Below are 69,190 nucleotides of genomic sequence, written 5' to 3' on the forward strand. Positions count from 1 at the left end.
GCGCACGGCGCTCACCAAGTCCGTCATCATCATTACCGATACGGAACCCAGCCACAGTCTCTTTCCTCCCCCAGTTAGAGAAAGAGAGAGAAGAAAAACATCCCAAAATGTTATTTTTTTCTCTCTGAAACAGAGATAGAAATGAGGAGAAAATTTGACTGGGTTCTTCTTCGCTAACGGTGTTTGTAATGGCCGGGCCGCCGCCGTGCCGACAGACGTGAAAATAAGAGAACGGACGAGAGAGATCACACAGGATATGGGTGGGTGGGTGGGTTGGTTGGCCAGGAGGTGGGGGGGATAGGAAGGTGGGTTGAATATATACGCCGCACATCCTCCGTCAACGCCCCAATATCCAGGTCACCTGGGCCGATGCCAATATTCGTTCGTTTTTTTTTTTTTTTTTTCAGAGGCTTATTCAGATTATAGACGAGTGATTTTCTATATACCCCGATCGTAGTACCGATCCGGTTCCTGGTCCGTTCGGGGTCCCCGCCCTAATCAAACAACCTGAACTACAACAAGTCTGTGGCCTCCAGGTCGACCCAAAAGTCAGTCCCACATTTTTATACTGTTATTTGACTAAAAAAAGAGAGGTCTAAAAAAAATAAAATCAAATAAATAAAAGTCGCATCCCTATAGACTTTTGAAATAAAATAAAAATAAAATAAAATAAAATAAAATAAAATAAAATAAAATAAAAATTGCTGGAATTTTCGGAAGGCAAAGAAGAAAAGTAAGGCAATCTTGATACCGCACAGAAATCTACCCGAAAAAATGTTTTCTACTTTTTGGAATTGTCAACCGAAGATGTGGCGATTGAAATTTCCGGCCTTTGATCTTGTTACTAATTTTTGATTAGGACTACACACATTGACGTTGTCAAAATTTTTTATTTTTTTCTGTCCAGTTCGCTGTTGTGTGTAAATCACGATTCCCGTTGGAATCTGTGGCTTTTTTTTCAAAAGCGGAAGCGCGAAATATAAAAAAGAAGAACAAAACGAACCCACACTCGACAAACATTGAAAAGAAGCGTCAGCGATTTTGGCGGGCAGAAAAGAACACACAATCATCACCGGGGCTATATAAGTTTTAACTATTTTGAGGGGGGGGGTTACATTCTAAACCAACATGGCCGCGACTGACGAGACACGCCAAATTGAGGAAACGGTACGAAATTGCTGCTCTTGTTTGTGCCAAAATATCAAATCAAAAATAATTTCAACGCGCGATGGGTTATACCTTCTCAAAGTCGGGCGACGTCCGATGAATAATTATAATCCAGTGAATAATAAAAGAGAGTTGTACGATGTGAATCACACTGCCCAGAGTATTGGCTAATACGAGCAAAATACACACGGCGTGAATATTTCCAAAAAAAAATCAAAAGTCTTTTTGTATTTTTTCGGAAACTCAACGGAGCGACGAGCAGCACGAACCTGTTAGTACAAATGGTTAAACCCAACTGATCCCAAGCCACCCAAAACCGCTTCACCAGTTGTGTCCAGGGGACGCCGTTGCGCTTCGGCTTGGTATACTCTCCCAACTGTCTTATTGACGTTTGGCGCGTAGTATACTTTTACGTTTTATTTTTTACTACTACGGGCCTGGGTTTACTATGTAAACGTGCGTAGTGAGAGACCGGGGGTATACGTGTCTATCGTAGGGGACTAGAAGATAAGGGGGGAGTGTGCTGCTGCTGCTGCTGGCAGCGCCGCCAAATGGAAGTTGAAGCCGGGGGGACCTTTGGAGCTTGATGGGGGTCTACTAGCTGTCTCCTCGGGTTGACCATCTTCTTCTTCTTTTCTATTTTCTTTTTCTTTAAATTGTTTAAATCTATTTAATACCCGCCGGGCGATGGCCTTTTTTCTTTTTTAACCCGATGGAACTTACTACTAGGGAGAGAGACGGAAGATATACACACAGATGTATAAACAACGAGTCAAAAGAAGAAGAAACCAAGCCAAGATTTGGGATTTTATTTTATTTCTAACAATCTTTCTTCTTCTTCTTCTTGTTGCCCTGGACATGTATACAACTAGGACTACTGCCAGAGAGACTTTGTTTTCCTATTCTTTTATTTGTCATTTGAATTGAACAAGAACGAAGATAGACGGTCAACATCAAACACCGGACCCGATGGGTGATGATGGGGATTTTTCTCAAAAAGTCGTCGAGCTTATATGTAGTGATGAGGCCGTTAAAGTCTTCTACATTTCAGCCAGAGCTATCGCATAATATATATATATAGGCTGAAATGTGTCTGTATACACAAATGTCTTTTTCTTTTTGTTCGGACATCCAGCTTTTTTATTATTTTCTCCCTGTGATGGCTATCATCGGAGCGATCGTGAAAGTATATAAAAAAAAAGACTCGATCCGAGCCATTTCGACATTTTTTATTCGCCGGACTGTGTGTACGAAATATATACATCCTGAGTAGAATACTGAATTCATTTGGCATTGGATTGGGTCAGATGATTGGGTTTGCCATTCGCTCGACTGCGCACACAGCGCTGGCAACACAAGTGGATTGTGCTGCAGCTACATAGAAACCACAGTCGACTTGAGTAGTAGAGTAGTAGCGTTAAGTTTCACTCGCCATAGCAGAGAGAAAACGATGGCAGTTAAAATATCAAACGGCAGATAGTCGATGTATAGCTTATAGAAGAGCGTTAGCGGATGGACGACGAAACGCATCAGGCATCGGTGTTTATAGTGCACTAGAGGAATAGTCGTTAGCGGATACTGCGTATATACGTATATATACCCACCGAGGGGATTTTCAGCGGAATCGGATGATTTCTTTTTCTCCCCTCCGGATTTTTGTATTTTATTTTTTTTACCTTTCCAAGATTTTTTGGTCGAGAAACACCTGGCGGTAGCCAGAGGCGAAACGAGGCCAGGGCGCGCACTCCTCCATGTCTCCCCTTCTTCTTTGTTGTGTCCCAAGAAGAAGAAGAAGAAGAAGAAGAAGAAGCAGAAAGAAGAAGAGGAGGAACGAACCCACTTGCCCCCGAGTCATCAAAGCGATCAGACAGGATAGACTGGGGGGAAAAGAAGAAGAAGAAGAAGACTCCTACCGGGGTCAGGGAGGGTTTCTGGTGTATAGGGCATCAGCAATAAGGTAAGGTAAAGATATGGTGAGAGAGGGGGAAGAAGAAGTAGAAGAAGAAGAGGAGGAAAAAGAACCGAAACAAAAGAGCGACAATGAATCCAAACAACCGTTGGGAGAAATGAAACAAAAAAGGCAAAGACCAAAATTGTTCCTTTTAAAAAATAAAATCAAAAAAAGATAGAGCGAGAAGGAAAGAAAGAAAGAAAGAAGAATCGAAAAAACAGGCTGACAAAGGAGCATCCAGGTGAGAGAGAATATCTTTTATAAGCGCAACGCACTAAAGTGTATATCCAGTCGAAACATAACATTGTCTTCGACTTCTTCTTCTTCTTCTTCCTTTTTTCCCTTTTCCCGATTGTTGTATAACTAAAAGCTATCCACCAAAAAGAGATGGACCGTGCAGGTCGCTCGTCGTCGCTTGTCCTTATATATCCATCCATCCGTCCATCCGTCCGTCCGTCGTATCGATTCCGTGTTAGATGGCACGGAGAGTGAATAGGGGGGAAGAGAGAGAGAGAAAAAAGCCTTTTAAAAATTAGTTGATATCATAAAAGCAGATAGAAGAGTCGAACAAAAAAGGACTCGTTTTCTATTGTCCACTCCTGCTGGCTTTACTCCTTCTCCCACCAATCAAAATCTATCAGAATGATAACACGACACGCAACAACTCAAAATCAAGAAAACCCCTCAAAAACGAATTATTAATCCGGTTGTGCATGTAGACACGCACGATGAACATTTGAAATGGTTAATGACTATATAGAAAACCCCAAAAAACCAAAAAGAAAATCTGAAACAAAAACGGAAAAAAAATGAACGAAATGGAATCAAATCGAATAAACGAAGGCAAATGCATCAAAACAAGAAGTTGATGAGGGACTACTGCCAGGAGAGAAATCTGCTGGAATTAGCTTCGAGGGTTTTAATTTTTGTTTTGTTTTTCGGACTGTACACAGCGGAATAACCCCATAAAAAACCCATCCCCGTGCCTATAGATTACTATACTATACAGCGTATAATGCGAGTAATGAATGAGCTCTGGCAACGAGTTAGAAAAGTGCACGCAGTCACCACACACATCCCGCGTGACTCGGCAGGACTTGGGAAAATTTAAATCAAAATATATACAAGAGGGGAACCTGTTCCCGCGCGAGAGATATATACACGAATTGTCTAATCTATACACCTGAACTGCTGCTGCTGCTGCTGCTGTTGCTGTGTCTTTTTCTTATAGTAGTGTAGTACTTTCAAGGTTTTTCTTTTTTTGAAAAAAGATTATTCATCGGGCTGTGTCCGTGACGGGTTTTGCTGGAACTCGGAAATAAATAAAAGCAACAGCAGGAGCAGCAGCGCAGGTCTGATTTTTTGTTGCTTTTTTTCAGCTTTTTTTCTCATATGCATATGCTGTAGAGTTGGTTTTCGTCTGGGAAAATAACAAAAACAAATCTCGATGTGTAGCTAAAATATACCGCACGCTGGAACCGGTCTCTCTCTCTCTCCGAAAACAGAAGGAATCAAATAATCAAAATCCAAACCAATAACAAATGAAAAATGAAACAACAAAAAAAGACAATTTGATTGAAGACAAATATAGGCAACGAGCGTGCATGAAACAGGAACGTGCATTCGTATACACGTATCGGGAATCATCAACAACAACAAGCGACAACAACAACCAGCAACATCAGAATTAGACTAGTCATTCGAGACTTGGGTGTAACTTGTGTCTGTTTGCTGATTGTGTATAATTCAATTAAAGTTGGGGATTTCGCAAATATAAACTCTCCCCCCAAAAGTTTCCATACGGGTCAAATGAAATAGAAATTTGAATAGATACCGCTTGTTGCTAAGAAGAGCGCTGGAGTTTGATGGCGGACGCGGGGGTTGGAATAATAATAAGTGTGCACAAAACCAACCAGCGTAAGACGAAACAGCAGCAGCAGCGGTCACAAAAAGAGCCAAAAGAGAGATGGAACTATTGTTCACGCTCTCGTGTGTGTGTATGTGTATGTGTGCGTGTGACACACCCACGTAAAGGAAGAATCAAGATAAGAAATGTACAAGAGAAAGAGAGAGAAGAAGAAGAAGAAGGGAAAATATGCACAAAAGAGGGGAACTCACTTTCATTTGCATCTTTTTGAATGGGCCAGCAGTCGGGAGTGTCTATACGCGGCCAGCAGTCGGGAGCAGCACACACACACAGACACACACCTGCACGTATAGAGATCTACCTGTAGCTTGCGTCCAAATTTGTTTCCTAGTAGTAGTCCTCCCGCTATGGTGCGGCGGACAAAAATTGTAAAAAACAGAAAAATACAAATAAATAAATAAAACAAAATTTACAAAGAATAGAAAAAGAAATCGATGATTATGACTGCGGATGGCGCTAACGGCGTTGAGATTTTCAAGGCAAACTGCAACACTATAAATATATTTCGGAATTTATTTCATTTCTTTCAATCTGAGCTGAAAATCCTTTTCTTTTTTTCTTTTGACTTTTCCTGGCCGTTTGTTTCGTTTTTTATCAATGACAATCGGCGGACGGTGACGTCACACGGCCACACAAAAACAAAAATAATTCGGCAATTTGTTTTTTTTTTGGGAAGCTCAAAAAGAAAAAGCCCATCGGATGTGCCGCTCCCCAAACCGATCGATCGCTCCTTCTAGTTCCTGCAGGTGTTTTTTTTTTTCGCTTTTCTTAAGTTTATTATAGTGCGCTGCTTTAGGTTTGATGGTCGACGACCGTTGCAGCACACACACTAAGAAAGACTTGCACCTTGAAAAACCAAACGACCATTTCATCTCTTTGGCCGTCTCTCTTCTTCCATTCAACCCAAAAAATTTATTTTTATTTTTAAAAACAACAATAGAACGCGTAGAAATATATAGGCGCCTCTAGGTGGGTCGGTCCGAGAACTCGCCTTGTTTTTTTTGTTTTTTTTTGTTTTCTTCCGACGATCCGGCAGCAGCAGCCGACGTGTATAAATAAATTTCGATTGGCGATCGACGTTCTCGGATGAAATTCTTTTTTTTTTTTAAGTCTATGCAAAACGTGAGGAGAGGATCCGACGAAAGAGTTAAGAATAAAAGGGGCCGACATAAAAAAAACGGTGGGGAATATAGAATAAAACATTTCCACCTTAATGGCGATCAAAGTTAATTGGACGGTGGTGAATCAGCAATTCCGGCACGATCTCCACCATACACAGATGCTGCCTTTTCCATTCTGCACTGCCCTTTTTACTTTTTTTCAATCCGATTTAATGACAGGTCGGTTTTATTGTTTGTCTGTCACGAGTGACTCTGCATCTTGATGCCGGCCGCTTATTCACGCATCTGCATATACACAACACAACCGGGATGGCCATCTCTTTCCAGTTCTATACTATATCCCGCTATTCACCCAAACATGTAGACTGTGTCGAATAACCCCATAGATAAGTTAAGATCTACCAGCAGTCGTGAGCCGATCACGCGTCTTATTTTCTATCCGTACACAAAAATATTATTTTTTGGGGGGAGATTCGGTTGAAAAAAGGAAATAGTCATCCAAGTTGCGCCTTACATAACTATAATCTATATGGAACAATCTTCTTCTTTTTGAACTGTCAATTTATTGATAAAATAAAAATAAAAAAAAAAGGTCTAGTTGAATTAAAGGTGCGTATAGGAAATAAACAATTGATTGGAATAAAGTCATTTATTATATATCTATATAGTAGCGTTCCGCCGGTTCCGGCTTATTATTATTACAACGCCAGAATGTGTGTGTGTACGGTAGTTTATATATTATAACCGAATCGGTTTCTTTTTTCCTCGGGAACTTTTTTTTTTTCCTAATTTTTGACGGGGGGGACGGAGCCACACGGAGGGCCTCTGCTCTGCTGCTGCTCTCACAATGGGTCGTTATCTATAAAAGCATATCCGACAGCTAAGCGTTTGCGTGAGCGTGAAAGCGTGTTTTTTCTTATTATTCTTTTTTTTTCCTTTTTTTCTTTTCTTTCGCTATGCGAACTAGAAAAAGAGAAGCTGCAATATCGAGAGCAGCCCGCACTCTGGCAATATTTATAGATATAGACAAAATGCAGTTTGAGAGTTGCAGCGGGACCTTTTCTCCCGCTCGCTATATCTTACTTTCTCCTATACTGGATCTCTCACACACCGAATGACGTCACGCATTACATGTGTGTCTCTATACACTTCCTCTTTGTTTTTTTTCTTGTACAGCAACAACAAAATTAGACCCAAAAACAAAACACTCGCCCAAAAGAAAAGGCCATCAACCAACAGGGAGAGAGTGTAGTACCCTAGTCACTGGGGCGATATTAGAAAACAACAAAAAAAGTCGACTCTTAATGATTTGATGATACATTTCCGGGATCAACCCCGTAGGGTGATGTGAGGGAGAATAAGAGGAGGTCACCGTGAAAACACCAAGAGAAAGAAACACCGTGTATGCATATACAGAATAGATCTAAAGCGACAGCTCTTTGGGTGTAGTTGTAGTATATGGCCAAGTGAGAACAACACCGGGAGCTACGTACATCCTCTACTTGGGTATAGTACACACCGCCTTGTATATCTTTTGAGATACCCCGTCACCTGTGTGGAAGGAGAGGTGAAATGGGACGGGCAGAGACAAACGGTAACACGGCCAAAAGAAACGCAACAGCAAAAGGAAAAAACAAAAAAAACAACCCAAAAAAGAAAAAGGTGAATCGTCAAAAAACATTTGTTTGTGCGGCGCGTTAAGACAACTCCCATGCCGCCCAAACTCTTCACCCCTCCGTGTCTCTTGCTGTACTAGTCCCGGACGCCATCAGTAGTAGCAGCCCCTTGGAAAAACAAAACAAAGAAATAATATCCATCCAGTTGGGGGGGGAAAAGAAAAAATTCATCCGACCACAGCCAGGCAGGTCGAAAGGTCTCGTCACCTCCTGAGAAAATCTCCCAAAACTCTCTACTACCAGATCTTACGGCATATATATTCCTCCATACATCTTTTATACCGGTACATTTCCCGAGCGCTTCTTTTTATAGAGAAGATGTGAGAAAAAAAAAATTAAAAGCCCAGAAGATGTGCGCGCAGAGCCGGATGGGTGAAATATTTTAAAGGGACGACGACGACTATAACTGTGCACAGGTATATAACAACAACTGACTCTCGGATGTCAAGTGTGTGTGTGCTGTGTTGTACTTGAGAGATATAAACGCGTAATGGCATCAAGCCAAGGGATATGAGTTTACAATCCAGCATGGGAATCCAATCTTTTCCTTCTTCACCGCGCCATGCGGAAACGCTACAACTCTGCTCCGACAATAACCAAACCAACAACAAAATAATAATAATATAAGAAAAAGAATCCGAGTAAAGTACCGGTAATCAGACACCAGCGCGGATGTATCACAATCTTCTCTCAATCCTCGTCCCAGCTGTGATGATCTACATGTTGTTGGCTGTTGTTGTTGTTGTTGTTCGACCACCCCCTTTTTCTCTCGTCTCGTTTTTCAAATGTTTTAAAACTTCTTTATTTTTTTTGAAATTTTATTTCTTCAATTCAAACACTCAAAAAGCGGAAACCAAAAGGGGGGATAGATTTTTCTTCCGGCGGAGGTTTGTGGTAACAGCCTGTTACTTCCTATAGAGCACCCCCCCATTTCACCTCATATATATTTGAGGGTGGCATAAGGATGGGGAGACTTTTGCCCGATTGCTTGGATAGGTGGTTACACTTAGCGCCCTATAGTCGAGCATGGGTCATGGACACACAGCACACACGGGGTATAGAAAGACTTCCGGACACCAGATGGCTTATATCGAGGATGTGAAGAACTTTGAAAGATCATCATCACACCAGGTTTTTTACTATTGAGAATTACCAACCGTCGTCGTCGTCGGTCATTTCCAGACAGTTTGAATTGGCAGGCGTGACCCGGTGCATCTCTCGACCCGGCCCCCCCCCCCCCACCTCGTAGCCGCCATTTTGCCTTTCACGATTAGTAACGGCCTGCCCAGCGAAAACCTTTTCCATATGCGTGTGTGTGTGGCTGCACATCACGGAGGATGTGGGAAAAAAAGGGAAATTGAAAAAACCGACAACTCTAATGCCCCTCTCTATAATAGTATATACAGACACACTATACACTATTAATAGTGTTTACTACTTACACGGTTGGGTATTTTATTTTTTCTTTCTTTTCCTGTGGTCGAGGAACAAACGCACGCGCGCTGTTGTGTACAATCATATAACAGGGCGGCCCAGCGGAAATGACAATTTTTTTCTTCTTCTTCTTCTTTTTTACCTGAGAGGGAGGAAAAGGAAGATCTTGAGGCTTGTTTGTTTCTTTAAGCATCGCGCTCTCTTATGCAACACACATCAGCCGGGGTTTGGTTATGTAGAAGTACAGTAGAAAACCGCAGGATGATCATCCGCCTATAGCTCTCTACCTCACGTATTATACAACCGTGGCGGAAATCAACCATAGATTTTAATGACACCATCATATACATATAGTATTATATATGTACGTTTTAACTACATATACACGTCATTTCTATCTAGTTGGACTGGTGTAAGCCACGACTACTCGTTTGATATTCGTCATCTCAAATGACTTTTCGTAGATTTTCAACAGCACAACCCCCAAAAAATTTTAAAAAAAGTAGCAGGCAGGATATATCTACTATAATATAAACCCTGGACAGGATTCATTAGATATCCGTTCGTAATAACACGCCGGCTATCCGATCCCCCGGTTCCTCCTCGACGGGAAGCAATAGAGTTAATTAAAAATTTTCAAACAAAATAAAAAAGCCAAAAAACAAAAAATTTTTAATCATAAATTCAATTGTTTAGATTACATGTTGTGTCGTGATTGCATTTTTTTTTTTTTTTTTTTTTTAGACTTATATATCTGGCCGGTTCGGTTTAATCCAATAAGATAAGAGCGTACTGAATAGCGGACCCAGTCGGAGTTTTTGGGTTACACGGTGAATAATCTAATAAGGTTTCATCGTGAAGGCGCGCGTGGCCCCGTACCCGTGCGGTCGTGCTTTGACGATGAACGGTTCTCCGCCAACAACAGCAACAACAACTACAAAAATAAAAGGGTATAGAAGCAAAAGTAGGAGGAGCCAAAAAAAAAGATGGTCGTGTCATAAATCATCGACACAATTGATTTAAAGATTTCAGGTTCACCAGTCGCTTGTATCTTATACTTATGTATTTTCCCATTTCATTTTATATATTTTAACGCATTCAATAATATAAATTTTTAGTTATCGCTAGAATCTTTCTAATAAAAAAATAAAAAGAGGCGTGACTTTTTTTTCAAATTTTATTTTTCAACTTTATTTTTGGCGAAAAAGATGAGAAAAAGGAGATAATCATTAGAATAAAAAATGAAGGAAACAAAAATAGATTCGCTTGTCACGGGGGGGAGGGAGAGATCAAGGCCGGAACGGCCGCTGTGTTTTTTCTTCAAACAAAAAACAGCGGGCTGGCCAGCAGACGAGAGCCGGCCGTGCGCGGCTAACATATTAATATACAGCAAGCCATCCTGCCGTGGTACGTAGTAGTTAGCGAAAGGTACTGCATAAGTCAAGTTGTTTTCACGACAGGCAAATAAGAAAAAAAGAAAAAAGTAAAAAAAACAAGTAAAAGATGGGCGGAGTTGGCACTCTCGCGGGAAGGTTGACGGTAGACGCGCATAGATGATGACTGTTTACGATCGACAGCTCAAAAAAAGCTTCAAGGTTAGCGACAAACAGAGACAACTCTTTGTCGATTCATCGCCTATAAGGATAAGGAAGAATAAGAAGGAAAAGAAGAAAAAAAAGAGAAAAAAAATTCGCTGACGTGACAAAATGCAATCGTCGGTGTGCGACAGAGTTGAAAAAAAAAACCATCAACCCCCCCCCGCCCGTTTTTCACAGCTTGGCCTTTTTGTTGACTGAAAAAAAAAAAAAGCAAAGTACCGAATCGTGAGGATATTCCGGCGCTCGGCTTTCCGCACCTTCGATTGTTCGACAGCAACGGCGGCGGCGGAGGCCATACACATCGTTATATCGAGAGAGTCTTATTTTTTTCTTGACAGAGAGTCTCTTAACAGCGACAAGAATAGCCCCCAAAAAGGGGAGAAGCCAAAGGCCACCATTTTTTTAAAAGCGTGATGCAAATATTATCAAATAATTTTTAAAAAAAGAATTGGCTGGACACACCAAAAAATAAAAATGAAAATTCTTTTGACAGAAAGTGAGAGTGTACAATGGATTAATGGGCGAACAGAAATGAACGCAGCGAATAAAAGTCGATTGGTTCAATATTTGCAGACTTTGATTAAATTTATCGCCGTGTCAGACTGTCCTCGCCGATTTCGGTAGTCACGATTCTTTATGTCAACCTGGCGCGTACATAATAACGACGACCGGCGTGAATGAAGTAATTAAGACATTCCCACACCTTGACAGAGAAAAAGTGCACAGCTCTTTTTTTCCCCCTTCTTCTTCTTCTTCTTCTTTCCCCCTTTTGAGCCTTTCACCTCCACTGCGCTGGCTCTGCTCTTTGCATATTACATACAATTCCCATGCACTTTTTTTTCTTTATCTTTTGAGATTTTCGGTCCGAAGTGGTGAGCGCACAGCGCAACAAACGTCGAAAAGGGAAAGGGAGGAGGAAATGTCTAAACGCCCGACTCATCGTAGTACCTCATGACTTATCTTTCGCTAATTGAGCCCCGGGGTGGAGGTGAGTCTCGCTTATCATATAGGAGCGTTTCCAGTTCACACACAAAGAGAAAAAAGGAGGCGAAAAAAGAAAATAAGAAGAAATGACATCTCAACTCTTATTCAAACTATAACCGCCAGAATATATCTGTATACGAGCGGACGACGTGTATAAATTCAAACATATAAATATATAATACAGCACTGCTGAATGCATATTCATAAAGTCACCGTCTTATCCAACACACACCCATCAGCCTTGTATACATATAAATGTAGCCACCAAAATGGAGATGATGATGCAACGCGAGTTGAAAGACTCATCTCTGGATGAGAGAGAGAGAAAATAAAAAGAGATTTCACGTTTATGACGATGCACTTCAACAAGAAAAAAATATATAGACAAAACTGCGCAGAGATGATGTATCTCGCGCTATAGCGCTGACGGTTCCGCTTTCCCAACGGCATTTGATGAGCTGGATCATCATCATATCCAGGCTGCATCTCATGCGAAATGGCCGCGTGATCGCTGCAGATTGCTATCGAGATGGCCGCGTTGATTTGTTCTATCGCCGCCTCCAACATTTGTGGCTCTCTTATATTATTCTTTTTGGAAAAAATAAAATATTTTACATTTTTCTTCTATTATTCATGGTCTGGGAACAACCAACCAACCAACAAAAAAAGAGACGGATGATATTCGTCACCGGGTCAGTGTGTCACGTGATCTTATCACCTGTCACCTTACATATACATGTATCCGCCCGTGTGTCGTCTCTCTCTCTCTCTCGGCATTAGGTTTGACACTTTTTTGTTTTATTTGCCGTATAGTTTTATTTTATTTTATTTTATTATTACGCAAAAAAGATATTCCATCTCCACACTCCATGCGCAACATATATATCTTGGGTATTATACCACACAGCATAAGAAATATAAAAATACTATTTGTTCACGGTCTTTTTCCCAGAAACTTTCACTCTCTTCTATATAGCACTCTGTGGCATTTGAATTGATGCATGATTGAATGCCTGGCGATATCAGCTGTGCGTGAGTCTCGGTATTTTCTTAGGCTTACACACTATAGTCCGGCGAGCGCGGCTAGACTTATGCAAGAATGATATGTAGACAACTTTTCCTGCCAAGTTGAGAGAGCAGACTTGAGACTTACGTAAACATTACCCAATTCTAGGATAAGCCAGGACGCGTTTACAAAATGTTTTTTTTTTTTTTTTTTTTTTTTTTCCCTCCGACTGACCATCATCCCGCGCGTGACGTGAGTGAATCTACTCGTGTGGTACTATAACTAATGCTTTAATCACCACCTATCATGCCGGTCCGCTCGGGACCTGTCGGTTTCAATCAATTGATGTTTGAGGCCTCTCATTAAAAACATTTTGTTTTTCTTCTTCTTCTTCTTGAAATGAAAAAGCTTTTGGCCGCGCTATATTTGAGAAAATAAAAAGGGATCTTACGCAAGAGTTATAATGAGCTGCGAATGGGTGGGCCCCCTCCATTTTGTGGCGGGAGCACGTGTCGGATGTCGCAATCCATCAGAGCTCGGCGTCCATCACGGAAAAAGAACAAAAATAAAAAACAACGAGACTTCTTCGTGATGCTCGTCAATCTACAACAGTCTATATTATAGTCTATGTACAACTTGCATCCTGAATAGTCAAGTAGTTCTAAACATTGTATTACGCGTTATACTTCTAGGTTTTCCGCCTGGAGCGACTATATTGTATATACGTGCCGGGATATACGTTATTCACGATCAAGTCGTCGATCGATCGTTTGACTTAACTTTTTTGTTTTTTGTTCTTGTTTCTGCTATCCCCCCCCCTTTTTTTCGAAACGAAATGATTATACACCAAAGTCAAAAGACGAGTTGAACGAATCACATGCTAATGCATACGGGAAAGAGTTCGAGGAAGCAACTGATAAGATAATGATGAAAACAAGTGAACCAGCAAACTGCTGATAGCCAAAAGTCAGAACAAAAAGAAGAAAATAAACTTTGAGCCTTTCCTGGATGATGTCGTTACATAGAAGTTAACATGGCGTGACGCATTCACTTTAGTGATGATGATATCCGGGATACGTCGTCGTTTGTTCTCGATAACAAGTTCAAATATGGAACGTTTGTAACTTGTAGCTCAGCAAGACAATAGGGAAAGTGAGAGAAAAATAAAACAGGAAGAAAATAAATAAAGTAGAGAAGGGACAACACCTAAATAACCTGCACGAAAAGCGCGCTGTCTGGCGAGCTGTCCGCTTTTTCTTATTAGAACATTTATGAAAGTCGATGGCTTTTCGACGTGTGTGTGTGTGTGTAGTGAGAGACGTAATCTCTTGTAGGTCATCGGTGGACATGGCCGTTTTCGTGTGAGGCACGTCGTTGAGTTGTTGTTGGCTGGCCTAAAACGCGTTGTTATAGAACTTGCTGGCCAGCATAACTTGCTGCTGCTATTGGGGGCTCAAACGCAGTTATACAGCTGTAGTATATATAAGAAAACAACACACAACTTATAAGAACTTGATTGCTATCGCCCAACTGGATCGATAAACACGACGTCTATTTTTTCCGATGAAATTCTCCTCCCGTTTTCCCCGTGTGTATACAATACACGTAACCACCAGTTTCTTATCTATCATTATTTTATGATTTTGCTTGTTGTTTTTTCTTTTTTTTTTTCTCTTTTTTTCTTCTTGGATGGGGTTGTGATGTTTATCTGATCATGTCCAGCATACACATACAAATATTCAATGTATAGACATTGGGTAAACGCAATTTTTCTTCACCGGCGTCCGTTCCGTTCCGTCATTTTCCCTTTTTTTTTAATTTCCCTTCCAACCAAAAGGGAAAGTGTGCCGGGTGTTTGTTATTTTCCATTCTGGTTTTCCGGTGTAGTACTAGCCCTATGCGTCTGTGTGTGTATTTAGACGTGGGGCGAAGGGGCCACGTGTTGCCACCAGCCGTCATCGTCGTCCCCAGCATGTGTGTTTTTACAATTTTTCTTTCTTTTTTCTCCACCAGTTTCACGCACGAGAAAGCGATTGGAGAAAAAGTCTAAGCGAACCAAGGAAGCACATCAGCAGCTCTCCATTACGTAATCCGAAGCTCCTGCTGCTCGCAACTCGCGTCGGGCCAGCTACAACCGGCTACAACTTGTGCTGGTGTTTAGACTATTCTCCCTGCTGGGCGCGGTCCGCTTCGTGTCCGTCGTCTCGTGAAGTCTTCCAAGGCGCGAGAGAGTCCAGTCACATATACACACAAACAGCACACACACACACACACACACCCAGTAGTATATAGTTGGTACATTTATAGTATATATCTATACCCTCCGCAGACTATGCATTTTGATTGTATAAGGAGCGAAATATATAGTCAGGAGCCGCGATTCAAGGAGCTCTAATATATATATAGATATATAGTATAAGGAGTGTATAGTAGACTATATAGTGCGCGTGGGCAATAATCCTGGGCACACTTTACTCCATCACCGGTCCGGCAGAAGTCTATAGTCTAGGCGTGTGTGTATATACGACTCTCTTAAACATTTCCTCATTGGTTCGTGCGCAGGTGTAAATATTTATAGCCGGAGCGAAATCGGACTCGATATGTTTCCCGCGCCAGCAGTCCAGCACACAGTCCAGCTATACTAGCACACAGGCGAAAATGTATTTCGGGGTTCATAGGCCCCGGCGTGTTTTTTTTGTTGTTTGCGTGAGCCCAGCAACCCGCGACTCCGCGCCCGCGCGCATCAATCGAGTTGGAAGTCGAAAAAAAGAGAAAAAAAGAAATGGATGGCCATTATGTATTACGTGTGCATAGGAGCTCATCGGGGAATGGTAACAATGGTGCCCATTTTAGGCAGAATAACCTTTCCGCCTGGCCGCTGGGCCCGGCCCCGGCCATCAGGCGCGCTCTCGTACAGACGTCAGCGCGCCAATTCGACAGATTACCCGGGACCCGCCTTTTTCTTTCTCTCTCATTCTCATTGCATCTTTTGATGTTTTATTATTTTTTATTTCCCCTTCCACGTAACACAAAATCTGCACGAAACTTTGTTAGACTGTGTGCCCATGTTTTAGATATATTTCTCCGACTGTGCTGAGCTGCTGCGCTCTCGAATTACCATAACAAGTGAACAATAACACGAATTTTCTTTTTTCTCCTTCTTCTTACAAACAGGGAAATGGTCTATTCGCTCTTTTTTTTTGTGTGTGTTGTCGTCATAATGTGTTGCATACAGTCCCGATAGACAAGGGCGACGTGGCAACAAAAGAAAAATTCCACTAGGGGCGGACTGCTCGACATGAATTCAAACCGCGCGCGCAAATTGTATAGCACTTTTGTACTATCTACGCGCGGGGTATTTGATTTTTCCAAGGGCAAATCCGGTTCACCTTCGAGATCTAATAGCCTTTTCACCTTCGTTTTGGCAATATCATATCTCCCACGGTATAAAATAATAACCAGACTCGATTTCATATATTTTCATTGCGTGTTTTTCTTTTGGCTTACATCTCGAACAGATACACGGGAAATTCTTTTCGACGTTGATGACATTCCTCAACAATCTCTCTTATTTTTTTTTTTTTTGTATTTGATTTTAGTTTATTTTTTTCAAATCGAGCGCGCAATAAAATATTCGGTGAAACACACACTTGTCACTTTCACTTGTCGGATGAATAATGGTTTGTTGTCCTTCGGCCTTTTATATATAATTGGCTCATGTCAACGCGGGCCAATCACGAGAGATCCGATCTATCCGATACGCGCGCTCGTTCGCGAAAGGCGCTGTTGAATGTGTATCGGAAACGGCACGCCCGATTTCATTCACGTGCGTGTAATATCGTTCTTGTATATTCTATACATCAAAATCTGAATTCTTGTTTTGACTCTGATCCATCAAAAACGCCTGGCATACAAAATCGCTCTCTATATGAATAATGTAACTGTACTATTCAACTTTTAGATATACATACCTGGCAGCTAAATATATACACACATCTGGTACGTACACAACATGTTGGCGTATAGTATATAAATTGCATTAAAAAAAAATAGTTCGCTGCAACTGCAACGGGGTCATTCATATCCATCCGGACGTGTAGTGTCGTGTTATTATTCCTCGTAAACAAATAAAACGAAATAAAAAATAAAATAAGAAGCTCGAACAGAGTGCTGCAGTTCAGCTGAAGAATATCTCTTGTATAGTAGTAGAGGAGATAGCGTTCGTCGTGATTTGCCTGGAGAAATTCAAAGATTTCGAGATGACAGCCAAAATGGCAGCCTGGGAGAAAGAGACCATAACCGGCTCTATCGAGCTCTGTATAGACAATTGCGATTTACCGTAGCCAATGCTGCGTGAAGAAACGTTAAAAAACAATGAACTTCTTTTTCTTTCTTTTTTCTTTTGTATTTCAAATAAGAAAATCAAGGTTGAGCGAGTACTTATAGACAACCCTCAGAGATAAAGAAAAATTCAAATGGTAGAAAATCGACTTTGCATTTGCCACCGATGGCGCGTAAATTCAACTGGGGGCAAAACACAAAATGGGCGACTCCGCCTTCTGACATGCCCCATCGTCCCTACACACGTAACCAAATATCCCCCTGCCTCTGCTTCCAATATTCCCCGAGTTTCTTCTTACAGCCCGGCTCGTATATTATAGACGTAGACGGCCGCGCTACCCCCTCAACCAGACCGAAAAACCAACAATTGTTGCATTATAACATACCAAAAAGAAGGGAGAAATACTTTACAAAGTATCATTTCAAACAAGAAACCAACCAGAAAAGCCGACATTTACGAATTCAGGGCCTCCAGCTTGGACTCTGTTGGTTGCCTAGGTCATATATACCTGGACGGGCAATGGACCAGCGGAGCTGGACAACACTAAGCAGCGGCGGGCGGTTAAATGAACTGACTTGCATGTTTCCTACAAACTGGTAAGAAAAAGAAAAAGAGCTAGATAGTGAATAACAAAACAAAAACCGCTGGAAGAATAAATCAAACGCCGGAGAAAAAATATATATACTGCTGGGCAGCAGTGGTGCTGGTATATTATATGTATATATACTATAATCTACATAATCGAAGGCAACATAAATTTCCTTTTCTAGGAAGAAGTAGACGATGCTGTTATATATACCCTTCGCGCGAATGCCATTGCAACATTCAAAAGCGCAAATGGCATTCAGGTGTCTTTGATGATGTGCTTTTTTCTTTCTTTCTTTCTTTTTTTCTGCCCAGCTGCGAGAGGCAAAGACCCGACCGGAAGATAAATAAAGCAAATGACCAAGGCCAACAAACTACGCCAGGCATTTTCCTTCCCTTTTGATGGCGTCCGTCAGCATAGCAGCAGCCACGCAGAGAATAAAAGAATTAAGATAAATGACGATAAAATAAAAGAAAGAAAAAAAAAGAGCAGTAGTACCGGTAGTAGTATAGTAGTAGTTGTTAGTAAAGTGATATAGGATCGGCGGAGAATGATTAGAGCTCCTGAAAAACTATTTGACGATTCTCGCATTTCTTTTGAGGTTCACAAATTTTCCGTCTCGAATATTATTCAGCATTTTTCTTTTTTTTTTACATATTGAAATACCTGATGGTGCCCCCTACTATATCTCTCGAATGTCCCCCCCCCCCCCCCCCCCTGTTAACCTTCAAGAAATAGGAAGCGCAGAGACAAGATAAGAAGAAAAAAAAAGACCAGGGGAATTCCAGCAGGATTGCGCGCCCGGCATTCCGGACATTCAGAGTAGAACAGAATCTTTGAAGAAAAAACGGTTGAATGGTTTCTACAAGTTTATAAATTTTTATTTTATTTAAAAAAAAAAAAAAAAAAAGAGTTTCCAAAGATAACAATGTCCCGAAAACTGGGAATTAATACGACGGACCATTTCAGGCCTTTCATCGTCGTCTGGGCAGAGCTAAAAAAAAAAAAGTCCATTGTTCAAACGAAGACAAATGGAACGCCAAAACCCGGGGGTCTTTGTACTGGTGTAGTAGTTAGTGTAGTAGTAGCGTTTCAATTTTTCAAAATGTAACTGTCTCTAATTTTCTTTATTATTTCTCTCCTTCGGCATTTTTTCGGGGTATATTTTTCTGTGTGTGCGCAGCTAGCTCTCATTCCGTCGTCCCTTTTTTTTTTCTTTCTTTCTTTTTATAACGAACAACAAATTAAAAAATAACACACACGGCTATGCTATACTACGCGGTCCGCGCGGTCCAGCCAGAGAGTTCTCTCGGACGAAATAAATAATCGCTCATGTGGAACCAGCTCATTATTATAACCCCCTGTCTCGAATTGGAACTTTGTTCTTTTTGGGGTCTTTTCATATGTACATTATACATAGTCTCTAAAAAGCCCTACATAATGCGCATAAATAGCCTCTGCGTGTATGTATATGTACGTACCTATATGGTCTCGTCATTCTTTTTATGGATGAGAGGGGGTAGAAAGAAGAAGAAGAAAAAATATAAGGGAGAAATGCTCATCTTTTATTTATACAAAAAGGATGAGGCTATATATACTATACAGGAGAGGGTGGTGATTAAATAAGAAAGCGCGCAGTTATAACTCCTAACAAGCGCCACCGAGGATTATTTAACAGCAGCAGCGGACCTATATGGCCGGGCTGTGTAAGGGTATCCCCACTCTATTAGAATATAATAGAGCTAGAAGAAGTATACACCAAGGGGGTTGGAATAACGTCTTGTATTTATATACTAACGGCGACCATATGTGGTGGTCAACCAGAAACGGGGGGAATCACGCCGACCCATTCGGTTGCGAGGGACGAGGGTGTGATTATTAAAATAGTGGGCGTACAATTTTTATTGTGTTACATCTAAGGAGACCCAGCGCACCGGAAAAAAGGTCATTAAAGACTGGACCCGAATCAAAGAAAGAGTCCCAAATGATAATGGGCACCGTGTGGACGATGGGCCGCTGTGTTGTCGTTGGTTATACGACCGAGGTGAACCGCAGCGTCATGCCGGCCCAGGGTGTGTACTGTGTGTGTTTAAAAATGGGAAGATAAAAATAAACCGAAAATAACTAAAAGCTTTTTTTCTTACTTTTTCTTCTTTTTGAATTCCGTGTATGACTGTATGTCCACCACGCACTATGGCCATTTGCATGTCGCGGTGACTCTGGCCAAGGTTCAACACTCTTTGAGTGCTGGCCAGCGTCTGACAAGTGCATTTCCACGAAAGAAAAGAAGGAGGAAAAAATATATACGACGCGCTCTAATGGGACCGTACCATTTTGACTGGTAGACCCTCCACACGGTTCTCGGTCATATTCATCTAGGCTCTTCCCACTTCACAGTCAGTTAAGAAGCGATTCGCTGCGTGCCTCTCGCCGGAGACGAATTTGAGCGGACTAACTAACAACCACAGCGGCGGCCACACAACACGTCGATGGCAAAAAAAAACAAAAAAACAAGAAAAACAACAGGATCGGACGCGGTACTTTCGCTCTTAACCAACATACTATCTAGTGCACCGTTATATTATAGATATGATAGAGATAAAAATTCCAGTGCGATGGTCTATAAAATGTAATCAGGAGGGAGCGCCAGTGACACGTCGTTATAAACATTTGCTGATTGCAATACTAACCCTGCGCACTCTAGATATAAGCGTGTCACCTCAATTTCTAAAAAAAACAACCAAAACTGGGCGACTCTACTCTCTCTCTCTCCCCGGTATTATTTTAGATTCTTCCTCGTCATATGTATATATCTTCATAAATAATAATAATCATTCGACCCTCTTTTATATTCTATAGAGAGAGAGAGAAAGTGAAAACAACAATTTCAGGGAGTGGATTCAGCGATGGAGAGAAAAAACAAAAGTGAAAACTGACCGAAAAAATAATAAAAAATAAAAATAATAAAAAAATGATCCAAGCGCAAAACCGCAATAGGAAAAAATACACACACCGCTCGCTCCTAGCATAGCCGAAATAACACTACGTTAAAGATTACAGACTAGAGATAGTATGAAAAGCAAAACCAAACAAAAGAAAAAGAAAAAGAAAAATGAAAATATCCTTACATATAAACAAGCGCCGCACTTCACCCGAGGGCGCAGGAAAGCGTTGCGGGAAAACGCATGTTAAATGCTAACGCGCGAGGGGCCTCGACCACGCCCCGGTGCGGTTGTATAACGAGAATGAAAAAATATAAGTTAAAATTTTAAAAAAAACAAGAACCCCCCAAAGAATATTGTCCTAATAAAAACAACACCATTTCGCGGGAGATTTTTTCCTTTTCAAAATGCACGTACCGTATAGACACACACAGACACGCTGTCGCTGTCGCTTTTTTTCTTCCCATCAAGCATATTATACAAGCGGCTGATGGCTGTGTATTATTAACAAGGTTAAAAAGAGAAAAGAAACTACCAACTCACTTTGATATACTAATCATAGTCAATAGAAAATAGTCAATCGGGCGCTATTTTTGTTTTTTTTGTTCGCTTGGGAGAAATTGACGAGGGAAAAGTATTCGTAATTATACAATGCAGAGAGAAAAGAGCTGCGCTATAGGCGGCGGCAGCGGCACGCGCGCGCTCATTTTCAAATGCAGTCTCGTTGACTTCGTTATTATTATGTATATTTTCGTCTATATGTCCGTTTTTTTCTTCTTCTTTACCGGCACGCTAATCATTGGCTTTTGTGATACGCTTATTTGAAAAAAAATTCGCCGTAACGAGAGAGAATGACCGACTCCGAATTTATTTTTTGTTTTCTCTCATCTATACTTTGTGTCTTGGGATATTTTTTTGAAATTCCTGATATTTTTTTCAGGCTGTTACTGCAGCAGAGATAAACGCGTGATCGAGCGGTATTACCACACAGTCTATCGCTGGTTTTTTAATAGCTCGGGGCTAGCGGATGGCAATATAATAAAAGAGAAGGTCAATCGAGCTGATGGACTTTCGCTTCATTCGTCTCTTTTTTTCTTTTTTTTTTTGATCGCACAAATTGGACGTCCAGCGGAGATGGAAAGGAAAAAAAAGGACAACATTTCTTTTGTGTCGTTTCGTGTGTCGAACGGGTGAAAGTCTCACAGCAGAGTCTCTTTTTTTTTATTTTTTAACGACCACCGCGCCCGTATCTGAAAACCTATGCCGGTATAAATTAAACTTAATAGCTGAAACGGGCAATCGCAATGCCACAAAGTCATCGTGTACAACTCTGACAATATAACATCGCGGCCCAGCTATAGCTGACACTAGCCTGATGTCGTTTAGTCTCCGAGCGTGAAAAAGAGCCACGCTGGGGGTTGCTCCTGAATTATTCAAACAGGTCACTCAATTCCCCTGCGCATCTCATCACAAACTTCATCGCAATGTCAACAAGCGAAAAAAAAAAAAGGAAAATTTTTGAAAACCGTTTAGATATCTTTTTAGGAGAGATGAGGCGTATAAACTATCGTCACTCCGCCGCTAGCGGCGTGTGCGCTGTAGCCGTTCATCCGTCACGGACGTTTAAGTCCTGGCGGCGCATTGCCGATTGATCGTCGTCGTCGCAATGATTCAACAATCTCCCGTTAGATTATTATACACACACAGCGCACAGAGTTTATGTACCATCCACGCCAGCACGGCAGGGTTTTTGTGGGCACAGCGCAATTTTTTTTTTTGGGGGGGGGGGGGGGATATATCCACAAAACATCGAAAGTTTTTTGTGTTGCTGTTCTTGACCGGCGCATGTTATTGTTCGATCCCGCTGGAGGCGAGCAGCACATATCACGGCCGCGCATCGAAGAGATCTCACCGTTTACGATTTCGGTGTTGGTTGTTCATCACTTATTTACATTTGACGATAGAACCAAGCCCGGCTCTATCATTTTGTTTTGTCTTCTTCTTCTTCTTGGCCAGATGTCGGCCTCGACAAGAAGTTTTTCATTCTCTTTTCATATAAAAATTCTTGCCCAGGGATTTTCAAGGTGAAAAAAAAAAATGATGCGCTTTTGTGTTCAAGTTTTCCCATTTTGAATTGATTGGCTTCCTGCGCGCCAGCATATATGTATATATCCGTCCGTCAGCTCTTTTGTTGTTGTTGTTGTGTGCTGTTGTTACGGTTTTGTTGTTTTTCTTGTTGTCGTCGTGTTATGCGGGCGTCAATTTAATTTATGTCCCACACACCAGACGATGTTGTTATACGACCGGCGTTTTTTCTTTTTTGCTTTTAAATTTTTCTTTTTTTGTTTGCTGGGCGCGCGATGGTTATCGCTCAAGTGGTGGTTGTGTATTCCCGCTTTTGGATTCGGCCCGGCATCGCATTTAGGAACGGGCAGGGCCCCACTTCTCTATAGCTAGTTTTGCTTTTCAATCACGAAATAAATATTTGTTCAACGCATACGGCAGCAGCAGCAGGCGAAAAAGTCATTCTTGTTCGCCCGCCGGCCTCTATTTGAACAAGGGCCCATTCGTGCAAACCGAAATTAAATCCTCATAATAAAAACCAATAAAAATCGAAAGGAAAAGAAGAAGAAGAAGATGTTTCAAACACTATAGAGCGCCTCGAGGGTTTATTTATCGGTATTTATAAAAAAAGAAAAAGAAAAACGCGAGTTAACACAATTCATTCTAATGTATATTTCATCCCGTCACGTCGTCCTCATCGCAAAGAGTTTGGGTGTCTAAATATACAAGCGCCCAGCAGCCGAAAGCCAGCCTAGAGACTATAGAGAATTCAGCCTTTCGTGTGCATAAATCAATCCCGTAAAATGAGCGCCGATGGCGTCCAAAAAGGCCAAAAGAAAACAAGAAAACGGTGAATTGACTATAGTAGATGGTGGGATATACGGCGATCGAGCCGAGAGATTCAACAGCCCAGAGAGAATTTACAGTTTTGATAATCTACGCGCATAATCAAAACGATGGTGGGGGATTTTTTGTTTTTCCAGCCCATCGTGTCCGTTGGCTGGGAGAGCGGGGCAGACATATCGGTACACACGGCCGGACCCGTCGAGCTGGGCAACCCAGCCCAACAATCAAGTACCCATAAATATGCATCATTCGTCCAATTTGGCTAATGGTATTGGCCGATGTAAATAGCGCTGGCCAACGTCCGAAGCCGTTTTTCATCATCTCACAAAAGGCCGTTGGAGACTCGGCCAAGGAGAAGAGATATAACCAAACCAAACGAAAGGGAACTCATCTACGGGCCAGCAATTTTCGTCTTGGCCAACATCATCAGGGCGGAGGCCGGTCTTTTCTTCAAAATCTGATGTACGGCAAACTGCACAACATTTCGCTGGCCATTGTGCTGGCCACCAGCCATACACAAAAATCGCCAAGGTGTACACAGAAACTGTTACAAAATATCTATCCGAAATGAAGAAAAAAGTCTATCCAGCATCAGACCCAACCGCTATGATTTTATTTATGACTATTTCATTTTGATTCTTCTTCTTCTTCTTCTTCCACGTTTTCCCAATATAGCTCCTATTGAAATTCTGCCGAGCGTGCATCTGTAAAAGCTTCAGCAGCATCACAAGCGACTGCTGCATTTAGACACACGAAACGTGTATCAACGTATACGCGCAGCTGACTGGATTGGCGCGTAAATCTTCTGCCTCCGGTGCGCACCATCACACACACACAGCACAGATAGACAGACACACGACCGAATGGATGAATGAGCAGGTTCCCTTTCAGCTTTCTTTCCTCTATCAAAAATAAAAGAAGAAGAAGAAAACGGAGCCGCAGTGTCTACTATACTATACACACACGTTGAGAGATCTTGTGTAACGTGTAGAATATTATACCTGGGTTTTTGGCGAGGTTATCCTCACTCTCTCCCGCGTCCCGAAACCGGCCAAGGCGAAATTTGCATTACCGCGGGATGTGCTGCGGCTGCCGCTGTGTGCCGCGGCCCCGCCGTCCCGAACCAGCCACGATATTCGTCGTGGATTGCTGTTGTGTGTGTACCGTTTAGTTTTTTGTGTGGAAAAAAAGATTTCTCTAAACATTTTTTGATTTGACGCCATCAATCGTCCGGCTGCTGTGGGGCCGTTGCTTTTTGGTATATAGCGCTGGGTGCTGCTGCTGGACCTGCAACAGGCGCATTTGCCGCTTATATGTGACTCACCTGCACCGGACAATAAATCCAGCGCGTCCTCTGTCACGCGGATCGCATCTCCCAACCAAAAGTTTAAAAAAAGGTCCAAAACGGAGGCTGCTGATCTTGTCTTATTTCACGTCTGCCCAGCTCCCGGTGGAAGAAAACAACGACTCAAAAGAGGAAGGAAAAAAAGGGGGGGAAAAAAATGTTATAATAATAATAAATAAAATAAGGAAGATATGAAAACCATGAGCGTTGATGCTGCTGTATATGGACGCTGTTACTTTTTACACGGCCAGGGCCTTTTACATCAACGGCGGCCCATTATAGTTGTTCGGACGATGGATCAAAAGCTCCGCAAGTCGATTACGTCTATGCCCATTTGCCTCTCTCTCTCTCTCTTCTTTGGCCTGTGTGTAATATTAGACACATTTCTCTCTCTCTAGTGTAGTGATGTTCTCGTTTAAATAACGGCAACGAAAATAACGTATTAACGAGCCTCGTTATCGACTTTTTTGGAAAATGCTCGTTTTTTTCGTTAACGATAACGAAATGGCTGTTTTTTTCGTTGTTTTCGTTAATTTCTTGCTAAATTTTTCGTAACAAAACCGTAGAGATTTCAAATTTTTTGACCACCAGGGGAACTTTTTTTTCCCTCAAAATTTGGAATTTTTCAATTTTGGGATGACCACCTACTAGCGACTTAGCGATCCCCTAGCGAGGAATTAGGTCAATTTTTTCGCTATATCATTTGGCCTAACAGGCCTACTCATTACTTCATTAGAAAAAAAATTGTAAGGTAAACGATAACGGGTCGCAAAAAGAGAAAAATGCGACACGTTTAAATTAACGAAACGAAGAACGAAACGAATGAAAAATTGAAAAAATAACGATTAACGATAACGATAACGAATCCAAAAAAGCACAACGGAACAACACTACTCTAGTGTTGAGGAGGAGGAGGATAGAAAATGAAGTGAGCGTTGGTGGCTGGTGCACCATATTTAATTGAAGGTGTAGCGATGCCTAATTACTACACCGCTGGGTGGGAGGTCGTCCCGAAAGAAATACGTTTTTTTCTCTCTCTCTCTCTCCTGCTAGATATAACTATTGTGTGTGTGCCTCCACATTCTTTTGCGACTGACTGACCTCGAGAGAGGGAGAGAAGCTCGCATACAAGGATCCGATGACGCGGGTATATAATAACCCATACGGCCATACTTGTCTTGTCCTAGAAAGTCAGTCGCATGTATCGAAAATATTGATTCAATAAAAACAGGAGAAGAATAGAGAAGCAGCGCCTCTGTTATATATACTGATGCGATCCGGCTCCCGCAGCAAAATATAACAGACAACGCAGCACAATAAGACGCCGTGTAGTGCTGTGTCTACCTCAATAAATAGTAGAGGCTGCGCCGAGTTAGCTAGATATGAATGCCTTTTCATCTCTAGACAATTGCTGTTTTGTCTAAGATATATCTATGTAGGTTAAGACGACTGTATGGACAGCACAAGCCAGCGTTCTGTCCACACTCGGGCTGACAAAAGAAATCGAAAGAGAATAGGAGAGGCTACAACTTTTTATATTCAACCGCTGCTGCATGGAGAAGAGGACACAATGCGGCCGCCTGTGCGCGCATCACTTACACGCCGGGCTCTCTTTTCATTCTTCATTCTCCATGCCATTTTTCTTCTCTAATATTTCTTGTGTTATTCTTTTGACTTTTTCCTTTTTTGTTTTCTCACAATAAAACAAAGTTCACCGGCAGAAGCTATGCATCATCGGTAGAGAGACGCAATGCACGGAGAGAGAGCGACAGCACAACAAGTCTTCTCGAAAGAATATATCTTTGAAAAATAAAAACAAGGTTCTTCTATGCAACTCTACAACTCTCGGTTCTCTTCTTGATTTTTCGGGGCTCATTATGACGTGGTGCGCGGGATATGGGTGGTGTGTGCGTGGTGTGTATAAGAAGGTGGAGAGGGAGGGTTAATCATCTCTGACAAGTATTTAGCCAAGCCAGTGAAAGTTGTGTTGTTGTTTCTCTTCTTCTTCTTCTTTATTTTTCATCGTTCGCCAGAAAGGGCAAACGAGAGGAACATGGGAAAAAAGAAACAACACAAAACATAACACGTGTGATAAATGTCTACAGAGTCTGCGTCGTGAACCTAAAAGAAGAACAACAACAACAGCCCAAAAAAGAAAAAATTTAAACAAATTTTTTTTTTTTTTTTTCGGGGTTCTGAAATGTGTGCGCCGACCACCCAGGTGCGTAATAGGGAAAAAGGAACTCTCGTGAAAGAGAAGAAGAAGAAGAAGAGAGTCTATCTGTGTAGATCTTGCGGGACGACGACGACGACCGAAGAGATGAAGGGTTTTCTCTTTTTTTTTCTTCCCTTTTTGTTTTCTCTCTCTAGCTAGTCTTTTTATGTATACACACACACATAGAGAGCTATAGAGTCCCCTCTCTCGACTCGTTCTATTCTTTCAAAGGCACATCAATGGATGAGAACCACAGCCCGTCTTCTTATTATGTAACGACTGTTTTTCTTTCTTTCTTTTTTAGCAAACAAGGTCTAAACAAACTCGACATTATATTTGGGAAGGAGCGCATAGATAGCTTATTCTTTCAGCTGCGGGGCTGTGTGTGTGACGTGAATTCTATTTGGTATGGAATAATACCACATTTAGATATCTACTGCTGCGCTGGCTCTGCGTGATGGGCTTTTGTTGCGTGATGGTGTCACTCACCACTCACTCATCTCGTGTCGTCGAAAGTTTTGGCCATTCGGCAACCTCCGCACGTCTGCATTAGACTGTGTAGACAGCACAAAGGGGGCTGCTTCCATATATTCTCTTGTTGGCTGTGATGATCTATGCCACCCTAACCGAAATTAATTTGAGATCCCCTCCTTGATGATTTAGCCATGCGGCAACGGCAGACCAGCAGCCTCTCCCTTTTCACTTCTCCCGCCTTTCTCCCTTTATTCACATGTCCTTATAATATCTCTTTGAGTGGTGAAAGTTGGTGGGGGCCAGGCGACTCTTTGCCTCTATAATATGCGCCCACGTATGATGTCGTCTGTGTCCCCTTCATCAGCCGAAATAGTAGACGGCCCGGCCACCGCAAAAATTCCGTCTAATAATAATGTACAGCGCGCAGGCGGCCAAGAGACCCGCAGCAAGACAGTAATATAATAGAGAAAGAGAAAATGACCAAGGATGAATTCTCTGGCCGGCACGAAAAAACATTAGCGACGTCATGCATGGCGAAAAGCAAAGAACATTATCTCTCTCTGCTGGCTGGCTGGCTGGCTTCATTTGCATAGACGCAGCACTGATTACGACATGGAAATCGATGTGAGTCTATACCGCACCGACAAATATTATGTACACACACACACATACATATATATATAATACCGCCGGTATATAATTCACTATTCATATATACATGTGGAGAGAGTCTCTGGGAGAGCTCAAGAGTCTATGAGTGTTGAGAAATTTGTTCCGATGGAAATTATTATTTTTTTTACCCCCACTGTCGGCCTCTGTTTTGTGCATAATATGTATAGCGCTGGCCGTGGCCGGCCGCGGCTCTAAACGAAATCAAGCGCTTGGAGCTCTAGCTAGGTGGCCCTATAGCGCGCGCGATATTACGAATCGCTTATAATATGAATCACCGCGCGCCGAAGAAAATGATGCATGCGAATTTGGCATTCAGAATAGATAAATAGATATGGAAGTCGGCTCATTTTTTTTTCTTCTTCTTCTTTTTTTTCTTCGTAATCGATTAGACCAACTCGAGTCGCCTCCGGGGGCTGGCGAATTCCATTCACTTGTCAGCGGCAGCAGCAAGCGCGAGCGGCCCACACAACCGAAACGCTCAAAACAATAATAAAACGAATATAGCCGGGCCGCGGCGGAAAAGTTACAACAGAAGAAAAAAAAAGAACATAACCCACTCGGACACACACACACAAAAATACAACAACAACAACAACAACAACAACAAGAAAAAAAAAAGACAAACTAATAATCATATAGTGAAAAAGATTGAAAAGGCATTGGCTTCGTTCTTCATTAGCATGGTAATATAACTCACTCTTGTAAATAGGTCAACTTCTTTTGCGCGAAAGAGACCGCCGGGCGGCCTTCGAAAGAAAAAAAACAAAAAAGAAAAAACAAAACAGATTCCCTTCAATCGTCCCGACGCGTATACATATCTACTTCATTTCTCAGGGTGGGCAGGTTTTTCTTTTTCTTTTTTTCTTTTCTCGGCACTGCTGCCATCTCCTCCATCAATTTGAGACGCTAGTTAGCTCTCCATCGTCAACGTCTCCCAGATATTGAGGCTCGCCTATAAGCCTGACGATTATTTATTTCCCATCCGTCCAGCATGTGAAAACAGAATTTTTGCGTCTCTCCTAAATTTGATAACCGAACCGTTGCCCGCCCTACATCGAATCTTTTTATTTTTCGGTTAGTATATAGAAACATTTTTTCGGATAAATCTCAAATGCACAGCTGCCACATACATATAATGGAGCTCATTGCTGAATGCGCAATCCGGGCGCCGCAGCAATCAAAGACGTTTTATACTGGAACTCTAGCTGCGCGTACGGTATATATATATTTATTATTGCTTGAAATTACAATCATCGACTCTCGGCTATTATATGAAGAAGAGAGAGAGCAGAAAATAGAAATCGGTTGCCGGATCCTCTTATATACGTATACATGCGAAGCATTTAGCATATTATATCGCCTTTTTGAAAGAAAAAAAAAATATAAAAATTCCGGATGATATGGGCGCCGAGCGGAGCTGCTGGTGTAATTGAAGTGGACGAATATGCGAGACAAACTTTCGCAATGAAAAATGTTGAATAGGATCATTTTCGAGGTTTTTTGTTTCTTTTATAGCGGGAAAAAAAGGGAGTCAAAATCTGTCGCAACGCGGCGATTCATGCGTCGGCGGACGCGTCTTTGAATGGGGCGGCAACTGTCGCGCGGGACGATTCAAAAAAACATCAAAGAGAAGGAGGAAGAAAGAGAAAAAAAAAAGCCAAATGTTAAGAAAAAAAGAAAAATTTGATGATCTCCGCCCTGCCGCTCTATCCTCATCAAGTGGATAACAAGGTTGGATAATTATTCATTCTCAAACAAGAGTGTTGTTTAAAAATCCTCATCGTGTGGCTCCGCTCAATGTTGGTTCATTACTACTAAATGCAAAAGATAGTTTGCGTCGGCCGTTAAAAAATGGAAACGGCAATCATCAAATAGAGCCACAGCAGCCAGCCACAGCTACAGCCACAGCCAGCCAGCCAGACGCATTTCTATACATAATATCCATTTGACGATATGAAGATTCACACCGCAGAAAAAATACACACAGCGGCAGCAGCAACAGACGATATCTCTTTATAAATTCACCACAGCAACTTTCTTTCTACATTGATGGTGAAGTACCACGCGCACTGGCCATCATCGAACCACCAAACGGAGATGAAAAAAAACCTTGAGGAACTTTTTTTTTTTTGTAAACTTTTTGCTGCGTGAAAAAAAATATAAGAGAACCCCCCGTCATTATATTTTGTTACGAGATTCACACAAACAAGTATATATAATATATATATGAACGACTATAGAGCGGTGGTTGGGCACTCTAGCGAGAAACGGTCAATATTTCGAGCTCATCGTTTATGTATTAGATAACGTGCCGCCAGCAGCAGGTTGGATGAGTCCACCAGTCCAAACAGATAAAACATTTAGACGAAAAAGCGAGAGCGGCGCTCTCGAGAGAGTCAAAAGCTTGAAGACCTCTTCACGTCTAGTACACATTTATATATATATTATATATATAGCCTCTATTCTATTTCAAAATTTCACCTTATAGTGGATGTATTGCACTGAGGACGGGCTGTATTATGTATATTCTCATGCCGCGCTTGAGAAAAAAAAATGATGTTCGTGGAGTCGGGCACTTTAAAGTTTTTTAAAGAAGAAATGCGACGATTTGGACGAGGTGTGCGCGCGCTTGTGGAGGCGCTACAAGTTTAGCCGCCACTCGTCGGCATGAAAAAAAAAAAAAAAAAACCTCAGTAATGGATTTCGATTCAGCCGTTGATCACTATAATTAAAAACCCAAGAGGAATACAACCGAGAGAGACTATACAACAGTCTATAGGATAAAAAAAGAGTGAAAGTCTTTCGTGTGTTCTTTTTTTTTCATTTCTTTTTTGGGCATTTTTGGCTCCTATTATTTAATCCAACGAGTGCTGTGTGTGTGTGTGTGTGTGTGTGCGAGAGCTATGGGGAACCGGCCGACATGACAAGAAAAGATGGCCGAACAAGATATATAGTAGCTTGTACACACGATAGCTTTAGCTGGCAAGAGAGAGAGAGATAAGAGTGTGTGAGGCAGAGAGAGAGATTAAAACCTGCGTGATGTGGCTGTAATAATCAAATACCTCCTCGGGTCGGGTCTCTCTCTCTTTTATCTATTATCTTTTTTATATATTTCTTATTTTTTTCTTTCTCGCTCGGCCCTCCATTTATATTGCCCTGCGTGCATGTGATTCGACATTATCCGCTTAATGTTGCTGCTCTATCGATTGTGTATAGCCCCCTTCGATTCATTTTGAGCAGCTCCGGACTAGAATATGCCCAACTGCATATTACAGTGTACAATACACTATAGGCATGGATAAATTGTTCAACTCTATTAATGGCAGCGCCGCAAACAATATCTATATACTATATCTACTGCTGGGCACGTTTCACCTTTTTTCTTTTTCATTTCATTTTATTATTTTCCACGTACATAGAATTCAAGCAGCAACGTGTGTGTGTGTGTGTGTCGGGCCCATCTTTACATGTACACCGGCGCGTAAGAAGAACCGCACCGCCAGTGAAAAAAAAAAAAAAAAGAGGAAGAAAAGCAGCCGGTATTATGTCGGCTGCCAATATGCTAATCATTTCACTTTATCTCTCCCAGCTCGCCGCCGCTGCTCCACCGTGTATTTGTTAAAGAGCATAGCTAGTGCATCCATGTAGCTATACGGTCGATCGATTGTGTGATACTCTCGTCATCATCAGACTCTCTCTCTCTCTCTCTCTTACAGCACATGTTATATACGACTAGTACCTCCCACCGACGTTGTTCTTAATGACTGATATGCGGCCGAAATGGACGGACGCGGTCCATTCATCTTTGGATATTTGTTCGCTTTTATTGGCTGCGCCCTTCGCATAGTTATTATATATTGGCAACTTTCTATTTCTTTTGCGATGGCTGGCTGGATGGCGGGCGTAGAGAGAGAGAAGACTCGTCATAATTGAGTTCTTCATTGACAGGGGCCCCGCGTGCGATGGATGACTTGATAAATCAACTCGCCCCGTTTCGCCCCATTGCCGATAGAGTTCGACCGATCATACCCGGGCCTTTTGCCGGCCCCTATCGTATATACCGTCTATATTTACTATACACCCGAATGCACCGTGAATAATTCTGAAATGATCGAAGAAGAAGAAGAAGACAGTAAAATGCATATACAGACAAGACGCATATATATATTACTGCTGCGTAAATGTTGTGTGCGGAGATAAAAGAAATGGGTAAAGGCCTCTCTTTCCGAAACCGAAAAAAAAAGGTCAGTAACAAATTTGAATAGATAGTGCGTTCTCGGTTTATGCAATTTTCACAATGTTTGTTCTGTGTGTTCTTTCTTCTTCTACGGGCCAAAAAGAAAATACAAATGAAATCGGCCAGGTATAATTTGGCATGTACAAATCGTGTCGCCTGCGTGCTGGGCTCACCTGAACGTGTGTGTCTGTGTTAGACGCTGTGTACAACAACACGAATGGCAAGTGTGTGTGTGTGCACAAGTGCAGCCGGTGACGGGCGAGAGTTGAGTGCCTGATTGCTTCGTACCTAGTAACCGGTAAAATTATGTTTAATAAAATCCACCGGTTGCTGCTGTCTCTACTGTGTCTATCCCCTGGAGCAACCAACCTGCTGTGGCTGATGTAAATGTCAGCGAACGCGAATATGTCAGCCGTGTCAGTTTCTATGACAGACAAGCGCTTGACAAGCGCTTGATATCAGTCCTCCTTCAAAAAAAAAAAAAAAAGCCAGCAAAAAAGAAAATGATGAATTAAAACAAGAAAGAAAATAATAATAAAATGCTCCATAGTCTTTTTTTTTTTTTTTTTTAATTTATTTTTAAAATAATTTATCCATTCCGGTCTGATGATGATGACGCTCGTCGGCTGCCATGCGAGCGTGCCACGTCTGCTGTCACGGTGAACGCAATGAACGTCTCCATTTCACGACAAAATATCGAAAGGATTTGGTTATGCGCTATCCTACACTCGATATCGGCGCGGAGAATCTTCACATGAGAGTCAACCCGATTATTCCACAGCGTCGGAATATTCTTCGTTCGACCGCGCTGCTGAAAAAGACATTCAAGGGGAATAAAAAAAAAGGCCCCCAAAAAACCACAGCTGCTGCTGCTGCTGCTGCTGCTGCTGCTGCTGCTGCTGCTGCTGCTGCTGCTGTTATATTGTCTGAATATAATAATAAAAAAACAAACAAGCTCTCCTCTTTCTTTGATGGTGACATTCTCTGCTGGTGACATTTCCCGCGCTACGCTGGACTTTGGAACTCCATAAGCCAGTGTCTTTTTTGGGGGCCTGTTATAGAACTCCTCTTCCCCACAAAGGCTTGTTGGTTTCGTACCTACTTTTATTTGGTTTGCTAATGAGGAGAAGACGCTCTCTCTCTACTTGAGTTTGCGCGGTCTCTTCAAATGCGCAGGTGTATAATCACTCTAGCGAGCTGTTGTTGTTGTTGTTGTTGTAGAGTTGTTGGTGTTTCCCCCCTTGCGGCCGGCGGGGATCTATATGAAAACATCGGCAAACGCGCGTCCATTATTCACCCTGGGCGCGCACTTAGTCGCTCGTCCGTTCGGCACAGCTGCGAATCGGACGCGGATCCTCCTCCTTCCCAGGGAGAAATATATACACGTTGCCAGAGAGTTCTAAGTGTTGTAAATTACCGACGAGCCTTCTTCTCTATCGAGATGAACGGCATTTAAAAAAAAGAGGGGAACAAAGCCAAATTAAAGGCATTAAACCAACAAACAAACACGAAAAAGAAGTTAAGAAAATCTCTTGTTGTTATTTGGCTCTGTGTGTTTTTCAACCAGAGTTATGGCTATGGTCCAAGTGTGTCGTTTGTACACCTTTTACCATTTTACCTTGTCTCTCTCTCTCTCTCTCTCTAGAGTATCGTTCTCTCTCTCTCTTTTCCCCCGATTGTACTTTTGGCTGGAGCAAAAAGACACCACAGAGAGTTACAAGAAAAGAAAATGGAAAACTGTCCAGCCTTGACGACACACACAAACCTGACATTGAGAGAATATATTGTATTACCCGCGCGCTATAGCAGCAGCAGCACAGTGCCAGTTCTTATGGTTCTATGCCGGGCCGATTACTTAACGGGAGGTGAGAGCTAATGATTGCTCACGGAGACAATCTCATTTCGACCAGTTCCCACTCGAGTGAAAAAAAAGTAGACAGAGAGAGTTCGCCCTTTACCATAAACAACGACAGCCTTTTCCATGTTCCTCTATACGTTTGACTACTTTCGATATCCCGAGCCATTACCTTGAGTTGCGCTAAATTGCCCAGCACAAATATATAAATTTCCAATAGACCAAACAGAAAAAAAAAAAGAAAATGTCCAAAAAGTCGCAAAAAAAAAATGGCGATCGTGTCGCCTGTTAATGGAGACTATACCCACCTCGTATATGGTCAACATCTTCTTTGAGAACAAGTAAACGACGACCACCAATCAAGTCCTGGTGGTCCCCACGATTTCTTATTTTTTTGTTTCTGTTCCGGGGCCGCCAAACCCCCCGCACATTCGCCTTATTTATCTGTCGGATTGGGCCAAGAACAATCGGAGTTGTAAGCGACAAGCTTACACAACCAATGGATGGCAGAATTCGAACATTTAAAAAAAAGGCCTTGCACAGTTTATTAGTTCGTATTAGTCAACCCTTTTAGAAAAAAAAGGCCTTTCGCTTCGGCTTTGGTGGCCAGGGGATTTTGTCCTGGGCTATGATTCGATCTACTCTCCTACTATGGTTTTAGCCTTTATGGAAGTGAATCGGATTTGGAAAGGATATATACATGTTGTAGCCTCCTAATGTATTTCTCCTCTTTTTTATTTTTATTTTTATTGCGCCGGCAGGATGCGCTACGGGAGGACGACGATGGCATTTGTTTCTTTCATTGGATAAAAATGCGGAAAAGGGCTCGTGGAGTTTTTTTTTTCGGGGGGGGGGGGGGGAGGCAAAGCATTGGGCGTATTCCTTTCATTTCTTATAGATTTTTATTTGGAGTGGGGGAGGTGGCTCGGTTTCCTGATGAATTATTTCACTTACTCACCTGAAAATAAAAAATCAAAATAAAGCCAAAAGGAAACGAGAGAGGAAAAAAAAGAGGCTCGACAAAAAGGATATGTTGAAGAGAGGATTTGGAACAATTCAAACGGAAAAAGGTCAAAGAAAATAAAGGCAGAAAGGTCCCCCCACCCCCCTCCACACAATACACAGGTGAGGATACACCTATAGGCTAGTGCTAAGGGGGGTTGTAGATTGTATTGTCTATAGTATATACATTGTACATTGGTGTTTTTCTTCACGAGTTCAGCACCAAACTAAACTAAAAAAATAAAATAAAATAAGGGATAGACGGACAGACAGGCCGGCAGGGGGGAGATACTACTCTGAAACGAAAAAAGTGTGGGCCCAGTGCCAAAGTTGGTAGAGGGCGGAGCACACCAATGCGCGGGGGGCTGTGTTGAGCTGGCGCGCTCTATACGAATAGCATAGCCTAGGCTCTCTCTCTGTTGTGTCTATTGATGCTGGTGCTGCTGGTGGTTTGATATTTATGACCAAGCAATGTGTCAAAAGGTGTGGGCGAAGGGTCGCGCCTTCTTTTTCCTCCTCGACACAACTCGCATAAGAACAAGACAAAAAAAAAAATAAAATAAAATAAAAAAAACTACAATAAGCCGAGGGAGGAAACCTGAAATCCTTTTAGACAGTGAACCAGAAAAGCTACTCGCTTGTCGACAGTTTAAAACATCCCCAAACTTTCCCCCCTCCATTTATATATTTTTTTAAAAGAACTATCCAACCCCCTTCACAATAACCATCAAAACTCTTTTTCCTTTTGTTGTTTCCTACGGCTAATTAAACATCAGGTAGCCAGCAGACACACAAAAAAATGGGTTTCCAAAAGAAACGCCATTCGAAGAAAAGGGGCCTCTTTCCTGTTTCATTGGAATTAACTCGACGAAGAAAAACGACGAAGAGAGAAGAAGAGAGCGAGAGAGGTTCAAAGTTAATGAGTCTTGCGGCTGCGGGGGTCAAGGATATGTTTGACTAGTTGAAATAAGAAGTCAATAGGCGACACACAGACACACAAAAAAACCAAAAACCCAAAACCCAAAAAATAAAATAAGAGATAATGGTTTTTTCGGGAAAATAAATAAAATAAAACTCTGCGGGCACGTCCTCGATTCTCTTACGTCTTTCGTGTTTTTTACCACTTTGATTCACGGGTTACCGAGTCCACAAGGTGATGTGTGCGCGTGGGGTTACATGTACCCAGCAGCACAAGCCTATAAGCCCCGGTGTCAACGTCTACATGCGAATGAAGAAAATCGTGAAATGTTAGACACTATTATGCATATAATTCTTATCTTATAGAGAGACTCTCTCGGTGCGGCGGGTATCTAAGAAATATCTCAGCGTGAAAGATGGCGACATTGATGATCGCGCCAGCCGATTCATCAGAGGGGGGAAAAAAAACGGACGGCCATTTCACCTTACGACCCATCCTTCATAACACTTCTTCGCCTCTCTCTCTCTCTCCCGTTCGGAAAAAAAAACGGTTGACAATGTCAAAACGTGTCTCGACATCAGATTTTGGCCGAACCAGCGGCAGACACTATACAATATCGTTGCCTACTTTTTTTTTCGTTGTTGACGCCGAGGAGTTCGAATTTATACCGTGTCGTATTTTCCCCTGGCCACACGACAGGTTACACACACAGGTACACACACCATTCACGCAGTATATGTTGACGACGAAATATCGTGACCGTGAGTTGCTCCATCCTTGTTCACCTGTTCCGTTCTCCATCCCCCCCCCTCGAAGAAGGTGCTGTTGTTAGGCGAAGGGAAAAGTAATACTAGAAAAGTCCCGGCCTGTGCTGTTGGATGCAACAACCCACCCAGGTAATATCTAGACGCGGGAAAGCGACATTGAAAAAATGCATCGAGATGGCGCGAAGTTGTTAAAGAAAGAAAAAAAGGGAAAGGCCAAAAAAGAAAAAGAAAAAAAAGAAGAGAAAAACTTTCGCGGGATGTTTATTACCAAACGACTCGATTGGCCTCTCAATCGTTTGCAATTTTGAACCGCAGTGAGTCGCGCGGTGCCATATTATTACCACATCGCCAAGATTCGCCAATAATACCGGCCAAAAAAGATGATACGCTCACCACACCGTGGATGGATGCAGCAGCGGATGCTGGATTTGGGTTATATGCTCATCCCAAGGTTCTTTCTTAGATTTTGTTACTCTCCAATATTATATAGACACGATAGGCGATCTCGTCTTTGGCTATGTATTTATTTTGTTTTCTTTCTTATTTTTCCAAAGTCGTTCGATGCTTTTTTTTTAGAGACCGTAAAAGAAAGAAGCGGTCAGTTTCAGACGTCACCGCAATAAATTTGCATAGCGAGCGTGCGAATCGATGAGGTGCTTATTAACGGCAATCAATCAAAATGAAATGCCATTGAAACGTCGGATATTATGGCGGCGGACCTTCAATCGGATGGCGTTTGGAAATACGTAATAGTACGGGTGTATTCCAGCATTTCTCATAGATATAAGACAAAGTACAAGTAAAAACATGTGTAAACTATGTAGACCTTAACAAAGAAATAAAATAAAAAAAGAATTAATAAAATTGTTTCGACCGTATATAGTCGTCGGTATGGCCGGCTAAGGAGAGATATCCAAGATCGAAAACTCACCTTCACACAGATATTCGTTCATCCTCTTCGGCCGCTCGCGGTATATATATCTTTTTTGTTTACTCATTTTTGCACACACGTATAGGACACACACACAAGCACAAACAGGCATCCTGGAATTTAGTGTATACTCTCTACGCCTCATAACTTTCCCAGTTCCATCCCTCCCACCCCTTTTTTTTCACTTGCGTCTGAGTTTTTAATGACCCGCTATAAAAAGAACAGCACACTTCATCCATCAACTTCATCATAATTTTACGTTTTCTTTTAATTTTTTTTGTTTTTTAAATAAATTTTTCCGAGGTTTTTTTTGTATATCGTGTGTCGGGAGGGAGAGAGAGAGAAAAGAACGACTCCCGCATTTTGTCGCTTATGCAAACCGTCCCCTCTAGGCAACTTTTTCCCCCGGCAGAATACACCAATGCTCATGATATTGTATACATACATTGTTAAAATTTAAAAAAAGAACGAAAAAGAAAAAATGGAAAAGACAAGAAATAATCAACATAAAAGAAACGACGACACGCAGGTGCACGACACTCTTATATTTCCAGATTTTCGCTTCTATTTTATCATCGTGTGTCACCTGTCTGGCAACCGCACATACCGCAAGTAATACTACTACGTGCTATGTGTCTGTGCCTTCTCTGCTCCGCCGGAATATAACCATACGAGTCCGTCAGAAAAGTTAAATCCCCTAACGAGCTCGAAGAAATTATTCATGAAAAATGGATCGACTTCATTAGCAAAAGAAAACGTACGAGTTTGATCTCCGTGGGGTTTTTTGGCTCTTGTTTTGTTTCTTTTCTTTTCTTTTTTTTTCTGATATATTTCCCCCCGCTTTGAGGCGTATATCGTTCATTACAATCTCATTACAAAAAAGAAAAGAAGTCGAGAGTCGAGTTTTAAGGAGAGTTGGAGCGCGCGTGTGGCGCTCGCCTCAGAGAGAACTGCGCCAAGGCTCTCGGGGCCTTTTTTTTTCTTCTCCGCGGGTTTCCTCCTCAGCAGCAGCAGCAGCAGCTCTCTTAAGCCCAGCTCCCAAAACGGGGCTGTGATGTCTATAGAGACGGCAGGGTCGCGCGCTCGCCCGGCTTCAACCGAGAGATCTATCTGGCGTTGAGCCTGTGGGTTAGTTGTGGGGCCCTCATAAAACTTAATGTATTCACACACGTATAGGAGATTCGGCACCACACACAGGCAAAGCAGACAGCGGACAAACAGCTGATCGACTTTCAAAGATAAGAGGGGGCAAACGAGCGCGTTCGGCCCGCCGTCGTCGATGTTGCGGTCATTGCTGGGTGGGATATAATACGAACGTATACATCGCGCGCGCCACAACCTAACGAATAATAACGATACCGAGAATAGAGCGAACTCGAATAGTAACGAAATAATATAGAAAATAAATCAAAAGGGAAATCAAACAAAGAACAATAAGAGCAAATAGATAAAAGAAAGAAACAGACTAACAAGGAGAGTTTGAAATTCGAAATACATAACGGCACCATCACGTCAACAGACAGATCGACACAATTATACAGAAAAGGTGAAATAACAACAACAACAACAACAACAAGAGAGAGAGAGAGAGTAAGAGGTGAGACAAGAGAGAAATTGTTGCAATGAATCAACGGCCCCGGTGATTTGACGAAATTTGCAAAAGGGACAAACAAGAGAGGCACAGTCTCAGGGTCTCCGCTATTCTTATTCATAGATTTTTTTACCAGCTCTCCTTTTATATCGAATTGGTACCAAAAAAAAAGGGAGAGTCACTGAGAGCTGCGTCAGCTAAAAAAAGTCACAGACTTCCTGCCGTTTCTCTAAGCTCTCAATCTCTATATATTTCTCCTTTTTAAAAAAAAAAAAAAGAAAAAGAACAAAATTGCATCCACTTCTTTATATATTTTTTTGGGGGTCTTATTCTCTGCACTTTGTTGTTCCAGCTTCAATCACTTCACCTTTCCTCTTCGTTCTATTATTGTTGCTCTTATTGTTGCGGTTGTTTTGTTTTGTTGTTTTCTCGGCTGCTGTGGCGCTCGTTTTCTTTCAAGGTGAAAACAGTTTCACGTCGAGTTTGTCGTTCAGTCCCCGAGGCCATCCGTGCAATTTTCTTCGCGTAATGGAATCTCAATAGAATAATCAAAACATTTCAAAAAGTGGAAGAAGAAAAAAGAAGAAGAAGAAGAAGAAGAAGAAGAAGAAGAAAAAAAGGAAAGTGCACAAGGTAAAAAGTTGACAAGATCAACAGCTCCGAGATGAGCCCTACACACGAAGCTATGAAATATTAAAAAAACCATCCAGTTTGTTGAGTTTTCGGGTTGTTGTGTGTGTGTGCCTTTCTTCACTTAACCGCGTAACTTGGGCCGAGTGATGGCCGTGGAACGCTCAGGAAAAACCTATTTCACGCTGCCGGTCGACGACGCAATCTCTTTCGCCCCTTTTTTTTTCCTCCTCCGTATAGGACGCGCGTGATCAGATATCGTCTTTTTACGGAGAACTCGCTATTATTTCTATCTCTTTTTCTTGTTTTGTTTTTTTCTTTTTTGATTTTTCTTTTTCGAGTTTTTACGAGTGAGATTTTTTGGGGGTTTTCTTTTTTTTACGGCGGCACGCCGACTCTCGACTCGCTCAAGTCGTTACGATTCTCCTCCTCCCACCTCCACCAACAAATATACGTAAAGGCATTTTTTTTTTCTTTTTTTAATGAAGAAGAAGATAGGAATAGGGCTCGTTGGATGGACCCATCAGTTGGTAACACTTTGTTGCGGTGCGGTATCGGCTGATAAATCACGGCGATTGATCCGCGGTCGGTGAGGTGCCAACGGAGTGCTGCATAGAGTCCCGACTGCTGACTGCGGGCAGTGAAAACTATTTTCACACACGCACAATGTCTAAAGGCAGGTCTCGTCCAAATGAACTCAACAAATTTCAACACATAAAATTTAAATAGAAGAGAAAAGACGAGAAATATATATAAGTGGGAAAGTGAGTATAGATATAAGGATAGAAGGATATATAGAAAGAGCGCCGATGGGAAACGGGATAAAAGATAAGAGGGAAAAGAAAGAAAAAAAGCTTTTGATTTTTTTTTCCCGAAGCAGCAGCAGTTCAGAAACATCAAAGCTAAGAAAGAAAAACAAAAATTACGCTGGGCCACCCCTTAGTAATAATAATGGCGGCAGAGTCGATGGCCATATATGCAAATGAGATGACCAAGAAAAAGGACCCTCCAGGTCTCTCTCGTCCGACAGCTTTTTTTTCCCCGTTGTTTTTGTTTAGTTTTCCTTTTTTTTTTCTTCCAACCTTTGGTTTCGTCATTTGAACGCTTCAGTGCGGTGCCCAACTTGTGTACCACACCTGGTGCAGCAAGGAGAGGTGGTTCATTAGAACTACTTGGAAGATTGTTTGCGACGATAGGAAACCCAACAGACGGCAAGCGATAGCTAGTGACAGCAACAAGTGGACAATGAAAGTTGCTTTTTTTATAAAAAGAGACTCGTGCCCTGCGATTTCTTACATATTGACGAAAAAAGCGAACCATTCGTCATCATTCTCTGTCCGCCTCCATCGGAATAAGTGGATGAACCGGAGGCGAAATTATTTATTTGATGTAATAACGGACTGTTGGATGGATGCTTTGGCAAGCTGCTGGCGAGAGGCCCCCAAACGAAAACATCATCTCTCCGCTGTGGCACGTACTAGATATTATATGAGCCACTATACTACACCCAACCTCCCGCGGACCTGATTAAATAAAAACGTCGTTGAAATTAAATCACCTTCCCTCGAGTGTTTTTCGTTCGACTGGATTCATTCGACATGTCATTAACATAACTGCCCTTCAGCCAGCTAGGCTTCAAGTTTATCTTCAATCAAGTTTATCTACTGCCGTCTACTGCTGCTGCTGCTGCTGCTGGCGGATACTGTTGCTGTTTGGCTGTCGCTGTTGCACATCTAGATGTGCCGCTCGGCGCTTGGCGTTATGGTCCCGAGCAGTTGCAGCAGCACGTCCATGGAAAGCGCGCTCCTCTCATCTCTTCAAGGTTGAGATCATATAACATTCCCTTTTAGTTGAGCTTTATACATCAAGCCAAGCCAAGCGTCTATTCCATGCAAGTGGAATTTTATGCGTTACCCAATAATCCGTTTTTATTGTCTCATCTCCGCGATGTTTTTTTTTTTTTTCAGGAAATTTTTTTTTTCGCCAAAAGTAGCCTACTAATCTTTTCCATATATGTTAAATCAATCGAGAAATTTGTTTGGCGTGGAATTAAATTGCAGCGTTTCCTCCCGCATCTTTTTATAGTTGGGCACGAACAACAGTAAAACATCAGATATGTATTGTGTATCCAATGCGAAGTTTTCAATTTGTCGTATTCCAAGAAATTGATATCTGGACTGCGTGCATTAGTCAGTTTTCTATTGAAAAAATGTAAATGAGTTATGCGGAAATCGAGTGATGTATTATCGCAGTTGGTAGCATGCATGCATTTTCTTTGCTCTCGTTTCTTTGTCATTGCCGTAAACCAGTGATATTGCCTCATTCTCCATCTAGCGATGGGTAGCATAACTATGTCATTTGTAGTCTGTTTTGAAAAAACATACTCTCCCCGCGTCCAGCCGTCCACTCGTAAATTTTACAACAATAGACAAGTTCCGGATGCTGAGTTGCACAACCGCTAAATTAGGATCGTGCGCCAACGTATCCTTTTAACGTTGTGGGGATAGTAGAAAGCGGGTTTTTTATTATTTAAGCATAGAATTACTTATCTAATCTTAGAAATGTTCAGGATTATCGTTGTTTAGAACATTCTGCTTTTTATAGAGTAATTTTAAATGTATAATTCAGCTTAGTTTACCCATTAAAATTAAAGAAAGTCCAAGCCTGGGATGCTGTTTAGTCTTTTCTTGTGTGTTTGAGCTTGTCACTTGTCAGCAGATCTGTCAAAAAACACAAGAAAAGACTAAACAGCATCCCAGGCTTGGATTTTCTTTAATTTTAATGGGTAAACTAAGCTGAATTATACATTTAAAATTACTCTATAAAAAGCAGAATGTTCTAAACAACGATAATCCTGAACATTTCTAAGATTAGATAAGTAATTCTATGCTTAAATAATAAAAAACCCGCTTTCTACTATCCCCACAACGTTAAAAGGATACGTTGGCGCACGATCCTAATTTAGCGGTTGTGCAACTCAGCATCCGGAACTTGTCTATTAGACATTGACTTGTGTTTTCTATTACATTTAATTAATTGAAACTGTAACGAAAGCAATCTATCTGTGCAAAATAGTGTTTCTTTGAAATGGCGCAAGCTTCGTCCGACGATTTCGTCGCATCTTCTATAACGTCACACTTCCCTTAAGTCTAAATTGTTGCAATAATTAATTAAATTAGTTGTAAACAATTTAGTAATTAAATCGTGAATTCATTCTAAAGCGGTATAAGTGTGAGAGTAACGATCCAAGCATTTCCGTCAAAACTTACAATATCCTATCAGAAGGTTATCGCTGATTTTCGTCTAGTATAACTTAAATAAGATAAAAAATATAAATTTAATTTAATAAATCTATTCAAACAACGAAGCAAATTGTATTTCTTATTTTTCCTTTTATATTCCTCGTATATACATTACTGTACAAAAAACTGCTAGGTACTACTGCTGATTTTAATCGAAGGTAAACTATTTTTATACGACAGGAAATCAACCGAAAGGTTTTGGGATACTTGTCCTTCTGCTCGTTTGCTACCATTTAAACTTTTTTTGTTTTTATTAAAAGAAGTTGCTCTTCAGTAGGTAGAATTCAACCTTTACGACCCGAGAAGACATTAACAATTAACTAAACATGCACAAATATTTGTGAAGATTCGAATTCAATCTTTCCATATTTTTTTCAACTTCATTCGTTTTGGTGAAGGAGACGGAAATAGTGGGATGTCCTTGCAGAATTAACCACATTTAATCTTTAATCACACCCAAAGTTTGTTGATTGCCATGCATCCGAAAGCAAAGATTCTTAGTCCAATTAGACGACGTATAGTAACGCGCGAGTAATCGAGAATGGCCGCCAGACGACACTGGACATCTGCCATGTTGAAATTATGAGAAGCGCACAACAAACGAATACTATAGCAGCCTTTGAGCGGTACAAACACAAAATTTTAAAATTATTTTTGGTTTCATTTGAAAATGTGTTAGTATACGTATCGACTCGATCTGGTCTATCGGAGGTCTATCGAATCCATCTGTTAAGGTATAAGCGGGTATAAGAAATAAGACCATATTGTAACTGTTTCCGACACGCATGGACCTATCGATCCTTTATCCCTACCGTTTCTCCCTTCCGCTCGCTGAACTTTCTTTTATCCCCTCCCCTGACCCCACCAATCTATAATTGCAGATCTCCGATCACCGTGTCCTCTGCTGAGTCAGCATTGACTCTCCCATATAACTCACCCCAACTTTTGCCCATACATATTCTTATGACCTGATGTCAAAATCTTTTGGGGGTACCTTTTACACGTGTTTTGTATGACCGTGACCAATCTGAACATATCTCTAAATTATTCAGCGAAACTAACTGTTATATAAAACCTATGCCACCAGCTTGAAAACCGAGACAGTCAGCATCAGTCAGCAGCAGACAGTAGTGGCAGTCAGTCAAGTCAACCAGAAAGTCTTAAACAAGTAAGTACTTAATAGAATCAATGTTTGTAGGTATTCTCTATAAATATCTGACAACCAAAATAGGGGGAAATTTGTGAGTACCACTGCAATATTTATTTACGGGTTGGCGAGTCAAGTGTCCCTAAATTCCCGGACCTCTATTTTTTTAAAAATTATTCCGGAGAAATAAAATAACACTTTTTTAATCTGCTATGCAATCTAGATTTGCCTGCGTAACGCAGATTTGTGAATTTCCCTTAAAGTTAGTAGCAGTTAGTACTTAGTAGCCTAGATTTAAATTTTTTTTAAAATTCTAAAACTTTGGGGCGGGTCTTTTGCATCGCTTTACAAAAAAAAAGAGAAAAATAAATATATTTTTATTTTCTAGAGTTTGTTTGACTTAAGTTACTGAATTCGAAAGTCGAAACCACGCAAAATCTAGAAGGAATAGGGTACACGCAAGGAAAATAAAGATTTTTTCTTTTTAACTAAGCTAGGGTAATTTTTTACGGGGATAATTTTTTCGAGAGGTTTGTTACCTCGAAAAATTTATTTCGCGAGATATTTAAGTTTAAAGTTATATTAGGCTCCACTTCCCAAATTTGGCTGTTCAGCCATCTTTGGTAGGAGGAGCCTAATTAAGGCCCCCAAAAATGCAGACGAACAGCTGTTGAGTCAGTTTTAGCTGTTCCTTTAATAAAAAGAAAAAATCTTTATTTTCCGTGCGTGTACCCTATCAATGTTCCATTTCGACCCAGCTTAGTCCTAATTCCCTCACCCTTTCTGCGGAATCTACCCAAGCTTTTGATATAGGGCTCTTTCGGATCTGTTTTCTTTTGCCGTTTTATCTGGCAACGCAGCATGGATGTGTTCCTTTTTAGCGCGAGAACGGGGAGAAGAGGGAGAATGGGACGAATGAGAGGGTTCACCCATCACCCCCTAAATTCCGCTACGAGCACCCCAAGCAAGGGGGGTGTTTAGTGATCTTTACTAAGCTTTAAAAGTTGGAGTTGATGAACCAAGCCCCGCATAGTATCCCAAGATGCAAAATAATGTTTTACTCTTTGAAAACATAAATTTACGTTTTTGGTCTGACTTTCCATTGTTTAAAAAAAAACAAGAAATAAAAATTGTGTATTAATGCAATTTTTAGATAATGTAACTAAATAATAATAAAATTATTTACATGCCATAATTGTTGAACAGTTAGAAAAAATAAATATAATCACTGTCCTGCAACCTTCATTAAATTAAATTGACATCATCCCTGACCCTGATGTTTTCAGTTGATTTTTGCCAGTTTTCAATGTAAAAAAACTGCAAACAATTACTTTCGCAGGGATGTTAGTTTTATTATATGGAGGTTGCATTACAGTTTTTATATTTAAAAAACATTTCATTGCATGTAAATAATGTTTATTATTTAGTTACATAAAACATCATCACATAAAACAAAATTTAAAATTTTTCATAAAATGTAGTTTCTTGAATTTTGATCAATTTTTTCACAAACGATGGTGAAGATTAATAACCCTTTTGGTTAAATTTCTTTCCAAAGAAGAAAAAAGCATTAGGCTTATTTTGTAACTTGGTATTTTGTTGTGCTTTTATTCCTTAACTTTTATATCTTAATAAAGTTCACTAAGTATAATTTGAGAAAATCACTAATAAGAAATATGACTCGAAATGTGCTATCTTGATCATAAAACAATTAGCAATTCTTAGCAAAAGTTGTTCTTATAACAAAAAAAAAACAACCGTAAAACTACGGAAGTAAATTTCTTAATAGTTCATTCCTATCTTAAACTCTTAGTACGTCCGGCTTTTAAGGACCACTGCAGTATTTTGCTTAATTTAAGCTCTTTTCACCAGTCGAGGATATGCCACAGTTTAGGTGTCATAGAAATTAGCTTTTTAAAGTAATTTTACCCTTCCACATAAAATGTTTCCTAGTCCATTAGTTTGGTCTTCCAGAGGAATATAATTATGTTGCTGTTGGAGCGCATCCCAATATTACAAACTATCCATGTACGTCCGGCCTTTAAGGACCTCTGCAGTATTTTTGCTTAATTTAAGCTTCTTTCACCAGTTGAGGACATGACACCGATAAGGTGTCATCGAAATTAGCATTTAGTATTAAGCCAAAAATACCCTACACCATTGAGAGGGTTTTTATTCAATAGTTTGCTTTCGAAGTTTAAGAAAGGAAATATCTTTGTTTTATGTAGTGATAGACTTTGGTGCTCACATGGAGTTGGTGGCGCTTTGGCCTTTCATTGCTACCATTTTCATATAGAGAGTTGTGTAGCGAACACGTTGAAGCTCTAATATGTTTATTAGGAGAACTGCACTACACGTTTACATACACACAGTGTTCACAAGATGAGTGGCGAAGCGTGAGAATAGAGAGGGAGAATAGATAGGGAGAATGGAGAGGGAGAATAAAGAGGAAGAATAGAAAGGGAGAATAGAGAGGGAGAATAGAGAGGGAGAGTAGCTGCTATCCAATAGCAAGTAGAGGAGACCACGGAGTGGTCGACGACCGGCGGCTGGCTGCTGACGGACTGTTGGCTGGACTCTGCTTCCGGTGGCTGCTGGTGACTGCTCTGCGGTTGTTGCTGCTGCTACTGTCGATGCTACTACTACTGGCGAGGATGTCGTGGCTGCTGGGTTATATACCAGCAGCGTAGCCGGTGTAATTTGGAGATGTCTCCAAATTACACGGTGATTGAGGGAAATTGGATCAGGGGAAAAGGTACCCCGAAAGGTTTGACAGGAGGGTAATAAGAATACGTATGGGCAATAATGAGGTGAGTGATGGGTCTGACTCGGCAGAGTCAGAGATATTTAATTGTAGATTGATTAGCTGATGTAAAAGCTGAGGTTGCGGAAAAGGGAAAGCGATGTGGGAAAGGATCAATAGTTTAAAATACATTACAAGTACGTTTGAAGGTGTTGCTCTCCGAGGTTTCTATTGCTTAGAATAGCTTTCGAAAAGGGACATTCAAGCGTAGATGAGTACTTTTTAAAACGGTTTCTTTAGACTTTTTTAGTTTTAGTAGTATTTGCACAATATTTGTTTTTTACAACCTTTCTAGTCCTTTGATGATGGGGTGAGTATTTAGCGTCACCGGATCTGTATTGGAGAGCTGCTCAAAGTGTCAGCATTTCCAGTAGGGTATAAAGTGGTGATGTCGTTTGATGCAAGGATCATCTTTATCCAAGACTTTTTCTACGAAATGTGGTCGAAATAAATGGGTATACTTGTTCCATATCGTGTGCATGAAAGGTGGGGACTGCGTGGGAGAGGTTTATAAATTCTTTAGGTTTTAAAATAGAAACTGCGTCGACGCCGTATTGGTAGGCATCCATGTTCTAGAATGAGATGTCCTAGAATTGGTGAAGGCGTAAGTTTATCCTTTAACGTGTTTTAAAGGTTTCTGAGTTTGAAATCAAATCTTTTAAATTCAAATCTTTTAAATAGAAATTTTCATTACATTCGCAAGTCCAATGCGTCAATATTCTTTGGTACTGGGTATTCCCTTTTTGGTTCTGAAGATTCGGCCTTGTCCCGAGGTAAAACTTTTGTTTTAGCTCTATATTTTTTGTTGTATCGTGGAGTTGAATAAATTAAGGAAGTGGGGGTTAGGGGAGTCATGCTGTTGAAAAGCTAAAAGTTTTTTTTCACTTGGTCTACATTGAAGGGTTGTAAATTCTGGGTATAACGTTAAGTGGGTTGGTTTCCGAGAGACGTACCTATTACTGAATAGGTCTCGGAGAGATATATTATTCCAGTTTGTGGTTTCATAATAGTCATAATATTTTCGTTACCGGGCGTTTGGGACCAAGATATAAGTAAAAGAGGTTAAGAAAGGGCTCACAAAAAGAAAGGAGAACGTTTTTAGGCGTGCAGAAGAATTATAAACGTAGTTACGGGGAAGAAACAGTTTGAAGAAAAATTGAAGGGATGGGATAAATTAGGATGTGAAACTTAGGAGTGCAAGTGCTAGAGCTATTCTTTAAGGACATTCATTTTTATTTTTCTCTACTGTAAAGGTCTTTTCTCATGATTGTTTACTTTCTTGGGTTTGGTTTGGCTAGTAAATTTTACAGTTTGGATGGATGTGAGTTTTTCGTAAGTTGTTGATATTTCTTTATCGATGAGAGAAAGCATGCCTTAGTTTTTTTTGAGTGGTTGAAATAAAGTTGAGTCAGTGTGGAGATTACAAGATGATTCGAGCTGCGTTGGGCGGTATAATGAGGTTGTGTCTAGGTGTCGGGCTGAGTTGGGCTCTGGAGCGTAGTAGTGGTAGGGTCGTGGATCGAGCTGAGGTTGGGTGCCAGATGTAAGAGTGGGAGAAACGTCTTCTGTATGAACTGTATTGACACCGATACACAAGCAAGAGGGAGAGTAGAGGGGGAGAACTGAGAGGGAGGATAGAGACGAAGAATGGAGAGGGAGAACGGCGGCTAGTGGCGAAGACCGGAAGCGAACGGAGGAGACCACGGAGCGGTCGACAACTGGCGGCTGATTGCTGGCTGCGGCTGGTAGCGACTATGACTGGGTTTTGTCTCGACTCTCGAGGATGTTGTCCTTGTAGGGGCTTTTATACTAGTTGCGTAGCCGGTGTAATTTGGAGATAGCTCCAAATTACACGGTGATTGGACAAGGAAAAGGGCACCCCGAAATGTTTGACAGGAGGGCAATAAGAATACATATAGGTGATAATAAGATGGCAGATGGATCTGACTCGGCAGAGTCAGGGTTGTTCTATATATCTAATTATAGATTGTTTGATTGGTGAGGGAAGCTGAGGTTGCGGAAAAAAGGTAAAAGCAATGTCAGGGGAAAAGATCAATACGTTACATCAGGTAAAGAAAAGAAAATACGAAAATGTCCTGCAATTGATAAAAGAGTATTGCCTTCTGTGGTCAGTTTAGCAATATAAAAAATTAATTCATAAACATATTATGGTTTCAAAGAAGTGAAGATGACATCTAATATAACACTTAATTCAGCATGTAGAGAGTATTTCAGAGAGCGTTCACTTGTATTGACACTGAGCACATACACACACTTACACAAGCACTTCACTGACAGGAAGAGAGGAGAGGGAGAATAGAGGGAGAGTAGCAGGAGAGAATAGCGAGGGAGAATAGAGAGAGAGAGTAGCAAGGTAGAATAGAGAGGGAGAGTAGCTGCTGTTGAACAGCAGGAGGAGGAGACCACGGGGGTGGTCGAAGATCGGCGGCTCGGCTGGCTGACGGACTGTCGGCTGTTGCTGCTGCTGTTGTCTCTGCTGCTCCTGATGCTACCGGCTACGGACTGCTACTGACTTGCGAGGATGCCTTGGCTGCTGGGTTAAATACTAGCGTGTAACCGATGTAATTTGGAGATGCCTCTAAATTACATGGTCATTGGCGGGAAATTGGATGAAGGGAAAAGGTACCCCGAAAGATTTGACAGTAAGGCAATAGGGATATGTATGGGTAATAATGAGGTGAGTGATGGGGTCTGACTCGGCAGAGTCAGGATTGTTCCAGATGTCTAGTTATAGATAGGTAAGGGAAGCTGAGGTTGCGGAAAAGGGAAAGCGATGTGGGAGGAGAAGATCAATAGTTGAAAATACATTACACAGCACCTGTGTCTAATAATGCAAAAGTGAGCAAACATTTCCCATTGAAATGTGAAGCTTAATAGAATTAAAGTTGTGCTTATCATCTCATCATCTAAGAATATTATCGGTTGATTATGGCGTTTGGTTATGAATGGGTTGATTATGAATTGATTTTGAAAATGACTTTTTTTTTTCATTCTCATTTTTCTCGTTTGATGTTTAATCATGCTTCACTAAGCAGTTTCAAAGTTGTGTGCAGAAGTAGATGCGGTTTTAGATTGGTGTCTGATTTAATGATTATATCGTCTAAATAAACAATGATTAATTCTTTCCATTCTTTATATCCAGTAATAAAAATATGGTTTTCGATATCTCCTGAAAGTTTTTGAAAGGGCAAAGCTTATTCTGTAAAACGATCACACAAATATCTTTTTTTGTCTTAGTAGGTTTTTAGTAGTTTTAGTAGTTATTTTTTTAGTCTAATTTCAGCTTTAGCGAATCGTCTAGCTTGTTGGAACCAATCAGTAACGGAGATATGTCACCAAGGAATCCACTAAAATTCTTACTTCCACTCTTGAGAGGAATGGCTACAATTAATTTTTATTCCATTTTCGAAAAGCAAAGGTTTCATTCAGCAGTTCTATTATTCTTATTGGGTTACCGTTACAATTCTCGTATCTAGTGGGGTTTTGCGTTGATCATTGCTAATTCCTGACACAAGCTATACTGTATCTCCCTTTAAACAAAACTTAATCTCTTGCTTTGTGCAACCCAAATTAAATGGTTTAAATAGAGATTAGGCAATGAATATATGCTTGTCGTTCAGATATGTTTACCCACACACTACAAACAAATTCTTAAACTTGTTAGCTTTTGTCAAATGAAAAAATCAAAATTTTTTATTTTTCACGTACTCTTCTAATATTTTTTCCTCTTTTACCAATACCCGTATAATGATAAAATTAGAGAACTTCTTTTGAACAGTAAAAAATCCCAAAAGGATCTTTAAACCAAACTATTCCACACAGTAAATTAAAAAAAATTAACATATCATTCCCAATATGAAACAAATTTAAACGTTTTTCTGAACCAATTCATTCAGCGCCTTTTTTTTTATTCTAAGAAAATCTACAAAAAATTGCCCATTAATTAACAACCTACTCCAAACAACTTCCCTCCCCTCCGCTTGTCTCTTGCGAAATGTCAATCTGTATCCTCTACAAAACCACGTTAACTGGTTATCGTTGGAATTCGTCGGATCACCCCGCGTCTTCTCTAAGAGATTTCATTCTCAGACGGATTTGAAAAAAAACTAGGAAACGGCGAAATCAAAGGACGCTAGAAAAACTACGCATCGTCAGTCCAGATTCCTGCGGATAAGAAATATCTCCTGGCACGACCTGGCCTTTGATACAACGGTGTGAAATTACGTATTTCTTTCGACTCCGCTGCCTCTTTCAAGGGAAAGTCTCAAAATGACATTACGCTAAGTGGCCCTGCACTTCAACTCGCATTGGTAGTTGTCGTCACCCCCTTCCGCCAATATGAGGTCGCTTGGGCCTCGGCTATCGAAGCCATGTTAAGCCGCTTCCTGTTGTCTGCAGAAGACAGTAATTCTGTTTCCTGAGGCGGGAACCAAATTTGTTGGAATCAGAGGTCTACAAAATGGATCAGCTGTATTTCTGCGCAAGCTGTTCGCCCTTCGCCACAATCCACACGATGCAACGAATTATGGAAGATGTTAGGAACGATAAAATGACCGTTGTTGTATGTGAGAGGAAATATGTTGACGATTACTTAAGCTCTGCTTCTACTGCAACTAAAGCCGTCCTGTAAGCAACTATCATGTAGGCTAGGTTGGCCGAGGCCGATGCTGCCGCCGATGCTGATAGAGCTAGGAGACCTCCTCAGATACTTTTGGATTCAAGATCGTCAAGTTATCCTAAAGACGAGACAACACTGATGAAGCTGGTCAGCTGACTAGCTGGAGTGTTTAAAGCTTTTTTTAATGTATTACCCATCATCGTGAAAGCGTTCAACAAGCTAGCACCGAAGAAAAAAATCTCGGAACCAAGATTGAAGTTATGGCGGCGTGCCGTGGATGGACTTGCCAGCAGATGCACACACCACACTTTAATGGGACAAACGTGTCGTTAGTCAAATAAACAAAACGAGCTCTTTATAATACAATTGAATTTGAGTGTAACAGTCTACTCTACCCCTTCGTGAAGCCTCTGGTACACACGGCCTGCTGAATACTAGTAGCTTCCTCTTCTCAGCTTCCTCACGCGAAATGACTTTCTCAATCGGTTGCCCACCACCTATGGAGATGATGGTATTAATATAGATGAATCTATAGAGGAACATTTTCCATTGCTTCTTTCTCCGTATGTTGCGAGATATGAAGACCTTGTTGTTGCAATTGCAGCAAAAGGAATTTTCATTATTTATGAATACGATTTTGTGTAAATAACTTGATTATAAATATTAGTGCATTCTAAAATTCTAATTATTGAATATTTTCCCCCTTTAGATTACTTGGCTTCAACTGCAAGAACGTACCCGATGTCTTGTTGAGTGAAAACACTTCGTTGTTGATCGTGAACGAACTTGAAGATTTCATATCATCACCCACCGACATATGTCTGCGCTTGATGCCCATACCAGAGGAGGTAGTTAATGGCCGCGGTCTCCTTCAATTCCAGCACAGCAAGTTTCATGTTTTCCGGCACGATGTGTCCAAACAGACGAGGGGCACCCGAATGAAGGGATTTTTTTACACATTGTTTTTTCATATTTGTCGTTGCGTTTTTCCTCCTCTCTTTCTCTACCCTTTCGAAAAAGAATATAAAAGATCACCACAGTTTTTTTATACACCAACACCCACCCAAACTATGGGCATCCGTCGTGTGTTATACTGCTGTTCTGTCGGCAGAGCGTCTTTCGTGACGATCCGGCATATTCCCTTCCGCTTCCGCACCGCTCACTCAACAAAAAATAATAATAAAAAGAGCGCTGGATGTATATGGACAAAATGGCCTTCCTCCCATGCATATATGTTGTCTCTTGCTGCTGCTGCTACTGCTACTACAGTCCCGGCTTGCCTTTTCTTTCTCTCGCCAGTTGGGTCGGACACCGTCAAAAATCGATGCTGTATGCAGAGACAAAACAAGGGATCGTTGTCATGCCAATGTGCAGCCGTGAGAGGCTACCTTCGATCGACCGATACCGCTTCTCCCTCGTTATCCTTTTGTTATCCGGATGTAGATCTGCACGAAGTGTGCACTGCATCTTTTCGATGATTTCTTTTTTAAGGAATGACAGGGACCATGCCGAGAGAGGCTTGTGACAACAACTGTTGTTGTTTCTTTGATGACCTTTTGACCTTGATGTTTTTTCCTCTTTGTTTTCCAAATGACACTGTTTTGATTCCTCTGATTGATGTAAAAACTTTGCATTAAAAAAAATAACTATAACACCAAAAAGCGGGAAAAGGGAAACAAGAAATGAATAATAATAATAACAAACATAACAAAACTCAAAACTCTCCTCATATGGGATAGACATCTAGATATGCTATAGACCTCTTTTTTGTTTTTTTTTGTTTTGTGAGTCGTGAAATCCGCCCTACACACCGACTGGGGGCTGTCTGTCTATTTAGTTTTGTTTCTTCGGTGGGGGGCTGCACTTGACTTGTGGTGGCTGTTGTTCCACTCCATTCATTCGGCAATCCGATTTCAATTTTTTTGTGTGTGAAATGTAATCGGCGGCGGACAAGAAAGCAAAAGAATGCCGCGAAGAAGACGAAAAGGATGCCATCACAACAACCATGGACGTGTTTTTTTTGTAAAGAAGGACAGCACTCCTATAAGGACTGTAAAGTTCGAAAGACTTGGTTGGCTTCTGGAAACGAGATGTCCTTTCGGGATCATCTTGCAAGTGTCCGTGAGTAAAATTTATTTATGTGTTTTTTCAATTTACATGTCTACATTGGTGGCATATTTTGTGTGATCTTGTTTTCCCCAATTTAAAAATTATTTTTTAAAGTTCATTTAGAAAATTACTATTGTGTTTTCCATATTTAATTTTAATGGCTGTCTGTGATCACGACGCCGTGACCTACAGAACGTAAAGAAAAATCAGCAAAGACAACTTTTGTAGAGCTGGCAGTAAAGCCTTCAGTTGCCCAAGCATTTGTAAACAAGTGGAATAGAAAATGCCGACTTAACAACACCAATTTCGTGATGCTCACGTCTCACTTACCAACCATCCACAAGAAAACCAAGGAAGCTAAGGTATATTAATTTTAATTATTCATTTTAAAGGTAATTAAAATTACATTCACATCTACATTAGGACGAAATGATTGCTTATCGTGCTTCAAAAATGAATGGAAATTAATTTCGTTATCAACTATCAATCCAGAAAAAGTTTCATCCTTTTTTTCCCATCTGAGTTTCTTTTATTTTCTTTTTTCACGAAGATTGTAACAGTTTTGGAAAATAAATGAATCTCTTCAAATTAAATTTGGCTTCCAGTTTATGTTTTCCTATTTAGTATTTTTTGCATAAGAAAATTTCTTTGAATAAAACCTCATGACATGAAAGTTTTTCTTTATTATGTCAAATAGTCTTCTGCAGTTGTGATTTCTTTTTGATGTTGGATTGCTTTCTTCTAAAGCTGTAGGGAAAAGGTTTACTCGTTCTGTTTCAGTGAATTTATGTTTTGGTGAAAAATTGTTTCATTTCTCGGTGTTTGATAGCATTAACATGGAATTGGATGATTTAGAAACTTCTCCATTACTTTCTCAGGTAGTTTTCTCTAAACTTGTTTGGACAATGTTGATGTTGTTGTTTATAATCAACATTAAGTATGGTTTGCTCTCTTTTTATAAAACTTTTTACTTCTGTGAGACTATTGGTTGTGTTTTTTTCCGTGTAACGTACATTTTTACTTTGGAAAAAAGGAACAAAGAAGTAAGCTGAATACGTTACAGTTGTATGCAAGCATATTATCTTGGCACATTATCTTAGCCGTGACCTCTTCCACATGGTAGTCAACATAGGCTCAAATCGCGCGGAAGCAATTAATGTTTGTCTACCCGAGTGGGAAGAAGAACAAGGACGGTCAGCTCGGGATTTTTTCTTCCCATCCTGACACGATCAAATAATTAGACGACGCAGACGAGAGCCTATTTCCTCCCGCTAGAGCCAAAAATGTAGGAGCCGGCCCGTTTGCAACAACATTGTTTATCAAATCAAGTTAAACTCCAAGACGGCAATATCATCCGTAGTCTTCAGCCTCTTGACTCTTCCCAATTGAAGTACATTGAATCGGCCATGAACAAGAACAGACAATTGATCCTGTCTGAAGGCAGTGAGAGTGTGATCTACGATGCAAAAATGAACACTAAAATTGAATTAAAAGATACTTCGAATACGAAGACTCCAGTCAAGGAACAATCCTCACCTTCTCCTGGTTCATCAAGAAAACGCAAGAGGAAATTTTCGAAGCGTCTGTCTTTCTCTAGTGAAGTCGATGACTAGAAAGACGACGATACTGTGGATTCAAGTGGGTGAAATGAGTGGATTTCAGGCTCCTCTTCTCAAAATACGTTTTATTCAATTAATATTGGTGTTTTTCCTATTCTTCTTTCAATTTTATTCTTTATTGCATTCATTTTTTTTTGTATTTTTTTTCTCTTCTTTATTTAAGTCTTCTCTTGTGTTTGCCTGTCTTCTATATTTTTTTTCTTTATAACTTTTCTCAGTAGCCTACAGCTCCATCCGTCTAATTCCTGTTTCCACCTCCCTCTCTCCCCTAACACGTTGCAGCGTTATTATAGAGTCGAGCTGCTGACTCTGCCAAATGCACAAGTAGATGAAGATTGAATCACCCGGAAATTAGGCAGCAGCAACTATATAGGAAGAAAAAAGTACTCATGGCAAACTCTAGTTGACATTTTTCATTTTGCAAGATGGAAGAAGCCGTAAATATCCCCTTCAAGAAATGGAAGTTTCTCATGGAGGACAAATGGATCAAAGTAAATATTGGACCGTGTTTTAATGGGACGTATCTGTTATAAAGTCACATTAAGTTATATTGTTTCTTGATTGCCCATCTTTGATGGAACATTTCCATCAAACAACCCATCAATCAAACACGAAGTCACACGCACAACGCGATGTAATAAATATATCCCAACCAAAATTTTCAAGATTATTCTATGGCAACATTAATTTTTAATTTGTTCCGTCAATTTTCTTGTCTGACAAAAATATCACTTAATACCCATCATCCTGACATTAAACACATTCAGCAAGAAAGATGCCAATAAGTTTCTCAACAACATAAAAGATTCCACCAAATCCTACTTTTCAAGAAGACATAGTACATCTGAATAACTAAAGATTTTACGGTGAAGTATATATCTGGGAAACTACTTCCTATTCATATTTAAAACTTGTTTTAATGAAAATATTGGAATTAGTATCCATACAAAATTTGTATCAAGCAAAACAACTTGTTGAAAACCGCACAAAATTCCTTTTGCCACCCTTGCTGAAGACTACCCACGATATGGATGAATTGGATAGAATATTTTCATTCTGCTAATAAGATAGTGGGTTTCCTTTAGTCTGGCAACGCTGCAATTCAGCTCTTAAACTAAAAAAATGCCTGTGGCGTGTCTAATAAAGTAAAAAAAGCTAGGACGGCTAAGTTGTAATCACGTGCTTAACGGAGGGTATAGCATAGAAAGATCACTTAACCTCAAATTTTTGTTCATTCTGGTGGGAAAGTTGAAAGAAAAATAGGAAGAGAAGAAGAGAATAGAAAAGCGCAAAATAAATCCAAAAAGGGGGAAAGGTGTGCTATTCAGTATACCTTCCGTCAGTTTAAAACTAAAACATATATAGCCATTTGCCTGCTAAAGAAACTTTCAAGCATGACTATATGTTTACAAATACCTTTCATTCTTTTTTAACCAATTGGGAATTTCTGACTACCAGAGTTTCTTTTGTATAGGCGTGTTTCACTTTCAACCTTTTAAATTTTTACTTAAGTAAGGAATCCCTTCAAGGGCCTTTTTATTGTGCACTTCAATTTAGGAATTCGATGATAAATCATGATCAGCACACTATATTTGACCATCATAAAAAATCAGAATGTCTTTAGGTAAAAAATGAAAAAAAAACTTAATAAATACGTTGTGGGATGAGTTTTGGGTTGGGCAGATCTTTTTGAATTCCTAAAATACTCCCCCATAATTTCCTCAGTTTTAAATCACCTTTTTTAGCTAAATTAGTACAAATATCAAAACTCAACTCAGGTAACCACCATAAATTTAAAATTTTACCAGTGCACTTGAGGACAGATCCATTAAAACACTCCCAGCCATCCCCAGGCTTTTGCTAATTTGGTTGGGGTCTTGGGATCCCACCCGATATTATCGATTTCTTCTGCATTTTTGTCTATAATGCATGACTTTCCTATGATACTAAAATTGTTAAAATCTCGCCATAAAAATAAGACAACCCCATTCCTCTCATTCTAAGTAAGAGGGCATGGGAATGAGGCATTTCTCCTCATTCTAAAGAGTTTTCCAATTCTTTGTAGTAATCCTCAATCAATTCAGCGAATTTGTTTGCAGATCTTGCTTGTTATTTAAATATTTAAACTAAATATAGGTTCTGTTCTATAAAAAGTACGCTCCCACCTAAAAAACAAAACACAACAAAATACTTTTTCCATCCATCCTTTGGCGGCTTGCCTTCCTTAGAGTAGGCTATTTGATCCACAAATCGATTGTTATACAACATATTCTTGTTTTGACGATATATTTGAAAATGCCTTTTGTCGTCCAAAAAACTAGGGCGTGCTTTGGAATGGTTAAACCAGTTGGAGACATTTTGACAAAAAATTTCTTATTTTTCGTGAATTTTTTTACCTTGAACGCCCACCATCTGTTATTTCATCCCTTCCAATTGATTACCCAATAGATCCCTCTACCTTTCCCCTTTTTTGAAGAACTCCCCGTCTAATTGTTTATTGTAATTTCCACGTAAACCACAAAAAAAAAACCGAAGTTCATCCTTAAAGGTTATTCTCACTTTGAGGAATCATATAATGAGTCACTCATTATGAGTGATAGTGTCATTCTTCTTCTGTTACTCTCATATTTCTTCTCCTCTTTCCTTATTTCGTTTAGTTCCCTCTTAGTAGATAGTATGTAAGTAAACATCCATGACAATCGAAACTTTTTAACAGTTGATGGGAGATTCAGATTATTTGCCCTTCAAAATTTAATTTGACAACCATCAACTAATTTTTGTTGTTGTGTTGTTAACCGGTATTAAACCTGGGGTTTCTTGGTTCTAAAGTGGCTACTGTTACCAAGACACCACACACTATACAGCGATCTGAATAATTACTAATTCAACATATAATTACTCTACTGCAACGTACAACTGATTGATAATCTAGATTGTTAAACTAGATTATAAAATTATTAATTCAGTTGAGGAAAAAAATTTAACCTTTATCTTGTTTAAATAATAATAATAATAATAAAATAGTTATATAAATATAAGCGTGTAGTATATTTGTCGTCATATTGTATAGTGGTTAAAAAACTGGTCTCTTACATTATAGGATGCTGGTTTAAATCTTAGTAAACATATTCGTAAAAAATATGGAATATTTTTCATGTAATTCTGATTATTAGTATAATTCTCACTTCTTCGAGGTGCAGCAAAATGTGATGTTATGTTTACATTGTGGTGAAAAAGGACATTTGCATGTTGGAAGTCACGTTCAAAATTTTGTAGCTGAATTATTCATTTATTTGTCATCATATAGTTTAGTGGTTATAGGATTTGTATCTCACATTAGAGGATGCTCATTCAAATATTCGTAAACCTATTCGTTATAAATGTTGCATATTCCCGTAATACCAATTGTTGATGTTATTCATTCTTCTTCAATGTTCAAGAAGATGTTATTTTATTATACTCTAAAATTTAAGATTTAAAACGTTTAAATCTAAGGAATACAAATGTGGCATCTAAGCAATCAACGGCAGCAAAATATACAGAAATCCACAAAGGGAATATTAATTCAGATAAAGATATCGAAATGCAAGATAATGAATTGCATCTGGACATCATGAAATGTTTTCAGGGCTGTACAGTAATTATATAACAGATTATCAAAAAAATGAGGAAAATGATAATGAAACCTCCCAGTTTGAAAATGGGGTAAAGGAACATGCAAAATGTGACTTGGTTCTTATCGGATATTTTTATCATTTCAGGTATGTGGCTGATTAACTGTTGAAGGTTATATCAGAATGTTTTGGACTTGGGTGGCATATAAAATTTATTAAAGGGAAAAATAATCCTGGGAACATAGAATCCGTTTTTGTGATAAAACTTATTAATATATTCCCAGTATTTTGAGAGACGAAAAGGACAATACGGAATTTCATTTTTTGGGATCCACCGATGGTGTTCTCTTCCCTCTACTGACAACTGTGAGTCATCAAATGTTTTTGGTGCCTTTCAGGTAATTTCTAGAAATAAAAATTGTTGATTTTAGTCTTCTTAATATGTTGATAGTTTATGATGTAAAAACAAAATTTGCTTGATTGACTAGGGGCAAACAATTTTTGACGACAATTCCAATTTTGAAAAAGTTAACAACAAGCCCATCAATAGTAAATCTAAATGTACAAAAGGTGAACTTATTTCCTTAGTTATGGCCATGGTTTTGAAACACAGTCTGACAAAGTGTTGCCTTAATTATCTTTTGACCATTTTTAATTATATGGTTCCCAACTGTATTTATGCTACTAAACTACTATTTTAATTTTACTATTTACTATTTACTACTACTTTGAGAATTTGTTTTTTTCATTCTTCTGACAATATAGCAAAACATTTTTATTGTCCAGACTGTTTGTCCTATTTTGGTATATCTTTGGACAGTGAATCTTCCAGTTAGATCTGTGACTGTTATGCGAAAATTGGCAACCATTGACGATAGCGATAGCAAAAAATTCCCACTTCCTTGTTCGTTGCCTCTTGAGAAACAACTTAAAAATTTATTAGAAACAACCAATTTGTATTCCTTTTGATACAACAAGGAAAAAAAATGCTTGTTCATCCACGGTATCAAGTGACGTTATGTTTGGCGAAAGATATAAAAATAAAAAAAATTCAGGAATTCATAAATAGTAGACCTGAAAATTTTGCATGACTTTTATTAGGGATTGCATACATCCACACAAATCCTCTCCCGTTTCAATCTGGCCAATTAAATTGACTATATAGGATGATATTGACTATACATTGGCTATCGTTTTAAACAAAAATTTCTTATTTACCACTGTTTGTATGCAGGAAACACCAAACCGAAAGCAAATATTCTGTTGAATCCAATTGTAAGAGAAATTACAAATCTTTTTACAAACGAATTTCACTGGAAGAATCTGGACACTGAATAAATTATGCACACCAAGATAATTTTTCCAATTGTGAAGCCGATGCTCCAGCCCGAGCCATGTTGAGTAATTTTAAGCAGTTCAATGGTTCTTCAATTGTCTGCATGAAGGTGTTAGTATTAAAAAAGGTTGGGGATATGCAAGGGTTTATTCTATGAAACACATACATCCACGTAAAAGGACTCACGACGAAAGTTTCAATAGTGCAATTGACGCTGTTAAAAGAGTTCTCCCAGAAATAAATGGGGTAAAATAACCTAGTTACCTATATTTAATTCCAATCCTTAACATTATAGATGGTATGATTCCAGACTGTATGCATTGTGTTTACTTAGGTGTCGTGAAAAAATTTCTAGCTCTTTGGACGGAAAGTCCTATCACATTGATGCTCAAGCAATTGATGTAATTTTACCTACAACAATCAAACCCCCTGTGTCAAGACAACATATCAGTATTTCAAACTCTTCCATGCATGATAAAAACCAATGGCCGCCGAATTAATAATTAATCTGAATTAATAATCTCCACTGAGTTCGCTCTCATTCTCCTCTATCTCAATTCGGATTAACGGATTTGCACTTTGGTGGTGGCCTCTAATGACGCTCCACCAACGACTTTTTTTTATTTAACAACAAAAGCCAGCAATTTTTCCTCTATGGATTCAACTTCCGCTATCCATCTGCTTAGGATAACTCCTGAAACCAACACCAGAAATAGCGCAAACCAGTTTTTCACTCGTTCAGCTGTGGACGCACGAATCTCACCGCGTTTACGACGATCGACTTAGGGACCACAAGGATGCAGAAATGTCTAAATGGATATCATAAATGTTTTGCGGACCCCTTTACTGTTTTGCTACTTTCCCGTTAGCTGGGAGACGCTAAATACGGCGAGGTGGAGGAAATATCCTTGAATCAACGGCATTCTTCATCAGGGTCTAGCGGCCTACAATGAACTCATTTTGCACGTCTGAAGAATCGGGTGTACGACGTTCAGGCTCGGTCATTCAGGCCCACGTCTTTCAGGCCCACTTTTATTGGGCCTGAACGTCGCAAACGAGTTCAAAAAATTGAATGACTTGAATGTCATTCAGGCCCAATATAATTTTTATGTTTTTCACAGAAATACATTTCATACCTAAGAATACGAGTCTATTATAAAATTTTATAAATAATGATCAATCAGTAATGATCAATCAGATAAGGCTATCCATAATAACGAATCCAACGACAACAGATATATCGAAAGTGGTGAAGTGGTAAACAAGGTGAGCTGCCATAAGAGAATCTCTACTTAGAGTTCGAATCTCGATTAAGTTGAATTCTTGAGCTTACTTTGTGTGTGCGGAAGCGAAAAAAAAGAGTTTAGCTAGACAGATTAAGCGCTTATGTCATCGGTTTATGATACCGCCAATGAATTGAAAATCCGAACAACTTATACCATACTTTAATTTTGGATTGGTTTTCCGGTCTCAGTCTCAAAGTAGGACTGAAGAGAAAACTACCAACCATTTTATTAGTCACGCACGGTGGCTAGTTGATGAAACCCTGCTCTGCCGAATTCATAATTTTTTGGTCTTTGGAAAGATTCCAGGACTCTTCAATGGCAACGACAGTGTTGCATCCTTTTTAAATGAATAACTTGGAAAAATGTAACTTGAAGAAGATGATTTTCCTTCACACTTCCGTATGTATATTTATAAATATATATGTATTCCCTCTTGGCTTCCAAGAGGGTCGTAGGGTGTGTTATTATGACCGTTTTTTGGACAGTTAGCGGGTTTCGTGCAAATTTTTTCTTAGATCCTGTACCTCGTCAAACTTGATGAGACGTACTAGTTGACACGAAAATAATTCCGATCCATTCAGCGGATCGTGTGCGCTGTGGTTTGGCCCGCTTTTTTCGTTTTTTCGGTTTGGATTGAAGGAAGGGGTCTATTTTTTTAAAAGGGGGTGAGTTTGGGTCGTTTGGGTCGATTTTTTGGGAGTTTAAGGGTTTCGATTTTTCTAACGGGGGGCCTTCCCCCCCCCTTCCCCTTTAGTTAAACTTTCCTCTGCTACTCTGCTTTCGTTTTGTAAAAAAGTTCAATTTTGTGTCGATTTTTCTTACTTATCTCGAATGAAAATGGATGCTCTCTCTATAAGGTGGGAATTTCGAGCTGGTATTCGCAACGTAGGAAATGTGCTAGTAGACTTGCAACACGGCTTTTTTATCAAGTGCATTCGGATTCCATGTAAGAATTTTTGTGAAATAACGTAATTAATTTATTTAGTACGTAAGTTTAGTGTATTTTAAATTTTTTTAAGCAAACTTCTTTTTTTGTTAGGCCATTTACATTTTGGGTGCTCCTTGGGACTTACTGCAGCATATCGCGAAATGAAAAATGTTGGGATGGTAATTCGGATGTGCATTGTGCTCTTCCGCTCTTGCCCCACGAAATAATTGGAGAGGGATTCAGAGCCTCTATTTAAGGATAAATGACCAAAGTCGCTTTGGTATTATGTCGTTTAGGGATTTGTTCTTCTACAGCTTTATTCAATTGACTCATTAATCACCGGTAATTTGTTGTCAAGGGACTTGTTTATTGGGACCTAGTGACGTAATTTTCAATTTGTGGTGTAGAGTAACAAATTCAAGTTGTTTATTTGGCCTTTTGTTCAGCATCTCCGTTTTCTATATAAGAAATTGAAAAATAAATTTGATTTTCTTTTATTTATTGCGCGTCAATCCAGCCCTTGATTCATCATTCTTTCATTTAAAATAATTGGGGTTAAGAAAAGTATATAAGCCCACCAAAAGAAATTTTAATGTATGATGTGTAAAAGGTAGAAAATACAGAAGAAAAAACCGTTTGAAATGAAATTGAAGTTGAATGATTGAAACCATGAAACAAAGGGACAAGCGCAACATTTTTTTTGTTGTGTAATTGGAACCATTTTACTTCTTCTCCTTAAGATTTGAAAAACTGTACATTAACTTCAGATTGTTCTTCAATATTTTTCAATATACCATTTTCCCAAATAAACACAAGCAATTGTCAAATCTACTTTTAATTCATTAAAATTGATAACATAATTTTTGAACTCTGTGCTAAGCGAAAAAATTTCTCTGTAACAGCGAATAAGTCCAATTGGATAAAAGATTAGAATTTTTGTGTTCCTGGAAACGTTTAGATAACTTTAACCTATTTGTAAGCAAAATGTCATTTTAGGAAATCCCACCAGAAGAAAAAAGGATGTGATGTTGTTAATGTAATCGTTACACAAGGAAAACAAATAATTGGTGTCTGAACTCTGATTACATTCTTTTCATTTTGAATGCTTGCTCTCCTTGCTTATCTCTTGATGGTTTCTCCGATACCGCCACACAGCCCTTTTCCATGGCTGGTGGCAAACAAATGCAACTCTCTTTCCATACTGAAATCTTCTTTATGAACTAATAAATTTGGGAAATTTTATTCTAACACACTGCACTATAAGTAAAGTGAACAACTTTCCCCACATTCGGGTGAAATTAAAATATGGAAAAGTAACTTTCATAAATGAAAACATGGCTGCCGTGTTGTGATTAGTACAACATGAAAAACCACGCATGTTGTGTTTGACTTGTACTTCAACTGATTTTAAGTAGGCAAAGAAAGTGTGTATTGTTGCTTGTGAAGTTGGATTTAAAAATGATCCCTGTGTTGAATTTGTGACATCACAAAATAATTTTAAGAAAAGTCTCCTTGTAGAAGAAAAAAGTTTTCAGGCGAATAATTCTTTAATTCACGGCAGTATTTTGATTGTTGTTTTGCAATGTAATAGTGAGCTCTTAGATTTTAATTTTTTTTTTCGAGAAAGAGATTCACAAAATACTCTTATCATCTCATTTTCAATGTTTTTCGTATATCTTCACAAGTCATAGAATTGATTAAATTCAAACTCTGTCGGAGCTTCATTGATTCGGATTGTGCCGAACGAGCTCAACCCATCGGATGAGGCCACCCTATCAGCTCTGGAGGAAGAAGTTGCCATGTACGTCTGAAGGGAAGGGCCAGAGTTCTTTCACTGTATTGCAGAACTTTGGCCAGAAGAACAGCCGTAGATAGTGGTGGAAGAAGAGATTCGCTTGGTCCAACAGTTTGTGAGTGCAACAAACAAGCATAACGCCCAAAAGTTTGGATAAGGATTGTGTTTAATCAGTGGAAAATGATCTTCATGTTGGAGAGGCTTGACTAAAGAAATTTTGAGCTGTTGAAAAGGTTTCAGGAAAAATTAATGCTGAATAAATTTAACACCTGATAAAGGGAGAATCCTCGGAGAAGATGGAAAAATACGCATCGGAAGGGCGGAGCTACCTCATGGAGAGTTGGACCCACCGATTCTACCCTCTCATCATGAATTCACTATAAATATCGTTCAAGCTTTCAAAAAAATCACTGTAACATGTAGGGAGTACCAACATGTAAAAACATGAACTCTCACATGAAAACTCAACTGGTGGTCGGACCCAACTTGGGACTGACTACCAGTTCAATTTCCTTTGCCAGTACTCTTGAAAAATGGCTAGCAGAAGGCTAACCAAAATGAATACAATGTGACAAATCAGACATCTGATTAGACAGAGAATGCTCGGATTCGGTTTCCTTCCGTAGAAGATTTCAAATGGAGTCTTGGTAGAAGTAAATATTATGGTGCGATTCAGAACATAAAAAGCACCCAGAAGTAAAACACTCCACAATTCCATGACTGTAAGTAGGCGCGTTTTTATTGGTTAGCTTTTTTGTGCGTGTATACATGACTCTTCTGACAGATTCCATTCCTGTTCTCTTGCCTCTCTCTATCACACTGTTTTTTGCGGTGTGCAGCGACAGCTTGTTTGATGTACAATTCCAAGTTCCTTGAGTCTTCTTTCTATAAAGGAAATAAATTTAAATAGATTGCCTTCAATTTTGGACTTGCGTTTCAGATTATCGTTCATTCAGAGAACTCATCTTAAAAAATTGCGTAGCACGTCACTTCATTAGTTGTAGAAACAGGAAGAAATAATCTAAATGAATAATTCCACCAATTTCTGTAGCTGAGATTCTTCCTTCTCGAACGGAGACGGATCTCTTCATTTTTTCAAGAATACAGCCTTTGCACATACAGTCGATCTTGCACTTTCTATCGATTAGTTTTAGACCATTTACAGCTTGAATTCGATCTTGTCTTGCTATTGTTTTGTAGTTAAGATGAGCAAGACAACGATGAGCGAGAGAAAGTGGAATCACTGAAACTGGTACGTCCATATTTGCTGTTTCGAGCTGCACAATTTCTGGTCTGGAACTCTTGGGTACTACCTTCAGATGGTAAAGTGACTTGCCAACTCTTTGACCAACCATGATCCTGTTATCTTGGAACAAGAAATTAGCTTTGTCTTCATGAAAGTTGACATTAATGTCAAGTTCTGTGGCCAATTCAATTGAATAAAGATTTGCACCAAGACCAGGAACAAACAATGCATCCCTCAGTTCACCGACCAGTTCTTCTCCATTCACGTATGAGATCATTGGTACAGCGGCAATTCCTACAGCATCCAATTCAGTTTTTTCCAACTTCTTTTACCTTCTACGTTCCAGCAGGAATTTTCCAAATAGTTGAGATGTTGACTTTTCTTGGTTGGAACTTCTTTAGCCACAAATAGTTGAGAGGAACGATAAATAAAAAAAAAGTATTAGTAGCTCTAGAATCATTATAGATATGCTCAGGTCGCCTAGCCAGATGACAAAGTGAAGAGAGATTAAAAATTAAGCCTTTCTTGTTTGAGTCTGATTGAAGTCTCGTGTTTGATTTTCCGTGTTTCTGTGGTGTCCTTTGCGTCCCTCTTGCTTCTTATCAGAGCAGTTGTACTCCTTGTGTCTCAAAGTGTCTATAGGTCCAACAACAAGCATCCCGTCTTCCACCTGACGCACCGCTTCTGCCTTTCCCTCGATAATTTGGTCGAACATTAAAAGCCTTCCCATGATAGTTTGAGTTTTGATACTCATTATTTTTTTTTGCCGTTAAAACATGATTTGAATAATAGAATATGGACGATCAACAACTATGTTCACTGAACAATTACCTTTTTCTTTTTTTAATATCGTCGTCCTCATACGTTGGGTAATTAGAGCATTTTCAAAGAGAGATTGTTACACCTGGACGGATTTGGAACACCTTTACTCCTCTTGTTCAGTTTTCGCTCCTTTTCAGACAATCTAGCCATCAAGTTGACCATTGTCTACTCAGCGCGTGGAATTCAATTGTGTCAAAGACATAAAAACTGGGCGGGAGTGTTAAAATTATGTTTGAGATAACCATGTCCAATAGCTGTGTTTCACCGACACTTCTCAACTCCTCCGCCATTTGATGAAATATACATTCACATGAGCTACTACTTTGTGATCTGCATAAAAGTGTATCTCAGCTTGGTCACTTATTTTAACTATTTTATTACTTAATTGTTTTTTTCATCTGGTTTCATTTTGTAGTTGTCGGACGCTCCAAGTAAAGATCTGACATTTGATGCAGATACTCGACAAGTAGTCTTTCCCAAATCTCATGTAAGGTTGCAAAGTCTTCTATTGATGTTTGGTATGCTGGCTCAATGTTGTAGTGGGCTGTTTGCTGAGCCTGAAGGACTCTCTTATGCTAAGCTTCTCTTTCTGCCAAAATGTAGTAGGCTGTTTGCTGAGCCTGAAGGACTCTCTTATCCTAAGCTTCTCTTGCTGCCAAGTTTGTAACAACCACTTGCGGTTGGCCTAAAGCTGCATTCTCAACAGGTCGAGTAATCTGTAACGATTCAACAATATATCAATATATTAACACATGCACATTTTCGATTTATTTATAAACTGATTCTAGTGTTGGGACATAAGAACGTGACCTCAGCATTTTTTTTCTCATAAAATTACCTCAGCATTTACTTTTGAGTCAAAAAGTTTCCTCATTTGTGGCATTTGGTATCGAACTTTTGTACCCACCACTGCTTGTTCTAACAACTCACGAGTGACCTTACTACACACTCTGTTCTCCGTACCACGTGAGACTCAATCGACAAGTCACACTTGTCCTGATTATCAGTTCACTTGGATCCTTCTTGAAGGAGTTGCATGTGTCATGATCGAACATATCATCATCCCATAGTCGCATGATTTTTGTTCGAACAAGTACTTGCATCACTATAAAAGGACTACATGAACTTTGTGACTTAAAACACAATTGGATTTTTAAATTTTACTCAATTTAAACAACAATATTTTCTTACTACTGGTTCACATTTCAATTTTACAGACTAAGTTACTTCATCTCTGGCTTCGTTTCAGTTCCTAACACAATTTCTATCAGTCGGTGGGCTCTTAATTTCAGCATAAGTGCATAGCGAAAATTTTGAAAATTAAGACCATTGAATCTTTCAAACTCTCCTCCCTCGGGTTGATTCTCGTTGGTCATGTTATTTCAATTAAGCGTAGTTATATCTGGGCCCATAACCTATTAAATGTAAACACCAACAATGTGTTAACTTCCTTGTAATAAACAATTACAATATTTTATACATCAGATAATATAATAATAGTAAAGATAATAAACCGACAGTAGTATAAGACACTTGACACCTTAACATATACCAAAAAGAAAAAAAGAGGAAAAAAATGTTGAATGACATTAGTTGAATGCTAAACAGTATTCAACGAATGTGGATGGCGAGTTCGTGAATATCGATTTCTGACAATTCTGCTAGCAGAATGGTTATCCGTCAAACTGGTTGACTACCAAAAGTAGGAGAAGAGTAAAAGGCAGAGTATGTATGATGCAATTTATCCAATGCTCTTTTATCGCTATAAATCTTTACTCGATATTTTCTTATATGTGTGGGTGAACTGCATACGAAATTGTATACGTGAATTGTTACTTTGCAACATAAAGAAAACAATGTAACAATTTTACCACAGGCTTACCTCTATTGAACTATCCAGCCTATACTGAAATGAATCCAGCTTCAACTTATGTCTGACTACTTCTGCTAAGCAATATTTCACAATTACACTATTACGTATAAGCTTATTGATTAAAACTAATGACGCAACTTACAATTTCCAATACCAGGAATCATTTGCTTTCATTCTACAAAAGACAATTTTGACTAATGCATTATAAGCTTACATTTCTCATCATATTTCAGATTTTGCGACTTCATCAACAGAACACCATAAACCAAGCTTGAACTTCTTAAGTTCTGAATTTTGTTTTTGGTAAATGGAATTGAAGACCATTTGCATGAATAGCACTCCTTTTCGACAAGGGAAAAAGTTATCCCTAATGATGTTGCCTGAGATTC

The 69,190-nt window shown here is 39.9% G+C and overlaps 1 protein-coding gene and 2 long non-coding RNA genes across 5 annotated transcripts in view; 2 read left to right on the plus strand and 1 right to left on the minus strand.

Moving 5' to 3' along the window:
- LOC124350947 (semaphorin-1A-like) overlaps positions 1-1,473 on the minus strand; it is a 22,153-nt gene extending 20,680 nt beyond the window's left edge. For all 3 annotated transcript variants that reach the window (XM_046801684.1, XM_046801683.1, XM_046801682.1), the window contains exon 1: positions 1,240-1,473. The gene's annotated coding sequence lies outside the window, so the exon portion shown is untranslated. The remainder of the gene's footprint in view (positions 1-1,239) is intronic.
- Positions 1,474-34,322: 32,849 nt separating this feature from the next.
- LOC124350967 lies at positions 34,323-37,972 on the plus strand. The gene is made up of 2 exons (XR_006921310.1): positions 34,323-37,581; positions 37,685-37,972. It is a non-coding gene; the product is annotated as an uncharacterized LOC124350967 (long non-coding RNA).
- Positions 37,973-46,159: 8,187 nt separating this feature from the next.
- On the plus strand, positions 46,160-54,811 carry LOC124350962. The gene is made up of 4 exons (XR_006921304.1): positions 46,160-52,814; positions 52,883-54,294; positions 54,475-54,644; positions 54,706-54,811. It is a non-coding gene; the product is annotated as an uncharacterized LOC124350962 (long non-coding RNA).
- Positions 54,812-69,190: the final 14,379 nt, after the last annotated feature.

Source organism: Daphnia pulicaria, chromosome 7, assembly GCF_021234035.1.
Source record: "Daphnia pulicaria isolate SC F1-1A chromosome 7, SC_F0-13Bv2, whole genome shotgun sequence".
Taxonomy (NCBI): Eukaryota; Metazoa; Arthropoda; class Branchiopoda; order Diplostraca; family Daphniidae; genus Daphnia; species Daphnia pulicaria.